General features: G+C 38.8%; 1 protein-coding gene and 1 non-coding gene across 2 annotated transcripts; one reads left to right on the forward strand and one right to left on the reverse strand.

Moving 5' to 3' along the window:
* The first annotated feature begins 22,450 nt into the window (after nt 1-22,450).
* LOC136234731 (large ribosomal subunit protein bL21c) lies at nt 22,451-25,943 on the forward strand. Its single transcript, XM_066024208.1, has 5 exons — nt 22,451-22,808; nt 22,988-23,068; nt 24,126-24,227; nt 24,325-24,399; nt 25,676-25,943. Exons 1-5 carry the CDS (start codon nt 22,488-22,490, stop codon nt 25,757-25,759), a joined length of 663 nt encoding a protein of 220 aa, XP_065880280.1. The 5' UTR covers nt 22,451-22,487; the 3' UTR covers nt 25,760-25,943.
* Nucleotides 25,944-41,561: 15,618 nt separating this feature from the next.
* Nucleotides 41,562-41,668, reverse strand: LOC136201795 (small nucleolar RNA R71). The gene has a single exon (XR_010674134.1). It is a non-coding gene; the product is annotated as a small nucleolar RNA R71 (small nucleolar RNA).
* Nucleotides 41,669-72,089: the final 30,421 nt, after the last annotated feature.

The raw sequence follows: 72,089 nt of genomic DNA on the forward strand, positions 1-72,089 counted from the left end.
AGCGATTCAGAGTTAGAAGTTGGATTCTGTAAAAAGAAATATGATGTACACACATTGTTTATTAAATAATTACAAACACAGTAGCATTTAGATTTGTTCATATTAGTTTACATTTTGGTAGTCGATAGACCAATCGCTATTCCGAAGATTCGGCCAGAAGATTTAGTAGAGGATCCGTCCCTGAGTCTGACAAACTCTAAACGAGGTTCAAGGAAAGGATTGACAACTCGTTCGCCTGAAAGTCGTCGAAAGTTTCCATGCTTCTTGTTCTCTGTAAACTTGTATCAAATTCACATTTCATCTAATAAAGTTCATTCTATTCGATAGATTTTTATGTAGCACTTTGGTAAATGATCCAAAGTGAGTTCTGGTGTTTTCATTAAAACGTAGTTGAATTCAAAATCTTTACAAGGAAACTTTGTTGAACACTTAGACGAATTGATATCTCAGAAGAGTATTAATTTGGTTAAGGAAGCAATCTAACCAGTCAGGGGATTGTTGCCTTCAAAGCCTTTTAATTAGAGGAATTTATGTTATTTCATTTTTATAATTTATACAAAGTTTAAAGTTGTTTTCTTTGCTTAATGCAAACAAATACATTTATTTACTTTTCTAAAGAACTAAACGTTTTTGTCTTGTATATTCACCCTTAAATCAGAAGTGATTTCTAACATTCGACATACTTTAGTCTAATTCTTATTCTAGCAATTTCAAAACCAAATCCAATTAAACGATTTTACTCATTATAAACCTTAAAAGTAAATCTAACCGATTCAAAATAAGTTTTCATTAAAAAGCGTTCCCTGTGGGTTTGATATCTTTTATTACTACAAGCGTATACCGTGCACTTGCGGAAATTGCTCAACAGTCAGCATCCTCGGTGAAAACCCTCAAACTGACCAAACGACTCCTTCAAAGAAGAAGAAGAAAAACAAACAACCTAAAGAAAGAAAGTTTTTCAGGGTTTTCAATAGCATAAAAGGCCTAAACGTATATCATTTCCCGATGGTTTTTCGGGAGCTTCATCAATAAAGAAAAACCCTTTTGTGACTGGATTTCTAAAAATGGGTGGACCGACCTCTTTTCACTACCTGCAACTACTTACCCGCAACTGGTGAAGGAGTTCTATGCAAATCTAAAGGTTGCTGAGGATGATGATGACTATTTGGTCACCAAGGTCAAGAATAAGGAAATCACCATCACCCGCTCTTACCTTGCTATCCTGCTAAAGCTTAAAGCAGAAGGTGCTGAGCTGCGATGCACGAATGATTATAAACGGGTCAAGTACGTTGTTGAATTCTGTAAACCCAAAAACCACAAAGGAGAAATCGCCAGTACCAGCATGGGTCAGCCTAAAAAACAGGCTCATTACATCCTGACCAACTTTCTCTTTCCTAAGGTCAACTCCTCCTCCTCAGCTTCAAACTTTGAGCAGTGCTTTATCTGGCACATGCTGAACTACAAGCCACTCAATATGCTCGTCTTTCTTATTGGGGCTTTCCTATGCAGCACCGGGATCCTTCAGATGGGTTCTCTCATCACCAAAATTCTTCAGGATCACCAGGTCAGCTTCAAAGGAGAAATTGACATCAAAGGCACAGAGATCACCTCAGCAATACTATTCGGGCTAGCTCATAGTCTTCCTATCAAACCTAAGAAAGGTAAAGGTGCTATGGTTGAAGAAGCACCGGCTGAGGATAATGTAGTTGAAGAAACAGATGTTGAGCTAACCAAGAAAGGAAAGAAGGTTATGGTTGAAGAAGCACCTACTGAGCGAAAGGAAAGAAAAAGAAAAGCTGACCAATCCTCAACCCCACTAGCCAAATATATTAACCAAACTGTGAAGAAGATCAGGCTAGCAGTAACAGAGAAGAAAGCTGCTCCTGTTGAGCAAGCTTAAGGGCAACCTGAGTCAGCTGACAAACAGAAAAAGCGAGCTGATCCTGAGGAAAGTGAGGAGACACTTGAACAGCCGCTTAAGAGGAAGAAAACCTCTGGGTTGAAGCCATTAGATGCTAACCCACTTGACTTTATAGTATCAAAGGATTCACACTTCGTGCGAAGTCAAGAAATTGATTTGGAAAAGACTCCTTGTGATCAGGAGGAAGAATAGGCTCAAGCTGATAAGGTGGGTTCTGCTGAGCCAAGTAACATAGTTGCTGCTGAGCCAGCTAAAGAGCAAAGAGTTGAGTCTCTAGTGAAGGACAAGGCTGTGGAGCACCTTTATGCCGACATTGGACTTGACTCCTCTTTCGATTCCCCAGATTCCATCGCTGCTGACCCTTCTCCTCCAACCAAAACTCAAAAGGGCAATGCGGACAAGCGTTTCAAACGCAAAGCTCAAAATCCCAGCATGATAGATCTGCTGGATGAATCACCACTGAGGGACCCAATCATAGACTTAACAGGGCTCCAATTCCAGTTCTTTACAGACATCACTGAGCCTACTCCAGACCAAGTAAAGGAAAAACAAGCCTCTGTTTCTCAAACTGAGGAACAAGCCGACCCTAAAATCTCTAAGGGTTAAACTTTTGCCGACACCTTTGCTCCACCTTCCACTGAGCAAGTGCTCGAAGTTCCAGCTGCTCAACACACCGAGTCAGCAAAGGAAAATCCACCTGCTAAAGACAGTGTTGAGTTGCCTCCACCTCTAAGTTCTACTCAACTCCAGACTGACCCTGAGTAGGTTAATAAAACTGTCGAGCAATCACTTCCATCATCCACTAAGCAGATAATGAATCAGTCAGCTCCCGCTACTGACTTCTATAAAACAAGTGCAGCTACTGACCAAGCTGGCACTTCGTCTTTTGGGCAGCACCAAAACACTCCACCACCTGCCGCTAACCAGAAAGTGGCCCCTGAGACTATGCAAAACATGTCTGATGATTTGTACAACTTCGTAAATGCCTCTGAGTCAGGCTGGCGAATCATTAACTCAGCACATATGCTCCTCCAGGCAATAGATCAGTCTCACGCCGATGCTGCTGGGTCCGCTCCTGCTGAGTCTACTCAATTTTCATCCGTCATGCAACTTTTGACCGAACTTAAAGGTCTTAAGGAGCTGATGAGTGTTATGACCTCCTTGGTCTCTCAGTAGCCCAAGCAAGAACTCATGGTCAAGCTGGCTGAACTTCAGCTGATGATGGTAAATCACATGGGCTCCATCGAAGGAAAACTTAATGCCTTATCAGCTGCGAACTCAACATCTGCAACCTCTGCTGAGCTCACTCAACAGTTCACCAAGCTGACCTCTGAGCTAGCTGGAGCTCGTGAACTTATCTCCTCCACCTCTCAATGCTCCATTGAACAGATTGGTGAAGCAATTCGCCTACTCAACCTAAGCAAAGAGGAAATGGACACTGATCAGGTGAAGACCAATGACATACTGCACTGTGCCCGCTCAACACTTGCGCATGTTCGGCACATTAATACTCAGCGTCATTCGTATGATTCTGCACTACTCAGGATGTATTATCAATCCTATGAACGAATGACAGACTCCATTACTTGGATAGGGAAATCTCTTGAGTTTTTACTCAGTATGCTCAGTGCAAACATTAAAATCCCCGCTTCAAATATGGCCGATGGCATGCAGGTCTTTAAGGGTCTTAGAGAAAGTACGGGTCACATGCAACACTATTCATCCATACTGACTTGTTCTGTTCAACAAGGGCAGTTCTATGCTCCTCCCCTTTAATCTAATGATGCTGGCAAAACGGGGGAGAAAGATCAAACTAAGCAAGCTACTGGAACTCATCAGAAAATGGGGGAAAAAGATAAAGCTAAGCAGTCAGCTGTCGGAACTCAGCATATGCCTCTTGGCTCAACTTCTACTGTCCCGAGCACTGACGCGGCCTCAGCGGTTTGCGATGAGGCCGATCTAAGGGATAAGTGTACCCTATCGTTATCAAGTAATAAAATTCTGGAAAGTCCAGGTATCTGATAGGGGTATTTTACCCCTATCTTTTAGCGTGATTTACGGGTTGATTTTGGATAAAATAAATAAGTTTAATTACAAAAATAAAGTGTTTTGATAAAATAAAGAAATAAAAATAAATCTCGTACTTTCAGTTAATTTTCTGTGCTTTTGATTAGTTTAGGAAATAAAAATGTCAAGCTAACTCGGCTCGCAAGATTTGTATTTCAGGTACCAGCAAGTAGCAAAAATCTACTCAAATACGCGGGCGTATCATCCTTTACGCGGGGCGTGAAACATGTTGTCAGCAATAATTGCCTTATCCGCAGGCGCCATGTGGAATTGACTCAGCATACGCGGGGCGTATGCCACCCTACGCGGGGCGTATGACACATATCGGAAATAATTGGCCTAATCCTGAAAGTCAGACTGCACTGTCTCCCTGAGTCAACTCTTCGTACGCGGGGCATATAACCATACACGCAAGGCGTACCAGGCAATTCCTCAATGATAAAAACTCAGAGACTCTTTTACGCGGGGCGTACTTCAGCTACGCACGGCGTACTTCAGCTACGCACGGCGTAAAAGCTCCAATTCAAGCAATAAAACTTCAGAGACTCAAACACGCGGGGCGTACTTTAGCTACGGAGGGCGTGCTTGAGACAACAAGACACGGAATTGGTCCACATGCAGGAGATTTCTGACGGAATGGGCACTTACGCGGGGCATAGACCACCTCACGCGGGGCGTATCATGGGATTTCTGCACCAAATAATGTTGCTCCATACTTGTACTTTGTGAAGTTACAACATTGCCCTTGCTTGATGTCTATAAATAGGAAGCTCTTGAACTTCATTTAACACCAAGAAACAATTACACACTAGAGAGCAAACTATACTTGTTTTGATTATTGTTGTAGTATAGATTCAGTTTTTGTATCTAAACTCTCCACCTCGAGAGCTTGTTCGGTTGTTCCAGCATTTCATCGAAGCTCTGCTCCACCATTCGTCACCAAGCTCGAGAGTTCCACCTCCACGACCTAGGAGACGGCTTTGAGTCCGGTTAGCTAGTTTCAAGGGCGGATTCTCCCCTTTTACGTGCTAATTAGCTTGTACTCTTCCTATGTACTAGGCTTGGTTGTATTCCATTTATATACATTTCATATTTATAATTTCATGATTTATAATCTCTATTTCCCTTTACGTGTTAGTGTTTGCTACTTGTTTTGATATTGATAATTGATTATTATGTAGGAGAACGCGATTTCCGACGCCATTCGGGCTATCCTTAGGGAGTTATATAGGTGTTGCCCTACCGGAAGTGACAAACCGGAAACCGTAGGAATTGACAAGCCACGGAACTTACGGGCCCTAGTTTCTAATTCCCCCGCATTAGACACGCCTTGACTAGGAATCACGTAGTCTAAGTGCTTCACGGATCGGTCCTACTACACTTAGTCATCTTTGCAAGAGTAAACTATTATCCGTATACATTTAGAGTCGTTATTTATCGTGGTTATAACTTATCGATATTCATCCCACTTCATAGGGTTTTAGCTACACAAATCTGAGTCGCCAATAGTTAGGGATGGTGTGTAGTTGTGTCTTACTTTACCCCAAAGTAATCGCCGCTTAAATAACATACGAAACCGAGTCGTCTAATACTTGTAATTATAAATCCCGTGGATTCGATACCCGGTCTTGACCGGATTATTACTTGATACGATGGGGTACACTTGCCCCTAAGTATTCGTAGCGTCTAGTAGAGTTAAGAGCAATTTATAAAGATCACATCCATAGATATAGAGTCCGCACTCATAATATATACATTTCGTCGTAGAAACTCTACCACTAGGCGTCGCGCTATCAAGTTTTTGGCGCCGTTGCCGGGGATTTATAATCTCCTACAATATTAGACAAAAACGTTTTATTGTTAGTTTAAGCATTCTTTTTGTATAAATTGTTTATATATACTTTGACTAACATTATTCTTTCTTGTTGATAATCTTTTATACTTCTTTTTACTTTATACACACCCGATCGAAAAGTGATTCTCTTATTCCTATTGATCTCGAAATTGAACGTACTCTTTGTAGGATTCGAAAAGAGAGAATGGCAAATCTCAACAATGAAGCTAACCAGCCCGATATCAACCAAAGGGTGCTGGAACAACCCGTGAATAACGACCGTAATGGTGAAGGCAACGACACGCGTTTGATGTTGGAGATTCTTGCTCCACATCGCCCTCAAATCCGCCACGGAATCGTTGCCCCCACCATTCCAGCCGACACATTTGAAATAAAGACTAGCATGATCCAATTAATTCAACAACTCGGTCAATTCGGAGGGGAACCCCATAAAAACCCTAACGAACACCTTGATAAATTTCTTATGTGTGCCGAAACTTCACGGCAAAATGATGTTCCGGTTGAGGCCGTCCAACTAAAACTATTTCCTTTTTCTTTGACAGGGCAGGCGTTGGAATGGTTGCACTCGTTAGAGGCGGGATCGATCACATCGTGGAAGGAACTCGAGAAAGAGTTCCTATCTTACTACTTCCCGCCCTCTAAAACGGTTAAGTTGAGAAAAGATATCACTTCCTTTCGGCAACTTGGATATGAGGCCCTCCACTCAGCTTGGGCTAGGTTCCGAAAGTTGCTTCGAAGCTGTCCCCATCACGATATCCCTAAGCATGATCTAGTAAGTACTTTTTTATCATGGTTTAACACCTACTAATCGTGCAACCGTTGATTCTGCCGCATGTGGGGATTTGTTTCGCAAATCGGCAAGCAAGGTGTATGAGCTTATTCACGAATTAGCTAGGAAAAGCATCCAATGGCAAGAAGATCAGCTTGCCGGACCCTCGCAACATCAAACCTTTGCCGTAGAGGACGAGGCTTCCACAATCTTCATGATCGAAATGAATAAGAAGCTAGACGCTTTAATGGCGCAAATGAGCCTCCAAAATTCAGCACAAGTCCTAGTGTGCTCTCACTGTGGTGGTGCCCACCAAGGTAAGGATTGTCAAGCCGGAAGCCTTTTTGCCGGTGACGCCGAAAGCGTAAGTTATGTAGGGGGACAACAAAGGTATAATTCTCATTATAACTCCTATCCTAACACGCATGCTTATCACCACCATAACAATAATAATAACGGAAAGAGGCTTCAACACATTCCATCTTATGATAACAAGCAGAATGTGTTGAAGCCCCCATCCGAACTCCATGGTAAATTTGTGGAACAAGGGTTGGGCCAATTCCCTCATGTCCAAGAAGGGCAAAAATCACAACCTCCTAGCAATGCACAAGGCGCAATGGTAATTGATCTCCTTAAAGAAATATCTTCCTGTCTTGCTAACAATGAAGCATTTTGCAGGGACTTGGGATAGCAAGTGGCCCAATTAAGTCGCCAACGACAAGGGAGACAACATGGGTCTCCCCCGATTAACACCGAACAAAACCCGAGACCAAAAGATTGGGAGACCGCACAAGCAATAACTCTCCGTAGTGGTAAGGGTTTGGAACCACCGGTTCTAAAGGCGACTCCACCCGCTCCACAGGTAAGTGATGAATCGAAAGTGGTAAGCAACCTCGGTTCGGATCCAAAACCCGCGACTTCCTTAGATAAGAATAAAAATGTGTGTGATCCAATTGGAGCTTACGTACCGAAGCTCCCTTTTCCACAACGACTTAAAAAGGAAAAATTGGACCACCAATACGGCAAGTTTTTGGAAATTTTTAAGAAACTTCACATTAACATTCCACTTGCGGAAGCATTGGAGCAAATGCCCACATATGCAAAGTTTCTTAAAGAAATCCTCGCCAAAAAGAGGAAGTTGGATTATAATGAGACGGTAGCGCTCACGGAGGAATGCTCCGCGGTTATAACAAACAAACTCCCACCTAAACTCAAGGATTTGGGTAGTTTTTCTATCCCTTGCATGATTGGTAATGTTAAGTTTAGAAGAGCTTTATGTGATTTGGGTGCTAGCATCAATCTAATGCCTTTATCTGTATTTAGGAAGCTCGGCTTGGGAGAACCTAAGCCTACCAATATGACGCTCCAGCTGGCCGATAGATCCATTGCCCGGCCAAAAGGAATTGTGGAGGATGTCTTAGTGAAAGTGGACAAGTTCATTTTCCCCAACGATTTTGTAGTGCTCGATATGGCGGAAGACGATTCGGTACCAATCCTCCTAGGACGACCATTCCTTGCAACAGGTAGGACTCTCATTGATGTCCACGAAGGTAAGCTCATCCTACGGTTGCAAGACGAAGAGGTAGAATTTAACGTGTATAACTCCATGAAATTTCCATCTAATACCATGGCGGATTGTAATTTTTTAAATTCCGTGGACTCTATTGATCTTTTTGTTGAAGAATTTTGTGATAGGTCGTCTGCGGGAACCTCTTTGGAAATAGATGGTATTGAGCATTTGGATGAGGAGCCATTGAACAAGCCGTTTGAATACTCCTCTGAAATAGAACAATGTCTGTTGGCAAGGAGCCGGTTCGAGGGTTTAGACCGGGATAGCAAAGCAAAGCCAAAGACCTCTCTTGAGGAACCTCCAACTTTGGAACTTAAACCCTTGCCTCCTAATTTAAAATACGTATTTTTGCAACCTCCTAATTTCTTACCGGTTGTTATTTCTTCGCTTTTGACAGCGGAAATGGAGGAAGCGTTAATTACGGTGTTATAAAAACATAAAGGCGCATTTGGGTGGACCATTCATGATATAAAAGGGATCAACCCCACCATTTGCACACACCACATCTTTATGGAGGATAAAGTCAAGCCCTCCGTGCAGCCGCAACGACGGCTTAACCCCAATATGAAAGAGGTAGTGAAGGCCGAGGTAATCAAACTCCTCGATGCAGGTATAATCTTTCCTATCTCCGATAGTCCATGGGTTAGCCCGGTCCAATGTGTTCCTAAAAAGGGGGGCACAACGGTGACGGAAAATGATCAGGGAGAATTAATCCCCACACAAAAAGTAACCGGGTGACGAGTATGCATTGATTATAGAAAACTTAACGAAGCCACCTGAAAAGATCATTTTCCCTTGCCGTTCATCGACCAAATGTTGGAAAGAATGGCGGGTCATAAATTCTTTTGCACCCTTGATGGCTTATCCGGTTATATGCAAATTACCATCGATCCTTCGGATCAAGAAAAGACGACATTCACTTGTCTGTATGGGACATTTGCATATAGGCGAATGTCGTTTGGGCTTTGTAACGCCCCCGCCACCTTTCAAAGGTGCATGACGGCCATATTCTCCGAAATGATTGAGGATTTCATGGAAGTCTTCATGGACGATTTTTCTGTTTTTGGGTCGTCCTTTGAGATTTGTTTAGGTAATCTTGATAAAGTCCTCCAACGTTGCGAAGACACTAACCTTGCGCTCAGTTGGGAAAAATGTCAATTTATGGTTCAAGATTGCATTGTTTTGGGACACAAGGTGTCCGGGGAGGGGATCGAGGTCGATCCGGCCAAGATTGAGGTAATTGAAAAACTACCTCCACCAATCAACGTTAAGGGAATTCGGAGTTTCTTGGGTCATGCGGGGTTCTATAGACGATTCATCAAGGATTTCTCTAAGATAGCAACCCCCTTGACCCAACTCCTTGCAAAGGATGTGGAATTTAGTTTTTCCCCTGAATGTTTACTTGCATTTAATACGCTAAAGGAAAAACTAGTTAATGCACCTATCATGGTGAAACCCGATTGGAGCCTCCCCTTTGAACTAATGTGTGTTGCGAGTGATTTGGCTGTAGGTGCTTGTTTGGGCCAACGGGTGGATAAACTCTTTCGCCCTATCTATTATGCGAGCAAAACGCTCAATGAGGCCCAACAAAACTATTCCATCACGGAAAAGGAGATGCTTGCCGTTGTTTTTGCTTTCGATAAATTTAGGTCATATCTTGTATTATCCAAAATTATCGTATACACTGACCACGCAGCTCTCAAGCACTTGATGACTAAGCAGGACGCCAAACCACGCTTGATACGGTGGATCCTACTCCTACAAGAATTCGACATCGAGATCAAAGATAAAAAAGGAGTGGAGAATGTTGTGGCCGACCATCTCTCTCGCTTACAAAGCGAGCAAGGCGAATCTCCGGAAGCTATTGAGATTAAGGAGACCTTTCCCGACGAAGCACTCTACGCGGTAACATCTTTACCTTGGTATGCCGATATGGCAAACTACAAAGCCGGTAATATTCTTCCCCCGCACCTTACATATGAGCAGCGTAAGAAATTCTTTCACGATGCTAAGCACTATTTTTAGGAAGAACCCTATCTGTTCAAATCTTGTGCCGATAACATTATTCGTAGGTGTATACCGGAAGAAGAGGTTAATCATGTGCTACATATGTGTCATACCCAAGAGCCGGGGGGCCACTTTGGCCCTAGTCGGACTATGGAAAAGTCTTGCAATGTGGGTTTTATTGGCCTACTTTGTCCAAAGATTCCCAAGACTTCGTCAAATCATGTGACGCTTGTCAAAGGAGCGGGAACATTTCCCGAAAACATGAAATGCTCCAACAAGGAATCCTAGTCTGCGAACTTTTTGACGTATAGGGGATAGACTTTATGGGACCTTTTCCTAAGTCGCATAACAATGCTTACATTCTTGTAGCGGTTGACTATGTCTCCAAATGGGTAGAGGTCGTTGCCTTACCTTCAAACGATTCTAAGGCGGTAGGGAAATTCATAAAGAAAAACATTTTTACTCGGTTCGGGACCCCTCGAACTATCATTAGCGATGGGGGTTCCCACTTTTGCAACCGATAATTCGATCAACTCTTACTTAAATATGGGGTTGCACACCGAGTCTCTACACCCTACCACCCGCAAACTAGTGGGCAAGTTGAGGTTTCTAACCGAGAGCTAAAACGCATTTTAGAAAAAACGGTTAACTCCTCTAGGACAGACTGGAGCTTGAAGCTCGATGATGCTCTTTGGGCTTACCGCACGGCGTTTAAGACGCCTATCGGGATGTCCCCTTATCGTCTAGTTTTTGGAAAATCGTGTCATTTGCCCGTAGAATTAGAACATAAAGCATATTGGGCGCTGAAATTTTTAAATTTCGATGTGTAGGCTACAGGAGAACACCGCCTCCTCCAACTCAATACTCTTGATGAACTTCGCTTAGGGTCGTACGAAAATGCCAAACTTTACAAAGAACGTACAAAACGGTGGCACGACAAGCACATTCAAGTTCAGGAGTTCAACAAGGGGGATCAAGTTCTCCTCTACAATTCTCGCCTCCGGTTATTCCCCAGAAAATTAAAAAGTCGGTGGTCGGGACCATACACCGTAATCAATGTGCACTCCTCCGGAGCAATTGAAATCCAAGGTCCCGACAATGCAACCCTCCGGGTCAATGGCCACCGTCTAAAGATATACCGCGGCGGTGTTTTTGCACAACAAGACGAAACCACACTCCTCGCCACACCGTGAGCTTGCGCATCACCAAGGAAAGTCGAGCTACTCCGACTATAAATGTAGCGCTGGTTTGATGCTCTCAAACCCTATCTATATCCATTTTTTTTCATTTCGCTTCACTGCCACGGAAAGCCAAATCCCAATTATAATCGGACATAATACGCGGGGCGTCTCTTTATGCACACCCCGCGTCTTTGTGCCTCTGATCCAAAATAATGCAAAGGACACCTTTCACGCAGGGCATACCACCTATTACGCCCCGCGTATGAGTCCCTTTCCGTGGCTCCCCAAGTTCAGAAACTCAAACACGCGGGGCGCCCTGTTCCTGCGCCCCGCGTATTTGAGTCTCTGACTCAAAAAGCAATAAAAACGCTGCCCTACGCGGGGCGCCCCCCTGGACATGCCTCGCGTAGGGCCCCTGACCACTAAGGGTCTTCTTTTCCTTCCTTACCTTTATTTTTGTTTTTGTTTTGATTTCTTTTTCCGACGCCCTTGGAACAGGCGTCATTTTAAATAACGCGGAGGGCCGTGCAACCCCGCACCCTTAGTTTGGTTTGCACTACCAAAAACAAAAATAAAAAAATTTTAATAACAACAAAAAAAAGTTAAACTAATTTATTGACTCTTTTAAATTTTCCCGACACGCTATCCCTCCTTCGGAAATTGACTAAAGTTCCATTATTTGTCGTCAAAAATAAAAGCGTCGGAACATAAAGGAATGATTCAATTAAGAAATTTTAGTCTTGGTTTTGAAATTAGGGAATTTGTACAAAGCTTAGGTTAGTACTAAACTAAGGCATTGAGTCTTAACCCAAATGTTATCTTCATAATAAACTTTAAAAAGGAAATAAAAACGGGATAGTTGAGAATTTAGCGAAGACTTGATAGTACACAATTTAAACCCGAATCTTTGTGAGGTATTTTTGAGCCTAAAAGAGTTCGTACGAGAACTCTAATTCTTTCACAATTTTTCGAGAGCTTTGACTTCACTCGACTCATAGAATTTGCATCCAATACCGGGTTAAGTACACTTATTTTTGGTAAAAAGGTAATAGATGATAAACCGAACCCACTTAGGCTAATTTTTCTTAATTTATTTTTCTCGTTTTCATTGAACATTAGGAAACCCCTTCGAGCCTATTAACCAACCTTTTTGTTAACACCCTTTTAAACATTTAACCCTTTTTTCTCTTGTTCAAATACCGACATAATCAAGTTGCACCCGAATTACCCGAAATAAGTCACGGCCTTAGCAAATGAGCACCATAAGTTTTCAAAATATTGTTTTTGTGCCTCTATCAAAACAAAGGATACGATAAAAATAAAAAGGCATTCTCAAGCTCCACCCGAGCAATTTTGAAGTATATTTTGTAAAATTCGCCAAGGCCGAAATAAACAAAAATACGGTGCAATCACAAAACGGTATTTTTGAGCTCGAGTTTCTTTAAACTAACCACTAAAGAAGCCACCCACATTACAACCCCCCTCCGGGTTCATTTTTAATGTTGCCTAACCATATTTTAGGAGGAAAAACCCGGATGAAAATGCAAATTCAACATGATCTCGAGTAAGTGCAAAGAAGAGTGCTAAAACACCGACCCACCTAAAATTGAGCGTAAGAGCGAAATCCCTTGGTGAGGTACTATCGGGTTCTCAAAAGATAATCAACCCCCGTTAATATTGCCTATTAATCTTGATCATGGAGGTTTCAAACAAGTTTTGTACTCAATTGTTTGCGTAGGTACTTACCGAAACCTTTGAAATAAAACCATAACTTTGAAATCACGCACTTGGAAAAACCAACCTTCGGTTTGTTTCTTAATTTTCTCAATCCCTTGTCTTTCGATTTCTTTTACTTGAGGACAAGTAAAACTTTAACGTCCGAGGAGGTTTGATAGGGGTATTTTACCCCTATCTTTTAGCGTGATTTACGGGTTGATTTTGGATAAAATAAATAAGTTTAATTACAAAAATAAAGTGTTTTGATAAAATAAAGAAATAAAAATAAATCTCGTACTTTTAGTTAATTTTCCGTGCTTTTGATTAGTTTAGGAAATAAAAACGTCAAGCTAACTCGGCTCGCAAGATTTGTATTTCAGGTACGAGCAAGGAGAAAAAATCTACTCAAATACGCAGGACGTATCATCCTTTACGCGGGGCGTGAAACATGTTGTCAGCAATAATTGCCTTATCCGCAGGCGCCATGTGGAATTGACTCAGCATACGTGGGGCGTATGCCACCCTACGCGGGGCGTATGACACATGTCGGAAATAATTGGCCTAATCCTGAAAGTCAGACTGCACTGTCTCCCTGAGTCAACTCTTCGTACGCGGGGCGTATAACCATACACGCGAGGCGTACCAGGCAATTCCTCAATGATAAAAACTCAGAGACTCTTTTACGCGGGGCGTACTTCAGCTACGCACGGCGTAAAAGCTCCAATTCAAGCAATAAAACTTCAGAGACTCAAACATGCGGGGCGTACTTTAGCTACGCATGGCGTGCTTGAGACAACAAGACACGGAATTGGTCCACATGCAGGAGATTTCTGACGGAATGGGCACTTACGCGGGGCGTATCATGGGATTTCTGCACCAAATAATGTTGCTCCATACTTGTACTTTGTGAAGTTACAACATTGCCCTTACTTGATGTCTATAAATAGGAAGCTCTTGAACTTCATTTAACACCAAGAAACAATTACACACTAGAGAGAAAACTATACTTGTTTTAATTATTGTTGTAGTATAGATTCAGTTTTTGTAGCTAAACTCTCCACCTCGAGAGCTTGTTCGGTTATTCCGGAATTTCATCGAAGCTCCGCTCCACCATTCGTCACCAAGCTCGAGAGTTCCACCTCCACGACCTAGGAGACGGCTTTGAGTCCGATTAGCTAGTTTCAAGGGCGGATTCTCCCCTTTTACGTGCTAATTAGCTTGTACTCTTCCTATGTACTAGGCTTGGTTGTATTCCATTTATATACATTTCATATTTATAATTTCATGATTTATAATCTCTATTTCCCTTTACGTGTTAGTGTTTGCTACTTGTTTTGATATTGATAATTGATTATTGTGTAGGAGAACGCGATTTTCGACGCCATTCGAGCTATCCTTAGGGAGTTATATAGGTGTTGCCCTACCGGAAGTGACAAACAGGAAACCGTAGGAATTGACAAGCCACGGAACTTACGGGCCCTAGTTTCTAATTCCCCCGCATTAGACACGCATTGACTAGGAATCACGTAGTCTAAGTGCTTCACGGGTCGGTCCTACTACACTTAGTCATCTTTGCAAGAGTAAACTATTATCCGTATACATTTAGAGTCGTTATTTATCGTGGTTATAACTTATCGATATTCATCCCACTTCATAGGGTTTTAGCTACACAAATCTGAGTCGCCAATAGTTAGGCATAGTGTGTAGTTGTGTCTTACTTTACCCCAAAGTAATCGCCGCTTAAATAACATACGAAACCGAGTCGTCTAATACTTGTAATTATAAATCCCATGGATTCGATACCCGGTCTTGACCGGATTATTACTTGATACGATGGGGTACACTTGCCCCTAAGTAGTCGTAGCGTCTAGTAGAGTTAAGAGCAATTTATAAAGATCACATCCATAGATATAGAGTCCGCACTCAAAATATATACATTTCGTCGTAGAAACTCTACCACTAGGCGTCGCGCTATCAGTATCGTCCACAAGATTTATTTCTGCAAGTATCAAGCTACTTGGTTTCAGGTGTTATCTAGGCTTTGGGGGTTTTGAGTTTGGTTTTGCTTAAGTTAATCTACTCCTAGGTTGAATTATACTACTCCTAGCTAAGTTATCTGATTCTAACTAAGTTATTCTACGCCTAATTAAGTTACTCTACCCCTAATTAAGTTAAACTACTCCTAGGTGATCTTTTACCAATGCAATTATCCGAAGGAACATGAAGGGATACGATGATAATGAAAATAGATTGTTTAGACAACGGAATTAAAACCTAATCTAAGTCACTTGTGTCCGAGGCGATTAACCCTACCTATCCTCCTGAGGTCCCTAGTTCGTGATTCCCTTGTAAGGCCGAAACTAGCTCTAAGGCTCAGCAATTTGGGCTTAATCTTCTATAGGGTCGTCAATCCTATAGGCACTGACTAGGTCAGATTCAGCTCGCAATATGTGACAACTTAATTTTGGGATTATCGAATGAGTTAAACCAATCAGACAAAGCGTAAGACAAAGATTAAAGCAATAAAACAATTGAATAAACAAAACTATAATATATATCAAAGATGAAAAGTATTGTCACGAAGATACAATGAGCCTAGGATTCATAACATGGATCAGAGGCTAGACAGAATCTAAAAGAAGAAAAATCCCTTTCAGGGAACCTGTCTACCAATGCAGGCGTCTTCCTAGGACTTAAGGATGGAGCTTGAGCAATCCTCGGTGAGCGGAGCTTCGGAGGTGTCTTCAATGGAGGTTTGAAGGATATGGAGGAGGTGGAGAGGATTTCTCAAGGTGAAAGCTAAGAAAATTACAAAGATAAAAGATATCTAATTTACAATGGAAAAGTTCTATTTATAGTTGTAGCTCGGGCCCTCTTTTTGACCTATTTCGTGTCCTTATGCAGGTGGGAAGTCGTGGGACCGGTCGTGGAGTCGTGGGGGCAAAACTGTTATTTTTGACCAATTCCCGCAGGTCAGCTCGCCGAGCAGCGCGCCCTGCTCGACGAGCTGGCCCTGCGTGGCCAGCTCGCGGTGAGCTGGCCCCTAGCTCACCCGAGCAGGCCCCTGGAGGCTTCCTCGATGAGCTGGACTTGCCAGCTCGCCCGAGCTGGCCTATAAAGGCCAGCTCATCGCGAGTTGGCATGGCCAGCTCGCAGCTCGCCCGAGTAGGCCCCTGGCGGCCTGCTCGGCGAGCTGGCCTAAAAAGGCCAGTCCGGCGAGCGGTTTTGCCCTGCACGCTTCCGCACGATTGCTCGATATCCCATGATGTAACTTTTGCCCGAACTTATCGCTGCGCATGCACGAAAACTCCAAATAGCATTAGTCTCAAGGCTAAATTGACCCGCCAATCGCTCATTTTGAGCAAACGCTCCGTTTGGTGCGACTTTTGGCGGATCAATTAGCTATAAAAGATAACGAAATTATAACATACATGCCATTTTGGCCTTATTTGCCTAAAATGATCAGAAAATGAGCCTAAACAATGAAAAGTTAATAAAATATTTCCAATTCTTAACTGACTCACACAAAAGCATATAAATGCGAGAATTGCTCGCTTATTCATGAAACAACACTAAATACCGTCCTAAAACCGTACCCAAAGATAAGGGTTTTTGACCCCTATCAAGCACCCAAACTCAACAACAACAAACAGCCAAGCCGAGCCAAACCAAACCCAAGTCTAATCAAGTTCAAGTCAATATCAAGAAATAGAACTAGCAATAGTCTATAGTCTTAGCTTGTAACTTGTGTTTTTATGGCATGTTTTTGTTAAGCTGAGTATATCTAAATATATAAGCATCCTTTCTACAAACTGTCTTTTTATATGTAATTCTTATATGCTGTGTTTATATGCTGATCTGTCTTATGAAACTACTCATTGAACAACATCTTAAAAAACTTGTGAACATAAAAATTGAACAAGTAAACGTTACTCAGTATTCCTCAACTCTGATAAACCCAACTCTGATACCTGGACTTAACGGAATATCTCTGATACCTAAAAATATCTAAGTATCAAAACTGAGTAATGAAAAAATGTTCCAAGTATTGACCTTCTTCGGAAGCTAATCTTAGGCTCTTTTCGATTAAATCTTAGAAGGTTTAGAATTGAACTAAGTCAGTGACTCAAGTCTTAGATTCACTCAATTAGATCTTAGAAGGTTTAGAGTTGAACTAAGTCAAAAAGATGCAACCCTTACGGGGGAGTAATCTCAGAAGAATAAAAAGGTCATCAATCATGAGGGATGCTCAACACTAAGTTCCTTGATTAAATACTTTTGCCAACATCAAAATGGAGGAGTTTGTTGAAACACCTTTCCACATGATTTTGATTTGACAAAATTATTTAAGTTAATCCAATGATTAAGATAATTAAATTTAAGTGCTTTGATTTAATTGTACTAATGTGTTTGTTCAATATTGAGTAAGTTAACTAACAAGAACAGGAACTGAAAGTCTATAAAAGAAAGACAGAACAAAGTCAGCATAAACAAATCACACAGCAGAAGCTGAGTGGAACACAACTCAGCGTTACAACAGAAATGTCTTCTTCATGAAAGCTTGAAGGCGAAGCTGCGAAGTCAAGTTGAGCAATATTCAAGACGCCGCTAAGTCAAGCTGAGTGATAATCAAGTCAGTGTCCAGTTATCCGTCAACTTGTGAGACAAAGGCTGACACATTTCAGAAGCCTCGAAAATCTATTTCAAGGACCTTTTCGAGACGCATGGACCATCTGGCGTTTGGCAAGAAGACAAGCCTGGCGCTAGAAGACGAACCTGGCGCAAGAAGATGAAACTGGCAAACCTGGCACCTGCTAAAAACAGACGACAGGATTGGCCTGCAATTCTGGAAGCTGGCCTATCAATGACGAAAGAAAACCGTTTACTCCAATGGATATGTCTGAATTCAAATCATTGAAGCTTCAGAATTCACTATAAATGGACAATTTCATCACTTGGATCATTGCCGAAAATACAAGAGAGAAACAGACAAGCAAAATCTTCACTAAGTTAAAAGATCCAAAAGAGAAGCTGTCTGATTAAAAAAAGCAAGTCCTTACACCCAATTCCAATCATTGTGTAAAAGTCTAGAGTGAATTATATTCATCTAAAGTGTTCTTCGTTTTGTGAGAACAATCTTGTTGTAAAGGTTAGAAGAGTGAAGCTGAGTACTCGGTTATAGTACTCAGTGGTAGAGAAAATCTGAGCAGTCGGTTATAGTGTTCAGTGGTAGATAGGATTGAGTAGACGAATAGAGGACGGTACTCTTGCATACTCAGTTGCTAATGTAAAAGGTTTGTGCTCTACCTTTAAAGAGCTCAGTAGAGGATTGAAAAAGCTCGGAAGGATTCCGGGGACTGGACGTAGGTTGTGAGGCCGAACCAGGATAAGTTTGCTGAGTAATCTCTAACCCTATATATATATATATATATATATGTGTGTGTGTGTGTGTGTGTGTGTGTGTGTGTGTGTGTGTGTGTGCTGCTTGCTTAAATTGCTCAGTAAATAATTTGTATAAACCGACACTGAGTAATCAAAGTGCTGAGTTGGAAGCTGACCTAAAGTGTTACTTCCCAACTCACAATCGAAATAGCTCTACTCAGTATCTGATTAAAGCTGTCTCACATCTCACTCAGCCTTGCTGACCTAAAGTTGAGTTAAACTGTCAAACATTTAATTAAGTCAGCATTATTAAGCGAAAAGTTACATTAGTTCCTAACCCCCCTGGAACTAATCGTACTACGTTACACGGGACCAACAGACACAGCAAATTTATTTAGACGAAATTGGAACCAGTCTAGGGCTGGAGGATTCACTAAAGATTTAATCTTTTAATCTTCTTCTTCGAGAATGGGAGACATTGAATGGAGGATTTTTGCAGTATTCTTAGAATAGTTTCCATAATTCTAAAACAAAATTTATAATATACTGAAACAAACCCTAGTCCTTATTTGGAACTTTTCCCAATTTACTATGACATATTAGATATTAAGAAATGGATAAGGTACATAAGGTACAAAAAAAAAAAAAAAATACTCCTAATGTTGATAAGCAAGAGTAATTTTGCCACTAATATTTTAAATGATGCAACTTTTACCTTTAATGTCGACAAGTTATATCAATTTGAGAAATCATTAACCAAAAACTCTTCTTAGTCATTAATCTCATTATCTCCATTGCACATAAATATATAACAAATATATGTAGATACATGAAAAAATTTATCCTATATCTGGATGTGTTGGATAAAACAAATCTAAATATTTGATCAAGTTTAATGGTATTCTATTTTTAAAGATATTTTAAAATAAAATAAAAACAGAAAAAGAATTGAATCAAAAGAAAATCGTTTTATCAACAAAGAAGTTCATTGCCAAAAATAATTTTACTGTTTTGCCCTTCACTAGTTTTTTTTTTTGTGATAATTTAATAATAAGTTTTCAAAACTTTCATAATCTTTTGTGATAAGAAAAATTTGGTTACAAATGAAGAATAATATACCATTAATGTTTTAAAAGAAATTAAGAATATTAAATTAATTATATGCTAAAAATTATATGTCAATATGTGAATATCGAATATAAGATGATACAATAACTTTTTTTTTCATGAAAATGTATATGTAATTTCATAGATAAGAAAAATGGAAGTATAATAAAAAAATATAAGGAATAAAACTTTATACAAGTACAATTTATATGTTTAATATAAGATTCGCTTAGGTAAAAAAAAAACTACAAAAAACAAAACAAGTCATTAAACGTATAACTAAAACAACAACAGATGAAACATATAGTTCTCGAAACTTCAAATTCACATAGAAGTACCTGAAATCCAATCTTTATCATTTAAACAATTTTTGAACATTCAGATTAAATCATACAACGTTTAAGTTCATACTATGTGCAACTATATAATTTTAACTGACAATCAAGTATATGCTAAATTTTTATTATTTAATTATGGATTAATACATCATTTGTCCTATGAACTTGTCCAAAAAGTTTGATTGCCCCTGAACTTTCAAAGTGTCCAATTAGCCCCTCACACTACAAAAAAAAGGCTTTTACCGACGGAGTTTGTTCATTGCATCTACGATTTTAACTCTCTATATTTTTTTACCGGCGGGTTTGGTAACCGTTGCAAGAGTATTGCAATTGCCACTGTTGCTACACTACGACGGTTTTTCTCAGGTGTCGAGGTAAGGTTCTTTTAGGGACATTTTTCTAAATGCGGTTTACACCGACCGCCTCTATACAAATTTTCAAGAACTTACAAGAAAAGTGTTACTGCTGAAAATTCGTCGGTAATTCGTTGACAATTCATCAATAAAGCTTCATAATTTTACCGTCGATCATTTTTGTCGCTAAATTTTTTTAAGAATGATTTGCTGTTGTTTATATTTTATCGATGAAACTAAATTTCTAGTCAATAATGATAAAAAAAAATGAAAATTTCAGATTATAATGTCAATATTTTATCATTGGTAGCAAATAAATTATAACAATATATTGTCATTAAAAAACTATAAGTACAATCAACAATCTATTTAAGAAGTGCAATTAACAGCTATGTGCTCATTTCGACAATAATATTGTCAAAAATTAGAACTAAACTTAACACTCTCATTACTATAATTAGAAATACATGTTTAAGAATGTCATTAGAAATCAACCTCAGTTTGTTTGTTCAAGAAAAAGTGACTATAATCATAGAACAACTTCAACAGTGGCTAGAATCGGGCATATGAAATTTGAAAAGAGAAACGGTATAAACTTACATTCAACATTGTCATGACTACTAGAGGTATAAAAGGACCTCTTAGGAGCGGTAGAAGTTGTGGAGCCTTTGTGAAGAGCATTCTGAAGACTATATTGCATCGACAAGGTCGCCATTTTCGCAACTTTCTAAACTCTTCGTGATGGCAAGCCATAGAGCCACTAGAGTTGAGAGAACCAACGAGAAACTCGTCTATCAGAGTTGAAAGTAGGAAATGAGAAGGGTGAAGAAGATGAAGGTTTGGAGGGACATGGTAGAAGAGAAGTCGATAAGAAGATGAAAAAGAGGGGTGAACGAGAGAATGATATGGAATGGGCTGATTAGGGTTAGGGGATAGTTTTTAAGTGGGCTGGATTTCACAAAAGCTTAGCCCAAAAATGAAAAAAAAAATCTCAAAGTAAAATAGAATTTTATAGATGCATTTAAATAAATTGTTACTACAATAGTGTTGACAAACACTAGTTTTTTTAGTGTCAACTTGCATAAAATGTCCAATTAACCCCATGAATTTATGTAAAATGTAATCAATTAACCGCTAAGTTGCAAAAAAGTAAGTTAAATTAATGGGAAATATATATTGCACGCGTCTTGAAAAAAAAGTAAAACGATCAAGGTCGGGGTGTGCAGCTCTAATAGTAGAGAAGACAAGTTTTACAGTTGAGTAAGTATGAACTTCCTTTTTAATCTATCTTGTGAATTATGTAATAGCATTCTAAGGTGCCTGCAACACATCTTCCGCATACAACTTACTTTTTTCAACTAGGTAATTAATTGCTTACATTTTACGCAAATTCAAGGGACTAACTGAACATTTTATACAAGTTAATGAGCTATTGAGACATTTTGAAAGTTTAGAGGGTCAATCAACCTTTTTGGACAAGTTCAGGGGCAAGTAATGTATGCAGCCTTTATTTGATTAATAACATTTTATGCAAGTTTAAGAGGCTAATAGAACATTTTATGCAAATTGAAGGACTATCAGAACACTTTAAAAGTTAAGAAGATCAATCAAACTTTCTGGACAAGTTTCAGATACCAAATCATTAAGCATTTATTTTATCTTTCTACTTAGGCCTAATAGATCACCAGCTCCCTAAACTTGTCCAAAATAGTAGATTGGCTCCCTGGACTTTGCAAGTGTCTTACCAGTTCCATAAACTTGTTTATTTCATATCACCAGCTCTCTAAACTTGTCCATAAAAGTAGATTAACTTTCTGAACTTTGCAAGTGTCACACCAACTCCTCAAACTTGCTTAATAATTTTTTGTATTTAGTTGTTACAGAATAAGATACTTTAGTCAGTTGGTGAGACACTTGCAAAGTTCAATAGGCTAATATACTTTTATGGACAAGTTTAGGGAGATGATGATATGGAATAAGTAAGTTTAGGGAGCTGGTGAGACACTTGTAAAGTTCAAGGAGTCAATCTACTATTTTAGATAAGTTCAGAAAGCTGTTGTATTAGAATTTTGCTTATTGAAAAAATAAATAGTAGGAAGTGCAAATTTGAGAAATAGGAGGATAGAATTGTAAAAGAATCTAATAGTGGATAGGATAAGCCCACGGCCCATGCTCCTTCCTTGAAACACATGCGCAAGAGAGTGAGCATCAGTTTCTAACAATGGCTTCCTCCTCTGCTACACTCTCTCTCTGCTCTTCTTTCACTGCTCAATGCAGAGTTTCACTTCATCAAAATTCACACTTTCTTTCTAAGCCTAACTTTGGGTCTCTCTCCACATGTCACAATTTCACCTCTTCTCCTCTCTTATCCACAAGACCTTCATTTTCGCTCATTCCTAAATCATCTGAATCCGAAGCTACCGTCCTCGAGGTTGAGGCTGACGCGCCCGAGTCTCAGCCTGAACCTCTATCCGAACCTGCTCCTGTAATTGAGGTTGCCAATGATGAGCCCAAACGTGAAGATGTTTTTGCTGTCGTTATGGTGAGTAATCAATCGAAGCAAAAGTTCTTCTTTCGTTTGGAAGCTACCCGGTCCAATTTATATTTCCCATTCTTGTAATTTGTGCTTCTGCTATAATGTTATGATTATTCTAATTCCCATTATATGAGGGATATATATGAATTTGCCTGATTTTCCTTTTGCGTTTTTAATTCTTGCAGATAGGGTCGCGCCAGTATATTGTCATCCCAGGTCGGTTTCTTTATGTTCAGAGGTTGAAAGGTGCAAATGTTAATGATAAGGTATGAGTTTTAAATTAGGGATTTTGACTACTTTATTTTACGGGCATGGTTATTGCAGTATCAATAATGTGATATATGGTACTTGTTCTGTGCAACTGCTTTCTTAAGTGTTAATTGATTTTTTTATGCAAAGTACTACTGGATATGTTGAACATTGCCTCTACTTACTTTCTGGATTCTGTTATCTCATTTTCAACCATTTGGAAAATCAAATTTTAGCCTTAAGACCCTTAGCTATCTTTTATCTTGCTGCCATTTTAGAATTGGAATTCATAGAGATATGAAGATAACTTAAAACTAAAACAGTAAATTAAGGATTCATATCAAAAGTATATACTAGATCTGTAAGGGGAGGCTGTGACAGATCTAGTATATACTTTTGATATGACTAGTTCGCTAAGCCAAACTAGCAATGCCACAGAAAGGTGACCCACATCTAGTAACGAGGTTGCCTAACCTAACATGATGACAAGCTTATATTGTTTCTGGGCGCTACATAAAGTGTCTTTCTTGCTCGGTGATCAGTCAATGCCACCTCTTCCCCGAGAAACTATAAATGATTCACCCGGAAAAAAAACATTGTAGATGCTGAGGGAGCTAAAGATAGAGTAAGAGCCTGGATGTTCCGGGGCGATATGCACATAGCCGCTAGGAAGAAAGATGTGGAACTCTTTTCTCCTAGAAATTTTAATGCATAGCCAATTTCCTTCAAAGAAATTAAGAGTTCCAAGACACTAATTAATGCTAGAAATGGATTAATAGCAGGCACACTATAGCTAGGTCTATGTGAAGTCCTAGTGAATCGCATAGGAAGGAGATTTTTTTACCCTAAATTCCATCCCTAGTATATCTACTAGTTGCCTTAGACACTTAGAGCTTGATTTAATTTAAGAGTTTGAAATTGAATAATTTAATACATCCTTAAACAAAAAAGAATTTAGCATCTATTACATTTTGTAGGTTCATCTCCTTTGCTATCGACTTATTGCTCTGTTTTTTACCTCTGATGTCTGTTGTTTCCTTGGTTAAAATGTGTGATGTTTGTATTCATGTCAAGGTTGCATTGAACAAAGTTCTACTTGTGGGAACAAGAGAAAAAACCTATATTGGGAAACCAGTGGTGACCAACGCTGTTGTTCATGCTGTTGTTGAAGAACAGGTAGTTTCATTACCTCCTTTGTGCATTATTTTGTTCAAATTACTTCCAACTATTTACTATGTGTAGAGAACTTAATACTGATATATTCCTGATGCAGGGATTGAACCCTAAAGTTATTGTCTTCAAGTATAAGAAGAAGAAGAACTATCGGAGAAATATTGGTCACCGACAGGTATAGCTGTTATTCTTATAACTATTTCATTTGCTGAATTTTACTTGCATACTTGCTGAAAAGAAACAATTGCTCAAATGGAAGTACAGTCATTGTGTATTGTAATGATTGTCCTTTTACCATTATGTGCCTCATTAGACATGGTAAAGGGAGCTTTTGGAGCTACTATTTTTTGTTCTTTTATTGATAAAGGTTAAAATACATCTTAATCTTTTAGTCCAATAACAGTGAAGGTAGAAAGTAAAATTGTGCTTTTGTATGGATGGAAAATGGTTGATCAGGAGTTTGAAGGTCCTATTTTGATTCTTGCTAATATATAGAAATGGAAGTAAACAAAATTACACTATCCAGCCATTGTCAACCCTATGCATATTCCATGATTAGCCAAGATTCTGACTATTAATTTTCCTTGTCACCCTTTTTCTCTTTTTGATGTCCCTTTATCCATTTCAAAATCAATAAACCTTTTGCTGGAGCTTTTCATCCAGTTCAGCCGTCCTAATGTCTGTTTTTCCTTTTCAAGATACTCGGAGCATATCCAGGTGATCAAAATTGGATATCGTTTTTGCTCTTCTTAGAAAGGGGCTAGAAAATAGAAACCTTAGAAATTTCCTTTCAGAATGTTTTAGTGGTGTTACTTTCTGTAAGTGCTCAAAGTTGAAACAATATCTCAATGCAGCTTCATGCGTCCTTTCATACATTTCTTCTCTTGAATCCTCTTCTTTGACTGCATAGAAATCAACTAACTTGTCAATAAATAGCTATTTCTTAAATGTCTTTGAAAATAAAGTTAAGTTTGCTCAGTTGTAAAGATCATGGTTTTAAGTCATGGAAGCAGCCTCTTTTGCAAAAGACTAGGGTAAAAACAGAAAAATGTTATTTTCTCTCTTCAACTTGGCTCACGGGATTAATTTGTCCTCAAATGAACTTTGGGTATCAATTTAGTCCACAACTTAATATTTTTGTCCAAATAGTTCAAATATGACATATATAATTTTTGGCGCATCAACTTCTAATGATGACACTTGTCATTTTGGATTAATTTGACAAAAAAATGCTAATTTGAATGACCAAATTGGTAACCAAAGTTCATTTTGAGGCAAATTGACCCTGCGAGCTAAGTTGAATAGCTAAACCGACCATTTATCCGGGTAAAAACTGCGTGCTTTAAATGATTCTTCCCAACTGTGAGAAGCAGTAAGTCTTGTGCATTCAGGGATAACCCTATATATACTTGTGGAGTTTTAACATGGTCATAACTGATTATGCAATGCAGCCAAATACACGAATAAAGATAACGGGAATTACAGGCTACGAAGAATATCCTGCAGCAACCATTGACACTGCCTTTGACCCATAGAATTCTTTTTTTCTAGTGTATTCAAAGTTCATGTTCAATTTCTTTTTCTATTTATGGTCGTTCCCTGTTGTATGTGATTTCCTTTACAGGGTAGTGTTTACTGTTTAGATTGAATCTTGAATTTTGATGATGAATTCTGAAATTTAGTTGCAATTAAATGAATTGTAGGATCTGTATTCCCCTCTTTGACATTTTAGTTAAATTTGGTTGCTATTATTTTATTAAAATTGAAGAATAAACAATGATTTGTAGTCTGTTCTCTTGTTTTATATTTTCTTCACTTGTTTTCAATTAACTTTAGAAACATGAATTTGAAAGGGTTGTAATTGTTGTTACTTTGTGTTGAACTATATATATGTTATTTATAGAGAGAATTTGTGGTACATTATTTGACCTAGACTTGTTACATCATTCTGTTTGCGACTTTGTAGAAATTGGTTTATTGAATATGATAATACTTCTAATGTTAGTGTTGGAACTTAAATCAGTTTCCACATATTGTTCTTTTGCGAGAATTTATATCTCCATTATTAATTATGATGAGGCCTTGACAAATGTAAGCATATGCCCCCGGACTTGTGCTGGAGCCTCCTATAGAGTCTCTTTATGTAGATGTTGTACGCATTGTTCTAAATCCAATATTTTACACCTTACGGTTTTAAAATGTGTCTTTATGTATTAGATTTCCATCTTACTAATAAGCTATAGTCACGCTCTTTTCATTTCGATGTGAGATTCAGTTAATTCCTGCACCATCATCATCTCCTAGGGCCGATGTGCTTTCTATCTCTGCGACGTCCACTCTGAACCGGGTCGTTACATCTTCAACTTCTAGACTCATTTATTAGACTTCAATAAAATAAAATTTGAGAAGTTTGTGGTCAAATCCAACTCCAAGAGGTTTTTAGTTACTAATCAAAATTCATTTAATCCTGAGGATGGATCTTTTATAGAAGAGATAGGTGCTTACATGAAGCACAAGGATCGTGATGACACGGCTGTTTGTATTATGTTAGTATCAATGCAAGCGGACTTGCAAAAGCCTGAAGGAGCTGTTTGAGAAATCGACTAAAGAGTGACTGATATGAGATATCAAAAATCCTATTTCACTCCAAAATGCAAGAGAGTTTTTTTTGTTGTGGCACACTGTGTCAAGATGATCGAGTACATAAAGAAGCTCAGTGACATCGGTTTTGTCATGGATCACGTGTATGAGTGAAGCTTTTCTGAACTGGTTAGGAATGGGCACCACTACCCCAACCCCGATCCAGCCATGTTCTATCGATTATGTCTCCTTTCTAACAGTTGTACCTTGTCTTGGCACATAAATTGCCTTCATTTAGGACTTTTTGCTATTCCTAATCCTCTCACTAGGCCCCTCTTCCTTCTCATGGATTCACTTTGCTAATGATGAAACAATGGTGGTCCACAATTAGAAGCTTATACGAATAAATTTTGAGGGAATACATGATCTTCTTGCCACTCTATTAAAGAAGCACATCCTGATACGATTAACTCTAACCAACAAAAGAAAAAGAAAATTACCATAGTTCTTAGTTTATGCTTAACGATTGTCGGAGATTAATATAAGATATATGATTGGGCCTTAACTATCAGCTCGAGCTTTTAGTTCAATCGGTTCCTTGACAACGATTGATTCCCGGATGGATTGAACCTTTCTCTGAGCATCAGCAATCTTCAAGACACGGTAAAAAAAAACAAGACAATTATTGGATAATATACATTGAATAAAATTTAGAGGAAATTACACTTGAAAAGCAGATTTGGAATTTTTTTTAAGTCTTGTATTTCTGGTCTTTGTCTTTTATCATCACAATATGTTTTTAATTGCAAATATCAAAAATCCATTACAATATTTTTAATTTTGTCAAATGACAATTAGTAGATATTAAATTACTTATGGAAACAAAAATATGCATTTTCAGTTTCTCATATTCAACTTTTTTACGACATGAATCTTTTTTCTTTCTTTTGGTGTCAACAATTCCATAAACATGAATTTGAGTTAAATGATGAATGGATTTATGAATTTAAGAAAAGAATTTGAAATTGAAAAACAACTATGAATGGATTTGTGAATTTCATTTCCATATAGGAGTTTTTTTTAAATTGTCATAATTATTTTAAACACTTTAATAATAATTATGCCTTTCTTTAAACGATTGTGGTCATATATGGTAATAAATTTTAGAGAAAAGTACACAAATAAATCATGTAGTTTTGGTCATTTTCAAACATAAATTATGTGGTTTAAAAGTTTGTAAACTGATACATTGTGGTTTGTTCCGTTAGTAAAGACAATCTAAACTGACTAACGGTGTTAAAAAATATCAGAAGTCAAATGGTAAAGAGCTATTTTGGTCGTTATATTTATTTATTTTATAAATTAACTCTCTTATTATTTACTTATCACAAACAAACCTCAAAACAAAAATAAAATATCAAATTCAACATTTCCTCCTTCTCACATCTCTCTAAATTCATGTAGTAAAATCCTTAAATTCTATTTAGTTAACTCTTTAACCTTTTAATTTTAATTACTTAATGAATTAATTATGATTATGCGAAGAAAAAATGAAATAGGAAATTTTATGTAAGAAAATATGGAAATAAAAAAATGGTTTTGTTTAACGTCTTTTTTTATTTCTGTCTGAACGTGCCAGAAATTGTATAGAAAAACCCCAAAATATTGTCAAATCTAACTTGTATAAAAAAGGATCGTGTAAAAACTTAAAGGACATAAAAAAAAAAAGCTTAAAGATCGCAGCTAAATCTACAAGACTGATATTAACTGTATTGAAATGATGTCAAGAAATGTAAATTGAATTGACTAATCTTAAATCAAACAATTGAAATGACAGGAGAAATTAAGAACTTACTATAAATGATGAACGAAGTAGTAAAATAACTAAGTTGCATCAAGTAAAAATCTACATGTCTATTGAAGAATTCTGGATTTTGTCTAGTTTTTGTGTGATTGTTTGTGTGTCATCTTCTTTCCATGAAATCTCTTTTAAATCTACTCCCAAAGGCATATAACCGCTTTATTCCCCACTACTCCTGAGCTTAAGCCGTTTTCCAACTGCTGGATACTCCCTGATTTCACGTGTGCTCCATAATCAGTAAGAAGGTTCCAACTTTTCATAAGAAAGATCTGTGATTCGCTAAGGTATAACTGACAAATAAGAAAGTTCCTAACTGCTCCCTTTCTCTATAACCGCCCAACAAGGAAGTTCTCAGCTACTCTTCTCAGTGGCGGAGCCAGGAGTGAACGTTCAGGGGGGCTGAACTATATGAAGTTTTTTTTTCAATAACCATTAAAAACTTTGATTCTTACTGAAACTGTGTTTATATACAAAAGTTGTTTCGATTTTTTTTCCTAGAATATTTTCATTAATAATTGCTTGACAAGAGTTTAAGTTGTGACAATGAGCTTATTGTGTGATATAACAAAACTACGTAGTTTTGATGATAATTAAAAAGGGCAAGGTGGCAAATAAAATGAAAGAGATGATAGAGAAAATTGTTTTATTTCTTTTCTTTAAAATACATTTTCCCGACATCTCTAACATCGTTTTTCGAAAATTTTTATACTATTAGACTCGTCTAAATTAGACGGTCATTTTAAGATCCCTGAAACTCAAGTAAAAAAAATTCCGGTGAACGGAATCCGGGTGGGCGTTTTCCGGTGAAAAAAAAAGTGTCCAGAAAATTCTCAAAAAATTTCAGAAAATGTAAAACATTATTCTAAGAAACTTTAATTCTTGGTTCGAAACAGGATTTCTTACGGTTTAGTCCCAATAAAACTTTTTCCTTAATTTTATCCATTTTACATGCTTCAACAATTTGTTGGGACTATACCGTAAGAAATCCCGCTTCGACCCAAGAATTAAAGTTTCTTAGAATAATGTTTTACATTTTTTGGAATTTTTTAAAAAATTTCTGGGCACTTTGTTTCTTGCCAGAAAACGCCCACCCGGATTCCGTTCACCGGAATTTTTTTTACTTGAGCTTCAGGGATCTTAAAATGACCGTCTAATTTAGACGAGTCTAATAGTATAAAATTTTTTGAAAAATAAGGTTAGAAATGTCGGGAAAATGCATTTTAAAGAAAAGAAATAAAACATTTTTCTGTTGGAACAATACAAGTATTATGTTGGAACAAATGGTACACTGATTTGGAACAATGTAAGTAGGACAAAAAACGTAACTAGAAAATTATCAAAAAATTCAAAAACATGTAAAACATCATTTTAAGAAACTTTAATTCTTGGCTCAAAGTGAAATTCCTTACAGTTTTGACCCAATAAATTGTTGAAGCATGTAAAATGGATAAAATTAAGGAACAAGTTTTATTGGGACTAAATCGTAAGAAATCCCGCTTCGACCTAAGAATTAAAGTTTCTTAGAATAATGTTTTACATTTTTTAAAATTTTTTTAGAATTTTCTGGGCACTTTTTTTTCTTGCCAGAAAACGCCCACTTGGATTCCGTTCACCGGAATTTTTTTTACTTGAGCTTCAGGGATCTTAAAATGACTGTCTAATTTAGACGAGTCTAATAGTATAAAATTTTTCGAAAAATGAGGTTAGAAATGTCAGAAAAATGTATTTTAAAGAAAAGAAATAAAACAATTTTCTGTTGGAACAATATAAGTATTATGTTGGAACAAATGGTACATTGATTTGGAACAACGTAGTAGGACAAAAAACGTGTCCAGAAAATTATCAAAAAATTTCAAAACATATAAAACATTATTTTAAGAAACTTTAATTCTTGGCTCAAAGCGAGATTCCTTACAGTTTTTACCCAACAAATTGTTGAAGCATGTAAAATGGATAAAATTAAGGAAAAAGTTTTATTGGGGCTAAACCGTAAGAAATCTCGCTTTGACCCAATAATTAAAGTTTCTTAGAATAATGTTTTGCATTTTTGGAAATTTTTTGAGAATTTTCTGGACACTTTTTTGCTTGCCGGAAAACGCCCACCCGGATTCCGTTCACCGGAATTTTTTTTACTTGAGCTTCATGGATCTTAAAATGGCCGTTTAATTAAGACGAGTCCAACGGTATAAAAAATTTTTAAAAACGAGGTTGGACAAGTTGGAAAAATGCATTTTAAAGAAAAAAAATAAAACAATTTTCTCTTTCCTTTTATTTACAAATTTGCCACCTCCTTTTGGTTAATTACAAAATTGGTCCTTGTCACACAATAAGGCTTGTCACACCATAAGAAATGTGTCACACCTGATCTCATCTCTATATATATATATATATATATATATATATATATATATATATATAAGCAATTCAAAACAAAAAAAAACACAATACAAAGTAAAAGATTAAAAAAAAAACATCTCTGCCACTTTAAAAAAGAAATATCTTTTTTTTTGTAACAAAGGAGGGTCGAGCCTAGAGCAAATAGAAAGAAAACTAAAAGTTGATATTCCAGAGTGTGGAACGTCCAAACCGATCCGCACTCAGAATATCCTGGAGGCCTATAGGAGGCACATCACACTCGTGACGACCCAAAGAACAAGATCTTGCGAAGTTCGCCATCCAGTCAGCAACCTTATTACCTTCTCTAAACACATGAACCAACCTAACCTCCCAACACCTCAAACGAAGCTCCTGACACTTCTTATTTAACCAGGCGTACGGATGGTGCACTTCGCTCAACCCTAGTATGACATCAAGAAGGGCTTTTGAGTCCATTCCATAATTACTTTCCTATACCCCTTATTCCAAGCCAGCTTCATGCCTAAGTAAATGCCTCAAAGTTCAACAAGCATGGTCGTACAGACACCAAGATTAACCAAGAAACCACATTTCCAATCTTCCTGATAATCACGGATCAGGCCTCCTGCTGAGGCATACCCGGGATTCCCTTTGCTATTGCCATCAGAATTAATCTCCACCCATCCAGGTTCAGGGGGAAGCCAACTTATCCAGATTAGGCTCTTATCTGACCCGCCTTTAACAGTAAGCAAAGCTTGCGCCTATTTGAGCTCCACAGCTCGGTCGGCAATGAACAAAGCCTTGTTATCCGGGGGTCTCTTGTTCGAAAATATTTTCTCATTCCTCCATTTCCAGATCCACCAAACTCCTTGGGCAAAGATACTCAACCACGGCGCTCCCCTAATAACCGTCTCCTGGTTCAGGTTGGTCTGTAGCCAATCCGCCTCACTAATTCGAAAGAACAAGTAAATGCTTCGACTTGGGACCAACTCGTACCAGACAGCCTTTGCTTCCCTACAGTCACGTAAAACATGGATCTGTGTCACGTCCGTGTGCTTAATTTTTTTTATTTATTATACCCCGAACCCTAAGTTATATTATATTCGTTTTAAGATTAGTCGATTAATTGGGTGTTACGAGTATAGTTTTGAGGGTAATTGCACATTTTTATAACAATTATAAGTTTAGGGTAAGTTTTAAAAAAAATTAGATTTTTGGAGGACCAAAGTGAATAGTTATCCACTCAAATCAAGGCCTATATATAGGATAAATTCAGAATTATTAATCATTTTGATTAAAACACTACCTTCTACATTGTTCTTTCTCCATTTTCTCTCATTTCTCCTCCACCTTCAACCACCACCAAAAACAGGGCAGCTCCACCGTTTTGGATGTTGCCAGAGATCTAACCGTCCAAATCACCTCAAATCGCAACTGGAGACTCTATACACATAGAAGCAACTTCTGACCGGAGGGATTTTGATTTGGAGTAGTGTACAAAGAATACGGGCTAGGCAGATTCGGGACAGATTTAGGGTTTTGGTGGTGTTGTTCTCAAATTTAGGCTAAGGTAAGTAACTATCAACTAGTTTTGGTTTGCATGTATAAATATATGTATATTGAGCTATAAATTTCATGAATTTGTCTCCTAAGGGTTTCCTAGAAATGATTTGAGTATTGGTTGTTGATTTGAGTTTGTGTTCAAGTTTGAAGAAAATGAGTTCACAATGGTAATTTTTGGACTATTTTGATTCATACCTAGATGTTGAATTAGTTTTATTAAGAGTTTGATTATGATTTAGTTCAATTGATGTTGAAATTGGTTTCCCTAAGGGTTTAAGTGCTATTTGGGTTCAATTGATGTTGATTGAATTTCATTAAGAGTTTGAATGTTATTTTGGTTCAATTAATGTTCAATTGGATTTGTTTAAGGGTTTTAATGTTATTTTGGTTTAATTAGTGTTCAATTGGATTTCTTTAAGGGTTTTAATGATATTTTGGTTAATTAGTGTTAAATTAGATTTCTTCAGGGGTTCAATTGCTATTTTGGTTCAGTAAATGTTGGATTTCGATTTATTGATGATTGTAGTAAAGTTTGATCCATTTGATGAGAAAATGTATACAATTGAAGTTTGGTTGGATTTTGGGTAAAGTTTGTATCCATCAGGAGTAGTCCGGACGGATGGTTTGATATTTGAAGACCATGTTCAGTGAGGAACATGGCATGTGTACACTAGGGCTGGGCGCGGATCCTAGAGATACTGGACCGGACCGAATATCCGAGGAAAAAACTCCGAAATTGGACCGGACCGTTGACTTTTTAAGGAGAACCGAACTGGATTGGACCGTTGACTTTTCGTCAAAGAACTGGACCGAACTGGACCGAAATTTATCCAGGACCGGACCGATAACCGGATTGGATTGGATTGGATTGGACCGAACTGAAATAACCGAAAATTTAGCAATAATAAATTTATATTTCATACATTAACTTTATATAAAGAGAAATATTATATAATATATAGTTATATATTTTGTAAGGTTTGGTAAACTAATTACAATAATATAAATTTATAATTTATTATTAAGGTATAACATTATATATAGTCATATAAATTATCCTGATTAATTCCCGTTTATAAAATGAAATAAAAAATATTTACCTAAAATATAGACATAGAGAATCGAACACCTATCCAAATGGAACATTGTTAATCGCCTTAACCATACCAATTCTACTTCTTATTAACCATTTAATTTAATTAAGTAACAAATATTAGAAGTTTTAAATATTAAAATTTTTAAACATTTTATAAAATAGAATCACGTGCTTCTTTTACCCATTCTCTCTGCTTCGGTTTTTTTCTAGGGTTCTATCTCCTCCACTACACTCCATCACTGCTACCACCTCGCACACCGCCACCTCCACCTTGCACAGCGCCACCTCCACCTTTTACCGATCTAAACTCTAGTAAGTTTTCTAAACTCTGGACTTTTATATTTCAATTTCTAAACTCTGTGTTGTGTACATTGTGTAGATTTGAAGTTTTATATGTTCTGTGTTATATTTGAAGTTTTATATGTTAGGGTATTAGATATAGTTCTTAATTAATTCACAGAAGCTTCCTCTAATGGAAAATCAATTAGGAAAATTTTCTTCACCTGGTTTTTCAGCCATGAAAAATTTTCTAGACAGCCACTCCCACCTTTCCCATCTCATCACCTTTTGTTCAATCGGGTATTATAGGGTCTTATAGCTGAAAAACCTTTGCTTAATCTGCCAAGTGAGGACAACATCAATCTGTGACTGAGATACCGACATTGATGAATTGAACCTATAGAAATGCAGATATCATTGCCTACCCCATCCGTCCTTAGTCAGATAACTAAGAATCAAAGAAATTTGATCATCCAAATCTTCTGTGAATAATTAGAAAGTGGACAACTTCTCTATTAAAAGCAGATTGTTGATCACTTGTTCAGAATTCATAATTGTCAATGACATCTTATTCTTCAAGTGATTGTGAAATATCACTGAAGAAAAGAATAGAGATTACAATAAATATCATGAAAATCCTCAATTGGATATCTAAGGTTTTTTTAACCGAATCAAATGTACTTAGCATATTTTTTTTCCTTTTACTTTTTGCTAGTGTGTTGATTAATTTTCTTGAAGTGAAAGCTAATTAATTTAACATTTGTTGATTCACTAATATGGTAAATTTTATATGTTTAGGTTGATGTTTGGCTTTTACTACCTTTGCTTTGGAAAACAAGGAATTTGTTGTGTTAAGAAGATTCAATTACAAATTGGGATGATGATTAGAGAGATCTTGCTAATGAAGTGTTGTCTTTTTTGAATTAAAGGTTGTTTGTTTTTATAGATTTGTTATTTTGTAACTTTGATTTTGTGGGTTTTTTTAGCCTTGTTGTCTACCGTAACTTTTAATACTTTGATTTTGTGGGGTTTTTTTAGCCTTGTTGTCTACTGTAACTTTTAATGAATGTTGTTTACTTCCTAAAAAAAATATCATTTATTTCAAGTTATGTAAGATAATAAAATTTTATATTTTATTATCTTGTAAATTAAATTTTTAATTTATTTTTTAGGACTTAAACTATTAGATATTTATCCGAATCACCGAAAAATTATATTGGATTGGACCGGAACCGAATCTCCGAATCCCCGAATTGGACTGGACTGAAATTTTGGGGCAATTCAATTCTGGAGATTTATTCTTTCAATCCAATCCTGGAGATTTCCTTTTATTAATCTCCGAATTTCAATCCAATACTGGAGATTCATGAATCCCCGACTTGGACCGAACTGTGCCCAGTCCTAGTGTACACAATCAAAAGACCTAGTCGGGTATTGGTAGCGAAGTGTTGGGTAAGACCAATACGGGATTAGGCATGGTTACAGAGACGTCTCGATTATGTTTGCGTGTTGTGGATTGGTTTACGAGGGGATACTCGGTGATGGATACGATGTTGAATTTGATTCGAACTTTGGTTTTTAGTAAACGTTTATATAAGAATCATTACATTTTGATTAAGTTTGATTTGAGATTATTGATTAAACTTCTGTTTTAATTCGATATTGTTTACAAGTTAATAAGTTTAAGGTTTGGTTTGGTTAAATGTTTTCACAAATGTATACATATAGTTATTTTACGTAAAAACTAGTTTCTATAGTTGATAGTTGCTTACTGAGATTTTTGTCTCATATTTTCAAATGTTTTAATGTTTTTAGGCGAAGAAGTACGATGTACTAAGGGAAGTGTTCGATACTAGGGCGAGGATTGGATACGGCCACGATTGTTCAAGTCGTCTTCTAGGGTATTGCATACCATTTTATACATGTAGACATAGGTTTGCTTTGTGCTTGTAAATGTTTAGGCACCCGAGTTGCCAATTTTGAACGGATAAAGAAGTTGTGGTATGCTGATATTTTGGTCTGAATGTCCAACTATGGTGTTAATTTATGAGATTAAGCAAATTAAAAGTTAACATGTTAGAATTGGAGTAATTTTCTATGTTTCGAACTCGTTTTGGTAAAACGCACGAGAAAAGGATTCGTAATTGGAAATTATAAATGATTTTTGACCTTTTTCAAATGTAAAAGTATATGTAGAAAATGTTTTTAAGTTCAAACATGGTTTGTAATTCTTAACATTTGATTGTGAGATGTTACTTTCGACTCGTTCACGTCTGTGGTAATGTCTCACTGTCATATCTGATTCTATTTTGGATCGGGTTTGACATTTTGGTATCAGAGCATAGGTTGGTCCATATGTATATGTGTATAGGTATATATGTGTCAAGTATATAATTTACTAAAGTGTATATATCATATATTAAGAATGTAATTGTAATAGTTTGTTCATCATATAGATGCGTCCAAGACGACAACGTGGCCGACCATCTCTAAATAGGGGTAGAGGTAGAAATGCCGAAAGAAGAGAATTAGGACGGGGTTCCGTGAACACAGAGGATAGTGTAGCCTTTGATGCTAGAGTTCCACCTGTTAATCCTCCACCAATACCACCCGAACCTGAACATCGCGTACCACATGTGGCTCCACAAGCCGCAATGCCACAAGTTGCACAAATTCTACAGCTTGAACCCTGAACCTTGGTTGAAGCTTTAGTAACTATGATGGAAACTGTTAGGCATGAAATTGACTACTGTAGACACCGAGTCGGAGGACCTGTGATGAAAACCTGAAAACAAGACGGTTGAAGCGATTGATTCCGGAAGTTTTGAAAAACAAAAAATATATAACGAATGATAAGTACATAATAAGGAAGAAAGAGTTATGGCGGGTCGCTGTTGCTAATGGGGTGGCTCGCGAATGCTTAACGGCATGGTGCGAGCGCTTAGCGGCATACGACGCGCGGTCGACGACAGTCGGACGCCCGCTAGACGGCGCGGGGCGCGCGCTCGACGTCCGTCGGATGCACGCATCCAACCACAAGTGGCACGCGCTCGACGTCCGAGCGATGCACGGGCCCGGTGGCGCGGAGCGCGCTCTCGTCGGCCACGGGGCGTGTGTGCCCGGCAGCGAGGAACGCGCGTTCGACGGCCGCGACGCGTGGGCGCCCGACGACACGGAACACACGCTCGACGGCCGCAGGGCGTGCGCGCCCGACGGCGCGAGACGCGCCCCGGCGGCCGTTGGGCGAGCACCCACCGATGTCGGGCGAACGCCCAACGGCGGTTGGGCGATCGCCCAACATGCCTTGGGCGGCCGCCCAACCCCCTTGGGCGACGCCCGATTCTTTTTGGGCGTCGCCCATTCCGCCGGGGATCCGTTTGCCTATAAAAGGCACGGATCCCCATGCATTTGGGGGGAGGGAAATTTTTGGAGCTTTCTCACTCTAAACATTTTTAGAGAGAGAAAGTCAATTTTTTGGAGAAAATGTTTTTTTTCCCAAAAAAATCCAAATTTTCCAAAGTTAAATTTTTACTAAAAAAACGGAAAATCACGACTCGTGGAATCAATCGGCTTCAACTGTCAGATACCGAATTTAAGGTATTATCCGAGGACTAGACTCTTTTATTTTATTTAATTTATTTTCTTCTTCTATTTATTTTTTATGTTATAGTTTTTATTTATTTAGTTATTCATTTATTTTATCACGTTTTATTTAATTAGCGTATTTATTTAATTCTCGTCTCGTGTTGAATAAAATTCGGTTTTGTTTTAAAATAAAAAACCTCGTTTTGATATCCCAATACGAACCGTGATCCGATAAAAAGGTAGTTCGGGTATTGAAAACGTTGTAATTATAAGTTTTAATTCAAAGAACTTCCAAATAACGTTTTAAAATAAAAACGTCATTTTAGAAATTTCTGTTATTGACTATGATCCATTTTTGGTAGTTCGGAAATCCAAAACGATTGAATTAGATTTAATTTAAAGCTTTTGAATAAATCTGGAAATAATTGGAGTGCTGCTGTAATTTGCCGTTTCTGTCACTAATTGCTGTTTACCGATGGATTTTCCGTCGGTAAATCTGCCAGAATGTAAAAAATACCATTTTAGTCCATTTTTCTTAACTTTCAAGCTTTTAATCCTTTATACATATATGTATAGTTATGTAATATATGTTTTCAAATTATTTTAGACATTTAGTATGTATAATTATTTAGGATATTTTTTATATCACTTTTCATTCTATTTTTAATTATAAGTATATGTATATATATATATTCTCTTTTTCATTCATTTGAGTTATATTAGATTTTATTTTAAATGTTATTTACTTGGGCATTTTGGGGGATAATTAGTAGATATTGGGGTGAATATATATTATTTTTGACATTTAAAACTATATTAGTTATGTATATATATAGTTTTGGGATATTTTGGGCTATATCAATTATTATTAAGAAAAACTATTTTGGGGATAAATGTTATTTTCTTATTTAAGAGTTTTAGTTACTATTTTCACATTTTTAAAGTATAAATGTATTATATCTAGTATTTTCATACATGTATTATATAGTTCCTTTTTTATTAACTTTCATTCTCATATTCTCTTTTTGATTTAAATGTATATATATATGCTTAAATTGTTTTCTTTATTCCTTTAGCCCATCCATAGGCCCGGGTTTCAAATGGGCTTTATTTGAGTGTGAATCTTGGTTTAAATGGGTTTATTATTATAATCATAATAGGTAAAGAGTCCATTAAGTAAGAGGGGAAAATAAATCACAAAAAGAGAGTTTTCAATTTAATCATTTACACTAATGAATTTTTAGAGGTTCCTAATGTAAATAAATGGAATTATTTTTGTTAATATTTCTAAATTGGTTCCAAAACATCACGTTTTAAAACCTTAATCCGTTCCAAAGGCGGATTAAGCGAACATTGTAATTAAAATCGTTTTCTTTGTGAATAATAGAGTTTTTGAATCATTTTCTAAAAGGGTTTGTACAAAATAAAATTGACTTGTATGTTTAATCATGTTTTCCTATTAAAAGGTTTTTATCCTAACGTTTTCAAACACTCGAGTCGTTCCAACGGCGATTCGGGTGAACTTCATGAAGCGGGGTTTTAAAACGCTCCTAAATCGTTCCAACGGCGATTAAGGTGCGAACCATGTAAAGGAACTCGTTTTGGGGAAATGAGTTAGCATAGAGTAAACACACAACATGACATTTAAATAAAGTCGTAAACCACTTCTTTCTTCCCCCTTCTCTGTGTATGTATAATATAAATGGGTGATTCTTTACTAATGTGGCTTTCCAATAATATATGCTCAAAACGGTTTCTAAAAAGAGAAAGAAAAGGTTTCAAATGAATTTTAAACTTAAAGAAGTATACGATTAGTCCGTTATCGCCTAACATGCTGAGTAGGAGGCCGGTGGTTCATAACCGGGCGATGTCGGGGTGCCTAGTAGCCTTTCTCCGGAAAGGAGCTAGCCTTCTCGGCTCGTACCTAAGTTTCCCGAACCCACACCGGTCTCCCGCAAGGGATCGGTGTTCATTTTCCCATTCGTGGGTGGCGACTCTTCCATATCTCCGAGCTCCGGTCCTGCCGAGCAGCTTGATTCCACGATTGGTTGCTTTCGGCGCCAATCACCGCTTACGTCGCCATGAGGTTGTCCACCCCCCGGTCCGCCCGGGAGATTAGGACGCGGCACCTCGTCTAACAACTACACTTTAACGTATTAATTATAATAAATTAAGGGTGTTTTTATGTTTTATTACAAGAAAGAAGGTCTTATAGGTGCTTTTGTGCAGATAAGGAAAGTTTGATCCATTCTTTAATCCAGCGGTCAAATGCCGGAACTTCTGATGATGGACAGCGACATGACGGGAAGTAGGTATGGCAGTAGCTGTAGGTAGAAAGGCGGACAAGTGCAGTCAGAAAGCAACAAGATGAAAGGAAAGCTCGACCCTTGAGTGTTCAAGGGTCAAAAGGATCTTCACTACTTTTAGCATTTTAGTTTAATGAACAATTGACTTGGGATTGTAATATTTTGGATCAGATACTTTTGGTACCGTATTAACCCTGGCCTTTCCTTTTAAATAGATAGAGTAAGGAAAGGAAAGGGCTCGCACTTTTTATTAAAAAAAAATATAGACTTTGGCCGGAAGAAAGAAAGCTCCATAGATGGAGTTTCACAGCTTTGAACCAGCAGATTGCTCACTCGCCTGTATGAGTGAGTAGTCCTTTTGAATAGGCTCGGACAGTTTGGGCCGGTGATGTAAGTTTCCTAAGTCTATTAATGAATGAATGGTGTTCTTCTATGAAGTGTTTGATGAGGCTTTATATTTCAGTGCTTATGCATATATGCTTGTGTTAGATGAATGATAGGACACTGCTTTCATCTTCACTGAACTCTCTATCAAACATCCAACCCCGATGCAGACATGTTAGGTGGTTGTATCAAGGGTTTTCTCATTTGAAATGTTGCTTCGATCTTAATGCAAGAAAGAACAAACCTTTAAGACGTTGTTGGTTTTAGTAAGTCTTAGAATCTTAAAAACACACGAGAGTTGACTTAAGTGAGCATTAAAGCAGAAACCTTGTCTTCATTTGCATCATTCATGACTGATTAGGCTGTTTAGGAACTTAAGGTAACCTGTTTTGTTGTGCTTAGCCTGTTCTACTTTTCCTTTATCATTATCAAATCTAATCTTATTACACTAAATCTCTTAACAAGTATTGATGTTAACACGTCACATCATTTCTCAACTAAAAGAAGTCACACACACGAACACCTTGTTCTGTAACGTTTTTCTAGTAAGCTTTGGTCCTCAATCCCTGTGGAGACGATACTTCACTTATCACTTTATTACTTGTATCTAGTGCACTTGCTAGAGTCTATTTTGAGGACAACAAGTTTTTGGCGCCGTTCCCGGGGATTGAAAGCAACAAATTTTATATGAAATTTTCTGTGAAACAAGGTGTTTTTAATCTGTTTGCTAACTAGTGCAGCCAGAAAGAGTTCTCTATCTGTTTATGCATAGAGCTGGACCTCCTATTTTTCCTATCGATCTCGAATTAGAGAGAGCGTGTAGACGAAACCGAGCGGGAGCTCGACGTGCAAGACAAAGAGAGCGACAAAGAGAAATAAGGATGGCTGGAAGGGTACCGCCCGAACAACCAGTCCAACCAAATCAGGAAGAAGAAGGAGAAAATAACAACCCTCCAGTTATGAGAATTAGAGACTATTCGAGACCAACCATGGAAGGACATTCGTCGTGCATCGTGTTGCCCAACGAAGGAAACAACATGTTTGAGGTGAAAGCATCTATGATACAAATGTTGCAGGCAGCAGTATAGTTCAATGGATACCAGTCGGAAGATCCAAACGGGCATATCTAGGAGTTCATCCCACTGTGCAACACTTTCAGATCAAACCGAGGAGTTTCCGACGATGTGATCAGGCTAAAGCTGTTCCCTTTTTCTCTCAAAGATAAAGCAAAGAATTGGTTGAAAAACTTGCAACCAGGGATGATCACCACTTGGGAAGAAATGGCCAGTGCATTTCTAATGAAATATTTTCCACCAAGACAGGCCATTAAACTCAGAAACGAGGTATCCCATTTCGTGCAAGAAGAGGATGAATCCTTAGCTGAGGCATGGGAAAGGTACAAGGAACTACTAAGAAGGATACCCAATCATGGCATCCCCATGTGGATGCAAGTGCAGAACTTTTACAATGAAGTCACCAACATTTATAAAATCCAGATCGAATCCATTGCCAATGGAAACCCTGAAGATCTTGAACCACAAGCCTTGTATGACCTTATTGAGAGAGTAGTGAGCACAAGCTATAACTGGCACTCCGCCAGAAGTGAAGGAAAAAGAACGGGGAACGATGATGTTGTGTCAAAACTAACCAGCCAAGTGGAACAACTTGCAAGACAGCTCGGCAAGATAAATGTATCATCAATTCACAATGAACCCCCGTTCAATGACATATGTGATTTTTATGGAGGGTGTAATTTCAACATCAACTGCCCTGGAGTTAAACAAGGGAAAGGTGAACATGGAGAATGTGATTATGTCGGGTATAATCAAAGAAATCCACCAAATCCATACTCAAACACCTACAACCCAGCAACAAGAAATCACCCGAATTTCGGATGGACATGGAAGCCTAATCAGCAGGAACAACCAAGGTATCAGCAACAACAGGGAGGACACTACCAGAGGCAACCTCAGCAGCACTATAAACAACCTGTTCCACCCAAGGAAGAAATAGAACCAGACATGAAGACAATGATGATGCAGTTCATGAAGCAGACAAAGCATCAATTAAAAATCTAGAGACACAGGTCCATCAGCTCGCTGCGTCTACGTCAAAAGGAAAAGGGATACTGCCAAGTAACACAGAGCCAAACCCCAAAGGCGATGTCATGGCTATTACTCTGAGATCTGGTAAGCAAACTAAACCAAATGTACCTACTGATGAAAATGCTGAATGTGCAGGAACATCCGAAAATGCTGAAGGCGAGCAGAAACAAACTGTTTCTAGTGAAGAAGAACCAGTCGGGGTAGAATCAACCAGTGATCAAGACCAGGAGGAACAGGGAAAGAAGTACAAACCACCTCCACCTTATGTTCCACCTGTACCTTATCCGACGAGGTTAATAAACAAGAAGCTGGAAGAATAGAATTCAAAGGTGCTAGACACCTTGAGGAAGTTGCATATCAACATTCCCTTCATGGAAGCACTCGCCCAGATGCCGTCATATGCAAAATTCCTGAAAGATATATTGTCAAACAAGAAGAAGTTGGAAAACATCTCAATGATCCAACTAAACAGGGATTGTTCTTCAATACTCCAGAACAAGCAGCAACTTCCGAAAAAGCTAAAAGATCCAGGGAGTTTTTCTATTCCTTGTTCGATTGGCAAGTTAAATATTGAAAATGCACTATATGACCTAGGAGCTAGCATAAACCTTATGCTATATTCTGTGTATGCGAAACTAGGACTAGGAGAACCACAACCAACCAGAATGTCTATTCAGTTGGCTAATTGGTTAGTATGTTACCCTAGGGGACTTGTGGAAGATGTACTGGTTAAAGTAGGGAAATTCATTTTGCCAGTTGATTTTATCATAATGGACATAGATGAGGACCTGCATGTTCCTATTATCCTAGGTAGACCGTTCTTAGCAACGGGTAAAGCATTGATAGATGTGGGAGAGGGACAACTATTTTTGAGAATTAATGGGGAGGAAATCATATTCAAAATGAATGAGGCGATGAGACGAGCTAACACTAGTGATGACACATGTTGTTTCTTAGATGATTTTCAAAGTCTTTCCACTTGGCAGGAACAGGACACTCTGGAGACTCTCTTGGGAGAAGAGGTGAACTTATGTGAAGGAATGGGCTGTTCCATTGAATCCAACTTGCCTACACCTCCTCTAGATCCTACTGTTCCCACTCATTAAGAACCACTTGAAATACCCACTGTGCCATTGTCTAAACCCGAACTAAAACCTTTACCCTCACACCTGGAGTATGCCTTCCTGGAACCACCCAGCAGAAGCCCAGTGATTATATCTTCAAAGTTAACTCCTGATCAGAAAGCTCAACTCATGGAGGTACTGTGAAGAAACAAGGATGCAATCGCATGGAAAATTGATGATATAAAAGGTATTAGCCCAATAGTCTGTGTCTACAGAATTTTGATGGAGAAGGATCATAAGCCATCTATCAAGCCACAGTGCAGACTAAACCCCCACATGAAGGAGGTCATGCGAAAAGAGGTGATCAAGTTGTTGGATGTCGGAATTATTTACCCAATTTCCGATAGTTTGTGGACAAGCCCTGTTCATGTTGTGCCGAAAAAAGGAGGAACCACAGTGGTTCTCAATGAGAAAGATGAGTTGGTCCCCACGAGAACCATAACAGGATGGCGTGTTTGTGTGGATTACTGGAAGCTCAATGAAGCCACAAGGAAGGATCACTTCCCTTTGCCCTTCATTGATCAGATGTTAGAACGGTTAGCAGGGTATGCATTTTATTTCTTCCTTGACGAATATTCGGGGTACAATCAGATTGCAATCCACAGTGAAGATCAAGAGAAGACAACTTTCACATGTCCTTATGAGACATATGCCTACAGGCGCATGCCATTTGGATTATGCAACGCCCCAGCCACGTTTTAAAGATGCATGATGTCTATATTTCATGATATGATGGAGCGGACAGTGGAGATCTTCATGGACGACTTCTCTGTTTATGGAAACTCTTTTGGGAACTGTCTGAACAACCTCGAGGCTGTGCTTGTGCGATGCAAGGAGACCCACTTAGTCTTGAATTGGGAAAAATGCCACTTCATGGTTACTAGTGGAATCGTTCTCGGGCATAAAATTTCTGAAAAAGGGATGGAAGTAGAGAAAGATAAGGTGGAAGTGATAGAGAAACTGGCTGTTCCAACTAATGTAAAGGATGTCAGAAGTTTCCTTGGACACGCCGGGTTCTACCGAAGATTTATCAAAGATTTCTCAAAGATCGCACTACCTTTGTCAGCTTTCTACATAAAGATGCAGAATTCTCATTTGATATAAGTTGTCTGAATGCTTTTGAATTGTTGAAAAGCAAGCTGATCAACTCGCCCATACTGGTAGGACCCGACTGGGAACAACCGTTTGAGATTGTTGGAATTTAGTGTCCTAAATACAATTGTTTTGGATATTAATATTAATGAATAAATTGTTTATTTGGTCATTTGTTTAAGCAGATATATAGCATTAATATGTAACTATATATAAAGGTACAAATCTTTCGCAAAGGAAGCAATCCTAAGTTTATTCAAGTAGTTATAAAGTGTTCATACAAGCATGAAGTGATACTATACTTTATAATAGACTGATAGACTTAAAGTGAACCCAAGTTAAGTAATATGTTATTGGGATTGGCATATTGCTGTTGAGACTTGCATGTAACAGTATTTTCTGTCGAGACAGAAAGCTAATCTCACAAGCTTTAGATATTCTGATATCTAGACAGTTACATGGATCTGATGAAGGAGTTCATTAGGATTGGGACCCGACTTGAGATAACAGAATGGAGTGATTTATCTAATGTGTCAACTGTTCATCTCATCGGTATTAGTAGGTATAAGTAATCCTCAGACTCAAACATTCATTAATTAGTAATTCTGGATTGCGGAGTCTGATACTTTGATTCTGTGCGAGCACGATCCAATAGGTGAGAGCCTAGGGTGTGTGAGAGCAGGGTTGGGTATCACGCGAAGTAATTATAGAATGGTTAATGTCAGATTGAGCATTAGTCACTCCTGATAAGGGAGATATATCCAAAGGGCCGCTTGTGGTGATGAATTGACTGAAATCCTTGCAAGGTGATACAGTTAAGAGTAGAAATAAACATTTCACTTAACTTATCTTTCAGAGTGAATTCAACCTGTACAAGTAAAACCGGACTCTTCGTTATATGTAACCTTGACACATTCCATGGTTATAAGGAATTGACCGATAGGATATAGTTGATGAAGGATCGTATTATACTGTACCTAATACAGAAAAGTTAATGTCAGTTATCAACCTGACTTCTTAATTGCTCTGGGGGAATATCATAGGTTCTGCTAGTAACAGCTCTCGACGGTATTCCGTTATATATATGTTGGAATTAATCGTGATGAATAATTTCAAATGATATATACGGCTAGTGGCAATAAAGAACCTAATGGGTCGCATATGGGACTTGGAACCGGAGGATGAAAATGTAATTAGTGGGACATACACATATGGGCCAAAATTTACATTAATTTAAGGATAAATTAATTTAATTAATAATTATAATTTGATTATGGTTATGGTTATCAATTAAATTAAAAGATTATCTGATAATATTAATTATAAGTTTTATGTGATTGAAACTCTATTTTTTTTTTTTTTTTTTGGTAGAAAAGGAAAAGAAAAACGAATAACAACAAACTACCCAGGAATTAGCCTAGGGAAGCTAACCCCAATCCTATCTTCTAAGAGAAGATGAGAGATGAAACTAGGGGAAACAGGAAGGGTAGTAACGCCTAACGTCCCTTCATGGCCCGCCGCCGCCAAGCGATCAGCAACACAATTCTGCTCTCTAAAAATGTGTCTGAACTCTACGAACTCAAAGGAGGAGCAAAGCCTTATAATAGCTTTGATGAGGTTGCGACTGTTAAGACCCATAGAATGATTCTCAGAAATCATTTTGATTGCTTCCAAATTATCAGACTCCACAGAGAGCCGCTTAACACCCAGCCTTTTAGCAAGATTGATTCCAGTAAGAATAGCCCAGAGCTCCGCAGAAAAGGAAGAACCCAACCCTAAATTCTGGGAGAACCCAGAAAGCCAGACGCCCCCTACATCTCTAAGCACACCTCCAGCCGCAATCTTACCGTTACTGAGGCAGGAACCATCAGTATTCAGCTTCACAACCCCCTCTCTTGGCCTGCTCCATCCCACGAGATGGACATCACAACACTGAGAGGCTCTGGCAAGGGACTCTCCTTTGAAACTATCGATAATAGAGAAAAGTTTTTTCGAGAAGAAATCAGCTAAGTTTGTCATAAAAACAGTTTTATCTCCAAAAATCTCCTCGTTTCTCCATTTCCAAACTTGGTGACAGATAATAGCAAAGAAAATGTCACCATGCTCCATGTATGGAAGCAACTTTCCTCTAACACCATCAGAGAACCAGTCGACCTCAGAATGTGCCATGAAGGAAGAGAAAATATGGTGTGGGAGAATTTTCCTCCAAACCTCTTTACTATTAGAGCAATCTCTAAGAGCATGGCACAAAGTCTCAACATGGCCTCTGCATCTACTGCAAGCTCCAGAATCAGCCAAGTGCCTTCTGTGCCTATCCGAATTAGTAAGAAGCCTGTCCTTAACGCCCAGCCACAGGAAACTCCTAATACGGAAAGGAACTTTAAGGGTCCAAATCGACTTCCACACATCCGAGGGAGGATCAGATCTAAAGAGAGAGAAAGCTTCAAAGGCCGATTTGCAAGAACAAACTCCATTGTTAGTCAGCGCCCAACAGTGCCTATCCAAGTCTTCCTCTTGATTACTCACCTTCACTCCCCGCATTCTAAGGAGAGTCTCAAGGCTAAAGAAAGTATCAAACTTTGACCAGATCCAGTCCCCTTCCGAGTCAACCATATCGGCAATCCTCCAGTTGCGTATATCACTAGGCGGGGGGGAAGAACACACCTCAATTAACGGTTTATCCCCAATCCAGTTATCAAACCAGAAACTAATGGACTTACCATTCCCCACCTCCAGGCCAACTCCCAAGCAGAACTCATCAAACACAGCACTAAGTCCTTTCCAGAGGAAGGAACAATTAGCAACTCTCTCTTTCGGACCCCCGAAGATTTTGTCTTTCCGATACTTACCACAAAGGAGGCGAACCCAAAGAGAGGAAGGGTTTTGCCACATACGCCAAAGGAGTTTCATTAATAAAACTTTATTATTGTCCTTTGCTTTCCTAATACCCAGACCCCCAAAATCTTTAGGCTGGCAAACCTCACTCCAAGGCACAAGATGGATCTTCCTGCCCTCCGCAGCTTCCCCCCACAGGAACCTACGGTTAATCTTGTCAAGATCATTAAGCACAGGATCCGGAAGCTTACAAGCCTGCATGATGTGATTGGGAGCAGCACAATTAACAGATTGAATTAACGTGAGGCGGCCAGCGAGAGACAGAGTCTTGGCTTTCCAAATGGCACACTTCGAATTAGCTTTATCCAAAGTCTCTTTGAAGGAGCCTTTAGACACACGCTCACTATGGAGGGGAACGCCCAGATACTTCCCAAGAGAATCAGTAAGAGGAATACCTGAGAGATCACTTAATCTCTTACAGACTCTCTGATTCATATTCTTAGAGCACATCATCCTAGATTTCTGGATATTAAGCTTCTGCCCAGAGGCCGAACAAAAACAATCCAGAATATCCATAATGACTCTCAACTGCTCCTCATTACCCTCAAGAAAGATAAGGACATCATCTGCAAAGAATAAGTGAGTCACCTGGGGACAGAAGCTGTTGATCGCCACAGGGTGGAAACTCCCATTATCAATCGCATCCTGAATCAGGTGAGAGAGCCTCTCCATAGCAATAACAAAAAGGAAAGGGCTCATAGGATCCCCCTGACGGATTCCTCTGCCCGGGGAAAATTCCTCCGACATATCCCCATTGACCATAACTTGAAACACAGGAGAAGAAATACATACCTTAATTAAACTTCTCCAACTGTCCGGGATTCTAGCTCTCTCAAGGCTCTCCATCAAGAAATCCCAATTAATTCGATCATAGGCCTTCTCTAAATCCAGCTTCAGAGCCACAATGCCTTTCCTCCCCTTCCTAATCTTCATCGTGTGGACCATCTCTTGGGCGATCACCACATTATCCATCATTTGTCTACCAGGCACAAAGCTACCCTGATTCTGACAAATGATCGCAGGAAGAATGCCACAGATTCTATTAGCCACAATCTTTGTAACAGTTTTGTAAAGAACATTACAAAGACTGATAGGTCTCATATGCAAAAAGGAAGAAGGCTTATCAATCTTAGGAATCAGAACCAGGAGGGTTCTATTAACCAGCTCAATATCCTTCGAACCACTGAACACCCCCAAGACAAAATTATAGATGCCTTCCTTCACTACATCCCAATGCTTATGGTAAAAGCCCGCCGGAAGACCATCAATCTCAGGAGCTTTAGAAGCCCCAATGCTGAAGATAGCTTGGTCAATCTCTTTTCGGGAAATAGGTTGAAAGGCCTCCTGACTACAATCCTCACTGATTAAAGGAAATGTAGCAATAGAGTGAGCCCTCTCCAAAAGAACAGGTTCCTCTTTGAACAGCTCTCTGTAGAAATCCAGGGCTAAGTTCCGAATAACCTCATCTTCATAAACCCAATCACCATTAGAATCCTTAATGGCCTCAATTCTATTTCTCTGCCTTCTGATCAGGGTAGAGAGATGGAAGTATTTGGTATTACGATCCCCATCTTTAATCCAGGACTTCCGAGACTTCTGGAACCAAAGGAACTCCTCCTGCCTAAGCACAGCCTCCAGCTCCTTCTGAAGGGTTCTGAGGAGGCCCTCAAGGCTATGATCAAACCTCCCCTCCAACCTGCGTTGAATGCCCTCCATCCTCTTTAATAACTTGTTCTTCCTTCTGATAATATGCCCAAACACATTCCTATTCCACCCCTGCACCTTATTCCTGAACCCTTCAGCAGCTTGCAGTACATACGAATGAGGTCTCCAACTCTCATGAACGAACTCTTTAAACTTAGGATGGGACTCCCAAGCCAACTGATACCGGAACGGTCTCTTTAAACTTAGGATTGAAACTCTATTTAATTATTCCTAACATTAATTAATTATTAATTTGATTAATAATAATTATCTAGATATAATTAGTTATTATTTAGATAATAGTAAAGTGTTTATTTAATTATCTAATTAGGAATCCTATTCCGTATAGGATTCCAATTATTTAATTACCTAACACAACTGGGATTAGGGTTAAGAAAAGTCTATAAATAGACTTTCCTAACCCCTAAATTTTGACACACATAAAATAAGAGAGGAGGAAGCGTTCCGTCTTTCGTCTCGGCTAATTTACTTTATTTCTTACTCCCTCTTTGATCTCGCATCGATTTTTGTTAGAGGCAATCATTGCGATTGCTATTCATTGAAGGTTGATCACTGATTATCTTTTGGTTTTGTGTTGAATCAAATGTTAGTAGTTCATGAGTTGATAATAGCAAGTTGTGGGCACTTCGTTTGCAATGGTAGATAGTTCATCAATAAAGGTATTACTATCTATCCCTCTTTATATGAAATAACAATTAACAGATCTTGGAAAAGGGAAATAGATAAAATAGATAAAATTTTATTATTCCGCTATGCCTAGGCTTGTCTATTTTCCTACATAGGTATCAGAGCCTATGTTAATCTGTTATTTCACATATGTAAATAAAAGAGTTTTTCAATCAGATTGAATAGATTTATTGTTAGGATAAATTAATTAATCGATTAGTTCAATTAACCTAACGATAAATAAGTTTTGATTACTTGTTAATTAAAACTGATTATGCATAGTTCCTGATTATTTCGGTTGATAATTGGTTTTAAACAAAATCTAAAAGTTTTATAGTTAGATAATTAAAACGTTTTGTTTTATTAAATCTAAAAGATAAAACTATTCTAATATTCTGAAAATTGTTTTGAAACTGTTTTAGAACAATTATATATATTTATATTTTAAAAAAATATATATTGATAGCAGTTCGGGGTCGCTGCCGCGAGGCGGCAACCCCGAACCGCGCTGCCTTTACGGCAGCAGCGTCTATCCGCTAGCTGCTGCCCTACGGCAGCAGCTATGCCAAGGGTCGGGCCGATTAAATCGGCTCGGCCCAATTGTTGGTACCGGATTTTAAAATTGTTTTAAAATAACCCGTTTTAAATATATATATATATATATGTTTCAGAATATAGTAATTTGTTTTGATTATCAAAATCAATTTATTTAAAAGTTTATTTTACCTAAATATTTGATATAAGTAATTCAAAGCATTAAATGAATTATTCAAATTAATTAGGATATGCATAATTGAAATTGGATGAAAATTAATTTAAGTTGTTAATTTGATTAACTTAAATATTACATAAATAGTTTGTGTAATCAACCAATTAAATTTAATTTAATTGAGTCTATGCATGTTTGGCATTATGAACATATTAGACCCTCTTTAATTGTTATTTAGTCTTTTGGTAGTTAAATAGGACCTGCGTGTCCTGCCTTCTCTTACTCTCTATTGTATTTCTCTTCTCATCCAAATCCTTTCAAGTAAATTGAAGTTTTCTTTGAAATTGAATATTGTTGTAATTCAAGGCGCCAAGGAGAAGACGGAGGACCCAAAGAGAAATATGTAATAGTTGGTATTTCCCTAGGACGACCCTTTATTCCGTTTCTGGCTCAACGGAATAAACTTAGAGATATGTCCATAATTGTCAATGTTGAATATATGCGTGGGAAGATACGGTGTTCCGCATACCATTATCACTGATAATGGAACGCAATTCAACTGTAGCGAGTTCAAAACTTTCTGTGAAGGGTTGGGCATTCTGAACAGATTTGCCTCCGTTTATTATCCCCAGTCCAACGGAATGACCGAAGTCACGAACCGGACGATCGTAAAAGGGATAAAGAAGAGATTGGGAGAGCATGATAAGAAGTGGGCGGATCAGCTAACGAGCGTTTTATGGGCTTATCGTACCACTCCTAGGACGGCCACAGGAGAAACACCGTTCGCCCTTTCTTATGGTGTAGAGGCTGTGATACCAGTCGAAATACAGGTCCCAAGCGATAGAATGGCCTTTTATTGTGAGGAGGACAACGGCAAAAGGCTAAGGGAAAGTCTGGATCGGGTAGGAGATCGAAGAGACCAAGCCTATGTACGCATGGCGGCGTATAAACAGCGGATCGCCGCTTACCATGATAAAAATGCCAAGCTTGTGGATCTGAATGTAGGCGATCTCGTGCTCCGAAAGGCCGACAAAATCCAGTCTCGAGAAGGCAAGGGCAAGTTAGGACTCAACTGGACGGGTCCGTATCAGATAGTGGAAAAGATTGGATTCGCCACATTTAAAATTCAGGACATGGAGGGCAACACATTGCCGCGCACATGGAACCTCCAAAATCTCCGCAAATATTTTGTCAGAAAATAAAGTGTACACACGGTCTTGAGTACTCTTTTTCCTTTAGTAAGTTTTTTCCCATGTGGTTTTTCTTACTAAAGGTTTTAACGAGGCTCACCTATAAGACCTGCTTGCTGTAATAAAGCATTTCTCCCATTAATAAACATCATTTGTTCTATTATCTGTGTTCTTTTTAAAGTTTATTGCAGCAATATCAATATTCCAGTCTTAAAAAGAAGGGGGGCATCCAACGCTCTCCGCATTAACAAAGTATCGCTATCTCATAGCTACTTTTTCTCCTTAGATATAAGAGAATCTATCTTATAGGCGGATCCATCTCTGAGAGGGTCCCAATCTTCGATAGAGTTAAAACGATCCTTGGACGCAAGGTCTTACACTCTCTTACATATCCTTCCCAAAAAAGGATTCACAAGTCCTACGGGCGGATCACTTCACCTCAAAGACAGGTAGCAAGTTGATCCCCTAGGCAGCTTTACTTCCTTCAAATGGAATAAAACAGCTTCTAACCTTCACAAAGGTCCATGCAATGGAGTATGGCTGGCCACCTACTCCAAAATAAATCCTATATGCCTATATATTTACTTATGCAAACGTAATAGTAAAATAAATAGCTGCCATACAGGATTAAACAAATTGTACTTAAAGGATTTTTACAAATCACAAATAAACAACTAAGTAATAATAGGAGCATCCTCCTCTACACTATCCTTGCTTACGGCACTAGCTTGGGAAACCTCCTTCTCCAAAGCCTCGGATACGCCAGCCAAAGGTACCTCCTTCTCCACGAAAGATGCGGGACCAAGAGGAAGGGCGTTATCAGTGATCGGTTCTTCACCCGCCTTGGGGGGCACTTCCTCAAGCTCCACTAGCGGGACATTAGGGGAAGGTTTGCTTTCTTCCATGGGTCCCTTCATCCATCTCCGGACATATTCGCGGAGGTATTCCTTAGCGTCTGACATTTTGTCATATTTGGCTACGTCCTCTGGGTCGGGGACGGCGAACTGCGGATCTATAAAGTTAATCTCGGGATGCGCCAAGGAAAAGTACGCCATGAGCAGCTCGCCATAATAGAAGGCTTGTTCGCCCGCCATATATTCAACTTCTCCTAGGGCATCCTCATGGTTCTTAGCGTCTGTCACAATCTTTTCCTTTAGCTTCTCAATCTCCGCATCTCTAAGGACTAAGGCGGCTGTGGCAGATGCAAGGTTCGCATTAGCAGAAGCGATGTTCGCATTGGCTTCCGCAACCTCTTTCTCCAATTTTCAATGGTTGCCTTATCCGCCACACCTTGAAGGAGCTCGGCCTCCATAGCACGTATGCGAGTATACATCTGTCAAAAACAAACAGTTTCGTTAAAAAGAAAAGAGCAAAGAATCAACTTTTTCTACAAAAAGAAATCTTTTCTAGGGGACTCACCATAAGGAGATCAGTTTTCCCCTTTTGCGTATGAATAGAACCATGAATTTGGTTCTGAGTCCTTTGCACTTCGCCCACCTGACCCAGGGCCTCATCCAAGTCGTTTATGATGGATTCATTCTCAAAAGATCCTTGAGCGCCATATTTAGCGGACCAGTATCTGCCTATATCAGGCTTCGCCATCTGCACAAACACTCAAGGGTCAAAACTCAAGTCAAAAGCTTGATGAACAGATAAAAATAAAAGGCAACTTACTGGTTCCATCTCCCCAACGGGCATGGCGGACTTCATGGCATCCGCCATAAGCTTAAAACCTCCAGAAGCTGCAGGTTTCCTCCTTTTTAGTGGCGGCTCAACCACTGTTTCTGCTGGGCGTTTTCCAGTATCCTTTGGAGGTTTTGCTGCTTGATCTTTCCTACACGCCTCAGCCTCTAGGAACTTCCTACGTTTCTTTGCAATAGCGTGATTGGCCTTAGATAAACCCCTGCCAAAGAAAACAGTAAAGTAATCAAGGTTCAAGACGAAATGAGGGTTACCTTGATCAAATTGAGTAATCTTCGAGTAAATGAACTGTTCCCCCTCTCGGCGAATCAACGGAATATCGCTCATCATGAAGGCTAAAGCGTCTGCGTATGTCCATGCATCCGCCTTGATCTTCTTCATGAGCTCTGCCACCTCTTCATCACTATCGGTCAATATTCGCATATCGCCCGCCATGTGCAAAGGCTTGGGATTCCAAAACGAGGGAAAACCCAACGATTCGCCCTCTTTTATCTTCACATAGAAGAATTTCTCATCCCAGCAATGGACATTGGACATTTTGTCACTAAATGGCGAATATACTCCGACTTTGGCGAAAGTGAGATAGGATTCGTACTTTCGTTTCGAGGGCTTATGGAAAGCTCTAAAGATACGGCCCGTATATACCACTCCTAAATTTGAAGCGAGGTAGCAGTCTAAAGCAATATCCAACCAACCGTTGGGATGCAGTTGGCTGGCCGTAATATCAAAGTAGGAGAGGATGTCCGCCATCATCTTTGGGATAGGAAGTCGGAACCCTCTCTCCACATGACTGCAATATACAGTTATAAAACCGTTAGGCGGACAGGAGGGTCGTTGATGGGATGCAGCTAATTGAGTCTCATAATTATTGATCCAGGGGAAGCGATTCACCAGATCCACTAGATCCGCGGCACTCATACGAGACGGAGTAGACTCCGCTCGAGGGTTCTTTTTCCTAGGTTGGATTGAAGAAGAGGCCATTGTCCCCGGAAAACACCTGGACTTAACGGCCGGAGCGGTACCGGAGTCAGAGGTAGAAAGAACTTGATTCCTAGTGGAACGAGTTTGGTAGCGATTACGCGCCGAGTTATAAGACCCAGCTAACTCAGAACTAATGGGGTCCTCAGAGGAAGATGAGTTCTCCGATGACGAAGTGGTCCAACTAAAATCAACTACTATTTCAGGGGAAGGGGTCGAATTAAAAAGCTCCGAAGTTGATCTAGAAGATGAAGAAGAACTCCTAAACATTCAGAACAAATCAAGTAAGAAAAGGTGAACTTACATGAAATCGAAAAGCTTTGAACTCTGAAATTCCCACGAAAAGCTTCGAGCAGTAAAGAAGAAAGTGAAGACGAAATGGAGAAGAAAGAGAAAGCAAGGGAGAAAGAAGGACGTCTTCTCTTTCCTAGGACAGTGCGCCCGTTACACGTGTCACACTTCGATTGGCATCAAACAGAGTGCGCATTAATGCAGGTGTTCCTGACGGCGCGAAGAAGCTCAAAAGCCCTAAAGGACTTTAAGGGACTTTAAGGGACTTTTGGAGGGGCTTCTGATAACATTGAGATATTATCCCAAGGACCAAAAGGGATATTCACCTTGAGAACGCCGCAAGGAGAACCGGATGGCGGATCTCCACGGTCCAATTCAGTGAGATCCGCTGGCGAACCTACGAGGCGAATCTCCTCCTTCACCTGATTCACCACAGTAACGGCTAACCGCCGACTCGGCCATAAAGACCATTAATGAGCTATCAATTAGCAAACCGCCAGGTTAAAGGTAACATGTAACCGCCATTAATGGAGCATTAATGGAGACCTTCTAGTTGCTGAAGGTTACGACTTCCTAGCTATATATAGCCTGCATCCCTAGGCTATCGAGGTACACATTCTTACATCCTTTGTCAATTCGGTTTGTTCCCTTGATTCATCTTACTGACTTTGGCATCGGAGCTTCCCCCGTCGAACCCAACGACGCCCCCCACAGGGACAGAAGTTGATCAGAATTACTCTGCTTGTTATCATGGACATATCTCCCATTTATCAGGAGTGATAAATGCTCAATCCAATGTATAACGATCCCGCAATCACTTCCTGTGATACCCAACGTCTGCTGCTCACACCCCAGAGTCATCTCTGTTAAGGATCGTGTTACAACAGGATCAAAGCGTCACATTCAGTAATCCAGAATGACCAATTAACATTCCTTTGAGTCTGAGGAAAATTTATATGGTGTGGAATTAGCGGATTTAGTTGGTACTCGATTTAGGGTGAAGAGGGCGGTTTCTAAGGCATAGCCCCAGAATGTCTTTGGAAGTAATGCTATGCTCATCATGGATCGTACCATATCTAGTAAGGTACGGTTCCTCCTCTCGGATACACCATTGTGTTGTGGTGTATAGGGAGGTGTCCATTATGAGCATATCCAACATTCAGTTAGATAATTCAGAAAATCATCTGAAAGATATTCGCCACCTCGATCGGATCGAAGTGTCTTTATTTTCTTTCCTAATTGATTTTCTACTTCATTCTTGAAGCATTTGAATTTCTCAAAAGCTTCAGACTTGTGCTTCATCAAGTAGATATAACCATATCGGGTATGGTCGTCTATGAAGCTTATGAAGTATCTGAATCCTCCTCTTGCTTGGACTGACATAGGACCGCATACATCTTAATGAATGAGTCCTAGAGTGTCTGATATACGTTCACCTTTATTGCTAAAGGGTGTCTTTGTCATTTTACCTTTTAAACATGCTTCGCATATTTCCAATGATTCAGGATCAATTGAATTTATAAGCCCATCTTGATGTAGCTTAAGCATGCGTCTTTTGTTTATATGGCCTAAACGAAAATGCCACAAGTAAGTTGAATTATCTAGCTTATGTCTTTTGGTATCAATTGCGAAAACAGAAATTTTGTCATCTAACACATAAATCCCATTTTGTGATATTCCTGAAAAATAGAAAATCGAATCTCTATAAAAGTCGCAATGTTTGTCTTTTATTGAAATATGAAAACCATCGTCAATAAGACGGCTAATAGAAATAATGTTACGAGACATTTGAGGAACGCACAAACAATTCCTTAATTCTATTACAAGCCCAGAGGGAAAATTTAAAACATAATCTCTAATTGCGAGGGCGGCAACTCTTGCTCCATTTCCTACTCGTAAGTTTATGCTTCCTTTCTTCAATTCCCTAGTCTGATTTAGTTCATGCATATTTGTACAAATATGAGATCTGCATTCGGTATCAAGTACCCAAGATTCAGACTGTGAAATTGTATTTATTTCAATATAAAACATACCAGATGTTGAGGTCCCGGCTTCTCCCTTCTTGAGGGTAGCTAGGTACAGTAAACAATTTCTCCTCCAATGCCCCACTTCACCACAATAGTGGCACTTGCCTTTGGACTTCTTTGCTTCCTTTCCCTTTGTTTCGGTGAGCATGGCCTCCTTGCCTTTCTTAGGATGGTTTGGATCGGGAGAGATCCCTTTCCTCTTCTTTGATCCTTCAATAGCAAGGCCTGGTATCTCCTCGTTTTCTTTTATATTAGGCTCGACTGTCTCGAGCATATTTGCAAGCTCTTCAAGAGAGGTTTGCAAGCCACTCGCTTGGTAGTTCATGATGAACTGTGAGTAACTCTCGGGGAGGGACTGAAGAAGTAAGTTCTCACTTAGTTCACGGTCCATCGCATCTCCAATACTAGAAAACTTGGTGATAAGGCTAATCATCTTGGCACAATGCGCCATTACAGATGTGCCCACCTGCATCTTGCATCTATATAACTGCTTTGTTATTTCGAAGCGTTCGCACCGAGTTTGATTCACAAATAACTCTTTTAGGTGCTTGACCATGGAATAGGCATCCATATCTGCATGCTGCCTTTGTAATTCCGGTGTCATAGATGCAAGTATGATGTCTTGATAGGGGTCAAAAACCCATATCTTTGGGTACGGTTTTAGGACGGGTTTTAGCATTATTTAGTTAATAAGCGAGCATTTCTCGCATTTAAATGCTTTTGTGTGAGTTAGTTAGGAATTGGAAACGTTTTATTTATTTTTCGTTGTTTAGGCTCGTTTTATGACCAATTTAGGCAATTACGGCCAAAATAGCATGCATAGTATAATTCTGTTATCTTTTGAAGCTAATTGGTCCGTCAAAAGTCGCACCAAACGAAGCGTTTGCTCAAAATAAGCGATTGGCGGGTCAATTTAGCCTTTGGACTAATGTTATCTGGAGTTTCTGTACATGCGCAGGTATAAGTTCGGACGAAAAAGGCATCGACGGCAGTCGGCTAGCACACGGGGGCATACCGGGCAAGAATGCTCGACGAGCGGGCCTCCGTAGGCCATGCCTGCTCGCCGAGCAGGCCACCAGAGGCCTGCTCGGGCGAGCAGGATGCCTGCTCACCGAGCAGGCCGCCAGAGGCCTGCTCGCCAAGCAGGGCACTGCTCGTCGCGAGTAGCGCCTGCTCGCCGAGCAGCTCGCCCTGCTCGGCGAGCAGACCTGCGGGAATTGGTCAAAAAGACCAATTCCGCCCCCACGATGCCACGACGGACCCCACGACTTCCTACCTGCATAAGGACACGAAAATAGGTCAAAAAGAGGGCCGAGCCACGCCTATAAATAGAGTTTTTCCAATGTAAATTAGGATCTTTCATTTTTTGTAAATTATCTTAGCTTTCCCCTTGTAATTCCTCTCCATCTCCTCCATCTTCTTCAAACCTCCATTGAAGCTCCTTCAAAGCTTTTCTCGAGGAATTATCAAGGTTCGTCCTTAAGATTAGGTCGTCGGCTGCAGAGTAAACAGGTTCCCTGAAAGGGATTTTTGTATCTCCTTTTATCTTTCCTTGTTTGTACTCTTTGATACAGTTGCCGAACTTAGCTTATTGTATCTTGTGACATTTATCTTCGCCTTTAATAATAATTTAGCTCTTGTTTTGTTCTATGATTATTTGTCTAATCTCTGTCTTACGCTTTATTCAATTGGTTTAACTCATTCAAAAGCCCCAAAATCTAGTAGGCACATATTGCGAGCTGAATCTGACCTATTCAGAGCCTAGGAGATTGACGACCTCTTAGTTGATTAAGCGCCAATTTACTGAGCCTTAGACCTAGTTTCGGCCTTAGGGAATCACGCGCTAGGAACTTCAGGAGGGTAAGTAGGGTTAATCGCCTTGAATACAAGTGACTCAGATTAGGTTTTTAATCAATAGACCTAATAATCTATCTTCATTATTATCGTTCATACCATGTTCCTTCGGATAATTGCATTAGTGAAAGATCAATTAGGAGTAGTTTAACTTAATTAGGGGTAGAGTAACTTAATTAGGCATAGAATAACTTAGTTAGAATCAGATAACTTAGCTAGGATTAGTATAATTCAACCTAGGAGTAGATTAACTTAAACAAACAAACTCAAAACCCCCTAAGCCTAGATAACACCTGAAACCGAGTAGCTCGATACTTGCAGAAATAAATCCTGTGGACGATAACCTGGACTTAACTAGAAATTTATTACTTGATAACGACGGGGTACACTTATCCCTTAGTGAGTCTTCATCCCAACTTAGGTGAGGGCGCATCAAGTTTTTGGCGCCGTTGCCGGGGATTTATTTCTTCTGCAATATCGAACCAAAGGTCGATTTGTTAGTTTAGGCATTCCTTTGTGAATATCTCTGTGAATATCATCTATACTTGTTTATCTATATTTGTTTATAACCGTTAATACTTGTTTATATTTATACTTGTTCATATTTATACCTGTTTATACATATACTTGCTTATACATACACTTGTTTATATACGATTCTTTTTGTGAATATCCTTGTTTATATCGTTTATACTTGTTTATACATATACCTGTTTATACATACACTTGTTTATATACGATTCTTTTTGTGAATATCCTTGTTTATATCGTTTATACTTGTTTATACATAATTCTTTATACTTATTCTCTATACTTGTTGATATGTAATCTTTATAGCTTCTATACTTGTTCATATCTTTTGTATTTGTTCATAACTATATACTTTTACTTATCAACTTTTATGCTAGAACTTCACTTTTTCTCAGCATTCTCTGATCAATGAATTGGCAAGAAAGAGTCGAGTGGCAAGCTCAAAAGTTTACTATCCCATCAAGACAATACGTTCATGCCCTGGAGAATGAGGCTTCCAATCCCTCCATGGCCGAGTTAAATAAGAAAATGGATATCTTGATGGCGAAACTGAGCCTCAACACCAATGAAAGTGTAAGTTTTGTGGGTAATCACCAAAGGTATAATTCTAACCCCAATTCTTACAGCTTTTATGGTAGTGATTGGAGGAGACCTCAACACTCAAATCTGTCCTACGGGAACCCTAACATGTTGAGGCCTCCAAATAGGTTTGTTAATGAGCATAGGGAAAACGAATTGGGAATGTTCCCTTATGAACAAGCAAGCCAAGTTCCTCCACAACCCTCTAGCTCACGAGATGAGGTGCTGTCCCTTTTGAAAGGAATATCAGCCCGACTTACAATCAATGAGGAGGTTTGCAAGGACTTGAGCAACCAATTGGCTCAAATAAACCATGAGATGCAAGAGCACTCCCGAGATGCCCTCCCAAGCATAAAGGAAAACATAGAAATCCCACAAAGGGAATCAGCTCAAGCCATCTCTTTGAGGAATGACGAAAAGGTAGCACCAAGTCCATTGTCACATGCATCACTCAAGGTAAGTGAAGAACCGGAAGCGGTAAGCAACCCCGGTTCAAAATCTGAAATTCTAAATCATGTGATAGAAACAAATGATCAAATCGAAGCTTGTGTGTATCAACTACCTTTTCCTCAAAAGTTCGAAAAGTTTGGATTTACTCCTTGTTCAGAAGTTTTCATTCTCTTTGACCTACCAAGAGAATCCAAAAGGGAGCAAACCAAACTTTTTCATAATATGTTTAAATTCGACCTCCTGCTTTCATTAAACTTATTAGAGGCTCTTAATCCGTTTTGTAGGTACGGGTTATTTCTCAAGGAGTTCGAGTTCCTAACGCGAGTAGAAGCTTACACCTAGGAAGGAACTCCATGTCGAGCTAACCGACTATAAAGTAGCGCTTCTTGGGAGGCAACCCAAGTTTGGATTAAACTTTTTCTAGGTTTGTTTTTCTTTTTAATTCAATTATAGATTTCTGTTTTTAACTTTGGTTAGTAAGTTGTCTTCTCCACCCTAACTTTTTGCACATGCGCTTGATGGTTTTAGATGCAATGTTGGAACTTATTGCATATTTTAAGTGTGAGGAGGAGGGGTAGACAAACTTACAAAAATTTGTATAATTTTTAAATTTTTGTGGCGTCGTGTCTAGTTTAGTTTAGTTTAGCGTTTTCGGGTTTTATTTATGTTTTTGCATGTTTAGGACCTAAAACCGTGAACCTCCTTCGAATCTAAACTTCGTGATTTGTCCTTGAGGGCTGAGAACCGAATCTAAGATTGCATGACAACTAGTTTAGGTGTAGGACACAACCCTTGTATCTGTAAAAGCATGAGCTTAAGTTTGCATTTAGACCCTACTTTTGAAGAAATGCTAAAATCATTACTTATGTAGATAACTTAAGAATTGAAGGCATGTGATGTTGAACTTGAGTTTGGGGAAAACTCGTAAACACAAAATTGAAACCCAAAGAATTGTGAGTTGAATTTGAGCCTAAGAGCGAACATCAAAAAGCTCTTTTTCTTGACATTTTTGTGTGAATGCTTTGACTTGTGGAAAGATTACAGATTTTGCACCTAATACTGTGTTGAACCTACATGCAATGATTTGAAATGATAAACGATGAATCAGCCTCATTAGAATTAACCCTTTTTCTTTACCTTATTTTCTCTTTTTCATCCACTCTATGAAGCCCTTTTGAGCCTATATTTTTGTAGTTTATAGATTTTTCTTTCGTTCTAACCTATTTTTGCAAACCACAACTTGGTTTGCTACTTAACCCAAAATTTTTGCAAAGCTCAAATTGAGCCTTTGTTTTCTTCTAGCGCTTTATCTTTGTTTATGGCATCAAAGTAGCAAGCCAAAAGGCTAAGAAGTGAATGAGCATTACTATCCAAAAGGAAAAGAAAAACAGAAAAAGAAAAGAAAAGAAAAGAGACGAACAAAAAGGGGAGAACTTCGTTCCCCAGTTCTTAAAATCAAAACGTCTCAAAGAAAAAAAAAGAAAAAGAAAAAAAAAATTATGAATAAAAAGCTCGGTCACTTCATATTTACTAAAGCCATTTGAACTTTGTTTTTCTAGCGCTAGAACTATTAACCCTTGTTGTACCTTTAACCCTCTAACCACATTACAACCCAAATTCGAGGCTGTTTTTGATATCATCGGAGTCATATAGCATAGTAGAGGAACTCGGATGAACGTGCAAAATCAACGTAATCCTAAGCAAGAACATAAGCCGAGAGTAAACACTTTAGCCACCAAAATTGTGTGAATTGAGTGAACTACCTATGGTGAGGTGTTTTACTTAGCGATCCCCTCAAACTCGTTTAATTGAACATGTGTCCTTTTGCTTAAAACTATGGCCTATGATAATTGAAATGCGGCTTTTGGATATCGTGTCTCTACTTTGTATTTCCGAATGCATGTAATTACAGATGCTCGAAATTGTATCAAGCACCTAGTCAAACCGGGAGGTTTCTAGCTTGCTTGTGATTGCAGGTTTAGTTTTTTTAGTTTACTTGGGGACAAGTAAAGTTTTAAGTGCGAGGAGGTTTGATAGGGGTCAAAAACCCCTATCTTTGGGTACGGTTTTAGGACGGGTTTTAGCATTATTTAGTTAATAAGCGAGCATTTCTCGCATTTAAATGCTTTTGTATGAGTTAGTTAGGAATTGGAAACGTTTTATTTATTTTTCGTTGTTTAGGCTCATTTTATGACCAATTTAGGCAATTACGGCCAAAATAGCATGCATAGTATAATTCCGTTATCTTGTGAAGCTAATTGGTCCGTCAAAAGTCGCACCAAACGAAGCGTTTGCTCAAAATAAGCGATTGGCGGGTCAATTTAGCCTTTGGACTAATGTTATCTGGAGTTTCTATACATGCGCAGGTATAAGTTCGGACGAAAAAGGCATCGACGGCAGTCGGCAAGCACACGGGGGCATACCGGGCAAGAATGCTCGACGAGCGGGCCTCCGTAGGCCATGCCTGCTCGCCGAGCAGGCCATGTCTGCTCGCCGAGCAGGCCACTAGAGGCCTGCTCGCCGAGCAGGCCACCAGAGGCCTGCTCGGGCGAGCAGGATGCCTGCTCGCCGAGCAGGGCGCTGCTCGTCGCGAGTAGCGCCTGCTCGCCGAGCAGCTCGCCCTGCTCGGCGAGCAGACCTGCGGGAATTGGTCAAAAAGACCAATTCCGCCCCCACGATGCCACGACGGACCCCACGACTTCCTACCTGCATAAGGACACGAAAATAGGTCAAAAAGAGGGCCGAGCCACGCCTATAAATAGAGTTTTTCCAATGTAAATTAGGATCTTTCATTTTTTGTAAATTATCTTAGCTTTCCCCTTGTAATTCCTCTCCATCTCCTCCATCTTCTTCAAACCTCCATTGAAGCTCCTTCAAAGCTTTTCTCGAGGAATTATCAAGGTTCGTCCTTAAGATTAGGTCGCCGGCTGCAGAGTAAACAGGTTCCCTGAAAGGGATTTTTGTATCTCCTTTTATCTTTCCTTGTTTGTACTCTTTGATACAGTTGCCGAACTTAGCTTATTGTATCTTGTGACATTTATCTTCGCCTTTAATAATAATTTAGCTCTTGTTTTGTTCTATGATTATTTGTCTAATCTCTGTCTTACGCTTTATTCAATTGGTTTAACTCATTCAAAAGCCCCAAAATCTAGTAGGCACATATTGCGAGCTAAATCTGACCTAGTCAGAGCCTAGGAGATTGACGACCTCTTAGTTGATTAAGCGCCAATTTACTGAGCCTTAGACCTAGTTTCGGCCTTAGGGAATCACGCGCTAGGAACTTCAGGAGGGTAAGTAGGGTTAATCGCCTTGAATACAAGTGACTCAGATTAGGTTTTTAATCAATAGACCTAATAATCTATCTTCATTATTATCGTTCATACCATGTTCCTTCGGATAATTGCATTAGTGAAAGATCAATTAGGAGTAGTTTAACTTAATTATGGGTAGAGTAACTTAATTAGGCATAGAATAACTTAGTTAGAATCAGATAACTTAGCTAGGATTAGTATAATTCAACCTAGGAGTAGATTAACTTAAACAAACAAACTCAAAACCCCCTAAGCCTAGATAACACCTGAAACCGAGTAGCTCGATACTTGCAGAAATAAATCCTGTGGACGATAACCTGGACTTAACCAGAAATTTATTACTTGATAACGACGGGGTACACTTATCCCTTAGTGAGTCTTCATCCCAACTTAGGTGAGGGCGCATCATGTCTCCCGCTTGATCGTCATCAGCCTTATGCTTCAAGTAAGCATAAAATTCTTGGTAGGGAGCACCATCCATTGGGTAAGGGGGTATCGGTGTATCAAGTACATACCCTTTCTTCTCAAACTTCAAAAGAATTTTGAGGTTACGAAACCAGTCGGTGAAGTTTGAACCGTTCAACTTGCTATCGGTAAGAATGTTTTGCAGATTGGTGTTAGTCATGATTTTAAGAGTGTTTAATTAAACCTGAGAGTGAGAAAGAGTAAATGTACGTTATTCATTTGCTTTAAAGTATATCAATCTAAAACTATAGGCCTTTTAGTTTATTTTAGACTGCTCCCACTATTTTTCCAAATTAATAGCCCTCCATATTAATTCGAAGAATTTCACAAATCCTTTAGTGAGATAGGATCCTAACTCCTGAGATTTCGCCTTGAGTTTGCTCAACAAGCTAGTCTCATTCGTTAGGTAGATTCATGTAATCAATCACATCTTTAATGTGATTCCTAGGTTATTGGGTTACTAACCACATTAGTAACTAATATGCTATTCATATTAATCCCAACCATATTGCCCATTAGTTTATGACAACATGAGTTTGCTCATCCAATTATCATAATCTAATTTAAGTATTACCCCATATTCATGAAAAATGTTTTTCGATAATCCAGGTGTTACCGTAAGACCCCGAGCTTGAGTTTGCTCAACAACCCAAAGGCCCCCAATACAGCCGGCTGAATTATAATATTAGGGAGGGGCAACCGATTTTAATAACTTGCTTATTTACTTAACTTTTAATGAGGGATTTTATTTTAGGTCTCATAATCTAACTTAGTCTTGATTTGCTTTAGCATACATCAGACACATACATTGGCGTTATGGACATATTATCTAAATTATTTCGTCGAGCCAGAGACGGAATAAAAGGCCAAACCTAGGGAAATACTAACTATTACATATTTTTCTTTAGGTCCTCCGTCTTCTCCATGGCGCCTTGAAATTACATATTAATTTCTATTCTACTAAAGAAAACTTCAATTGAATTGAAGGGAATTAGATGAGAGGAGAAATTACAATAGATAGTAGAAAGGCAGGACTCGCAGGCCCTATTTTAAAAATACCAAAAGACTAAAAGAGGGTCCAAATATGTCCATAACTCCAAACATGCATAGACTCAATTAAATAAATTTAATTGGTTGATTACATAAGTATTTTATGTAATATTTAGGTTAATCACATTAACTCATCAAATTAACTTTCATCCAATTTTACTTCTAACAGTTTCATATCTTCTATACAAAACTTTAATTATGCACGTCCCAATTATTTTGATTTCAATTCATTTAATATTTTGATTTACAAATAGGTAAAACAAACTTTTAAATAATTTTTCATTCGATAATCAAAACAGAAAACTATTAATTTCTGAAACATATATATATATATATATATATATATATATATATATATATATTCAAAACTGATTTTAAACGATTTAAAAACAAGTGGGTCTCGGGCCGGCCCCGAGGTTGGGCTGCTGCCAATGATCCGCCGCTGCCTTGCGGCGGCGGCGGCCAGGCGCCAGGCACCACGCGCGGTTGCTGCTGCACGGCAGCAACCGCGCGACAGCAGTCGGGTCGCGCCTTAAGGCGCGACCCGTGCTGCTGTAATTTTTTTTATATAATTATGAATATATATATATATATATCAGTTTTAAAATGGTTTTAAAACAATTTTCAGAAACTAGGAAAAACTATTATAGATTTTCCGTTTTATCTTTTAGAATAAATAAAACTGAGTTTATCAATCTAACCATAAAACTAATAGATTTTATCATAATGATTATCAACCAAAATTATTAGGAACATGTGCATAATTTAATTTAATTAACAATTAATTAAAACTTATTTATCTTTTAGAACTAATTAATCAAAACAGTTTTGTTAATTAACCTAACTATAAATATTTATTCAACCTGATTGAAAAACTACTAAATTTTCATATATGAAATAACGGATTTAACGCATGCTCTGATATCACTGAAGGAAAATAGGCTAACGTATAGCACCAGAAATATAAAAAATTTAACCTATTTCCATTAACCCCAAGATCCGTTAATCATTATTTCATATAAAGAGGGATAAAAGAAATACCTTTCAGAAGTTATATCTACCGTTGCAAACGAAGTGCCCACAACTCTTACTTCGAGTTCCCGAGCACAAAACAAAACAATGGAAGATCAAGTTAGAATCAACCGTTTAAAACAACCAAAGTAGATTGTCTCTAATTAATCAACACAAGATCAAGGATAAAGAGAAAGAGATGAAAATCAATTGAACGGAAGGAAGCGGTGGAAAATCTCGTCCTCGAGCTAGGGGTCGAAATTCTCTCTCTATTTTCTTAGGGTTGGATTTCGAAAATCCTATAGGGGGTATTTATAATCTTTCTTGTATCTAATCCTTAGTTAGATAGAATTAGGTTATTGAATAAGAATTCAATTCGGAATAGAATTCTTAATTATTATCTATTGATATATCTAAATATAAAAGATAATGATAATAATCTTATTGGATAATAATAGGAGTAATATAATCTAATTAAAACTCCTAATTTATTTATCCTTTAATTAATTTAATTCATAATCCTAATCTAATTAGGATTAATTAAAATCAAACTAATCATTTATGCATCACCATGCATAAAATCGCCCCCCTTGAGTAATTGGGCCTTATTGGGCTCAATTGGGCTTCCATTAATTAATTAACATCTGTCTCTCTTTTGGGTTCCAAGTCTTATGTGTGACCCATTAGGTTCTTATTGCTTCTAGCCGTATGCAACTATTAAATTAATTTTCAAAGAATTATATTTAATCTTTTGCATAACGGAATGATGTACAAAGTATGTGATTAGCAAGTCCGTAATCATTCCCCTAGAGCTATAAGAAGACAGGTTGATTCTGTCGTTGACCTTTCCGTATTAGTTACGGTATAATTCGATCCTTTATCAACTACGTCCTTGAATTGAATCTTATGACTATGGGTAATGTCAAGTCACATATAGCGAGACATTCGTTTTACTTGTTCTGGCCGAGTCAAGTCCAATTAGATAGGTTAAGAGAAATTCGTATTTCAATCTTAAGCTATCACCTTGCAAGGATTTAGAGTCAAGTCTTCCACAAGCGATCCATGGACATATCTCCCATTTATCGGGAGTGATAAATGCTCAATCCAATGTATAACGATCCCGCAATCACTTCTTCTGATACCCAACGTCTGCTGTTCACACCCCAGAGTCATCTCTGTTAAGGATCGTGTTACAACAGGATCAAAGGGTCACATTCAGTAATCCAGAATGACCAATTAACATTCCTTTGAGTCTGAGGATTATTTATACCTATTAATACAAATGAGATGAACATGTGACAAGGATGAATCTACCCATCCTGTTATCTCAAGTCGGGTCCCCAATCCTAATGAACTACTTTTCATCGGATCCATGTAACTGTCCAGATATCTATATATATGAAGCTTATGAGATCAGCTTTCTGTCGGACAGAAGACATTGTTACATGCAAGTCTCAACAGTGATATGTCAATCCTGAACATATTACTTGACTTGGGGTGGTTTTAAGTTTATTAGTTTATTACAAAGTTTCATCTCACTTCATGCTTGTATGAACACTTTATAATCACTTTAAACAAACTTACGGATTTCCTTTTATTAGACTTTATTTAGTTCTTAAAAGGGGATTGCCTTTATATAGTTATAAAACATATATCTCATTAAAACAAATGATATAAAGAACACTTCATTTACATTAAGTTTGTATCCTAGAACAATTGTCTTATAGGACACTAAACCCGAACAACTTTCACTAGTGGTACTGTTTTATTCCGTAACACTTTTTCCTCTCTAGCCAAGATTGCTACTGGTTCTTCTTTATAAGTCAAATCCTCTGAAAGTTCGATTGATTTCTATCCACAGTTCGCTCCCCGTTTCCCAAGGATCACTCTTCAACACAAATTTATTTATTTCTCCTACTTCAAACACGTAAAAATGTAAAACTAGACCCATAAGGTAGGGTAAAAGTTTTACGCATTTACTTGCACAGGAATTACCAAAATTACGGACCATCATATGACACAAAATTGATCTTAACTTGACTAAACAACGCTAAATATTATTTGACAAGACTGGAAATGTAAACTATTTAAAATGCAATATTACTTGTGCTACAATTGGTGTTTGTAGCGAACACCCTGTTTTTGCTTCTATTGGCTTGGGGGGTCCTGGAAGTGGACTGTGTCAACCTTCCTTGTGTGGTCATTCTCGAGATAGGGTTTTAATCTTTGCCCGTTCACCTTGAAAGGTTCATGACCCTCTTTGCCAATTTCGACTGCTCTATGTCCAAACACCTTGTTTACCAGATACGACCCCGACCATCTTGATTTCAGCTTTTCAGGGAACAGCCTGAGTCTCGAATTGTACAAAAGAACTCTCTGTCCTTCGTGAAACGTCTTCGTATGGATTTTTCTATCGTGCCACACCTTGGTCTTGTCCTTGTAATTTACTGCGTTTTCATACGAAAACAGCCTGAATTCTTCCATGTCACAGAGTTGCAGTCTTCTTTGGTCTCCCACAGCATGTTGCTCAAAATTCAAGAAGGTTAATGCCCAAAAGGCCCTATGTTCCATTTCAACCGGCAAATGACAGGACTTGCCTTACAATAATCTAAACGGGGACATTCCAATGGGTGTCTTATATGCGATCCTATACGCCCAAAGAGCACCATCAAGCTTGTTTGCCCAGTCTCTCCTAGAATTGCCAACAGTTTTCTCTAAAATTCTTTTGATTTTTCGATTCGAAATCTCAACCTGTCCACTAGTTTGTGGATGGTAAGGTGTGGCAATTCTATGAGAGACTCCAAGCTTGCCCATCAGCTTCTCAAATTTAGCATTGCAAAAGTGGGTTCCTTGATCACTAATGACCGCTCGTGGGACACCGAATCGGGCAAATAGCCTTTTCAGGAATTTTACAACCACACGGGCGTCATTGGTGGGACTAGCCATCGCTTCCACCCACTTGCTTACATAATCGACAGCCACTAAGATATATTTATGCCCAAAAGATGTAGGGAATGGTCCCATAAAATCTATTCCCCATATATCAAAAATCTCACAAACAACTATGTTGTTTAGGGGCATGGCATTTCTAGCCGAAATGTTACCTGTTCGTTGGCACTCATTGCAAGTGCGAACAAACAAGTTTGCATCTTTAAAAAGTGTTGGCCAGAAAAAACCTGATTGAAGTACTTTGGCTGCAGTCCTACTGGCGCTATGATGTCCTCCTGCTTCTTTGTCATGACAATGGCTCAGAACAGCCTGTCCTTCCTCGTGAGAGATGCACCTGCGAATAATTTGGTCGGTGCATAGCCTGAAGAGATAGGGCTCTTCCTAAAAATAATATTTAATTTCTGCATAGAACTTCCTCCTTTGGTTAGTGGACAGGTTATGAGGTTTAAGTGAACTGGCCAGGTAATTGGCGATGTCTGCAAACTATGGAGCAGGCTGTACGGTATACAGACGCTCGTCTGGAAAATTCTCCAAAATCTCTGGTTGTTCCTGGTTGCCTTGGTGAGAAATTCTTGACAAATGATCAGCTGCTACATTTTCCGTTCCCTTCTTATCCTTAATTTCGAGATCGAACTCTTGAAGCAAGAGTAACCACCGTATCAATCGTGGCTTTGCATCCTTCTTTGTGAACAAGTAGCGTAGTGCAGCATGGTCTGTGTGAACAATGACTTTTGACAGAACCAAATACGGGTGAAATTTGTCGAAAGCATACACTACAGCCAGGAGCTCTTTCTCGGTAGTGGTATAGTTCCGTTGGGTCTTGGTTAATGTTTTGCTTGCATAATAGATAGGCCTGAACTTCTTCTCAATCCTCTGCCCAAGAATAGCTCCCACACATGTATCGCTAGCATCACACATCATCTCTGTAGGAAAATATACAAGCCTAGGCATAGCGGAATAATAAAATTTTATCTATTTCCCTTTTCCAAGATCTGTTAATTGTTATTTCATATAAAGAAGGATAGATAGTAATACCTTTATTGATGAACTATCTACCGTTGCAAACGAAGTGCCCACAACTTGCTATTATCAACTCGTGAACCACTAACATTTGATTCAACACAAAACCAAAAGATAATCAGTGATCAACCTTCAATGAATAGCAATCGCAATGATTGCCTCTAACAGAAATCGATACGAGATCAAAGAGGGAGTAAGAAATAAAGTAAATTAGCCGAGATGAAAGACGGAACGATTCCTCCTCTCCTATTTTATGTGTGTCGAAATTTAGGGGTTAGGGAAGTCTATTTATAGACTTTTCTTAACCCTAATCCCAGTTGTGTTAGGTAATTAAATAATTGGAATCTTATACGGAATAGGATTCCTAATTTTTTTTTTTTGGTAAGAAAGGAAAGGAAAAAAACAAAACCAACAAAAAACCTACACCGGGATCAGTCTAGGAAGGCTGACTCCAATCCTATCCTCTAGGAGAGAAGGCAAAAGAAAAGAAGGAGGAACAGGTAGGGTAGAAACACCTAACATTCTCCCATGCCCAGTAGCTGCTAAGCGATCCGCCACGCGGTTTTGCTCCCTAAAAATATGGGAGAAATTAAGATACTCAAAGGCAGGACGAAGCCTCAAAATAGCTTTGATGAGATTCTGGCTCTTCAGACAAACAGTCTGGCTATCTGAAATCCTGTTAATAGCCTCCAAATTATCAGATTCCACCGAGAGCTTTTTAACACCCATGCGAATGGCGAGTTTAATACCTGACAAGATACCCCAGAGCTCCGCAGAAAAGGAGGAGCCCGTCCCCAAGTTATGGGTAAACCCCGCCATCCAATTGCCACCAGCATCCTGAAGAACTCCTCCAGCAGCAATTCTGCCATTGCTAAGACAGGAGCCATCAGTATTCAACTTAGCAAACCCTTCTCTAGGCTTACTCCAGCCAACTAGCAGGATCTCTTTATCCGGGGAGGGGTGAACAAGGGAATCTCTTTCAAAGCTTTTAGTAATAACAAAGAGCTTCTTCGAGAACAAAAACAGTAAATCAGGAATAAGGACAGCCTTACCCGCAAATAATTCTTCATTCCTCCACTTCCAGATTTGGTGACAAGTAATAGCAAAGAGGATGGCACCGTGCTCCATGTTGGCCAGCAAGTTCCCCTTGGCTCCTTGAGAGAACCAGTCCCCTTCAGAAAAGGCCATGAAGGAAGGGAGGATGTGATGAGGGAGGATCCCTTCCCAGATCTTCTTACTATTTGGGCAATCCCTCAAGGCATGGCACAAGGTTTCCACATTGCCTCTGCATCTACTACAGGCACTAGACTCAGTCAAGTGCCTTCTGTGCCTATCCGCATTCGTAAGGAGCCTGTCTTTGATACCCAGCCAAAGGAAGCTCCTGATACGGTAAGGGATCTTGAGGGACCATATGGACTTCCAAATCTCCAAGGGAGGATCAGCCCTATTAGGGGTAAAAGCTTCATAGGCCGATTTACAAGAATAAGTACCATTATTCGTCAAGGCCCAACAATGTCTATCCTTATCCTCCTCTTGATTGCTAATCTTCACTCCTCTAATGTTAAGAAGGGTCTCCAGACTAAAGAAAGAGTCGAACTTTGACCAGATCCAGTCTCCCTCCGAGTCCACCACATCAGCAATTTTCCAGGAAAGGAGATCAGCCGACGGAGGGGCATTACACACATCAATCAGCGGTTTATCACCAATCCAGGTGTCATACCAGAAGCTAATAGATCTACCATTACCCACCTCCAGGCCAATCCCCGTACAGAATTCAACAAACACGGCACTGAGCCCTTTCCAGAGGAAGGAACAGCTAACAACCCTCTCCTTCGGGCCACCAAAGATTCTATCTTTCCGATACTTCCCGCACAAGAGACGGACCCAAAGAGAGGAGGGGCATTGCCACATTCTCCAAAGAAGTTTCATTAACAGGACTTTATTATTGTCCTTTGCCTGCCTAATACCAAGACCCCCCTGTTTTTAGGCTGGCAAGCTTCCTTCCACGGGACCAGGTGAACCTTTCTCCCATCTCTAGACTCACCCCACAGGAAACGCCGATTTATCTTATCCAGGTCACTAAGGACAGGCTCAGGAAGCTTACAGGCCTGCATGATGTGGTTCGGAGCAGCG

The sequence above is a fragment of the Euphorbia lathyris genome, chromosome 7 (genome assembly GCF_963576675.1).
Source record: "Euphorbia lathyris chromosome 7, ddEupLath1.1, whole genome shotgun sequence".
Classification (NCBI taxonomy): Eukaryota; Viridiplantae; Streptophyta; class Magnoliopsida; order Malpighiales; family Euphorbiaceae; genus Euphorbia; species Euphorbia lathyris.

Excerpts from the sequence above, each read along its gene's own strand:
- LOC136234731 (XM_066024208.1), top strand. The coding sequence starts at position 22,488 with ATGGCTTCCTCCTCTGCTACACTCTCTCTCTGCTCTTCTTTCACTGCT. Across the intron at positions 23,069-24,125 it reads GTGCAAATGTTAATGATAAG|GTTGCATTGAACAAAGTTCT; the intron begins GTATGAGTTTTA and ends ATTCATGTCAAG. Across the intron at positions 24,400-25,675 it reads GAAATATTGGTCACCGACAG|CCAAATACACGAATAAAGAT; the intron begins GTATAGCTGTTA and ends TATGCAATGCAG.